The following is a 72,089-nucleotide window of genomic DNA, read 5'->3' on the forward strand; positions in this document are numbered from 1 at the left end:
ATTCTGTGACCACTGCTGCCTTGAATGGGCCCCCAGGCACTTTTCAAGCTCTCATAAAACAGCTTTTTTGCCTGGGGGCCTTCAACCTCGAGTTGAAAATAAACAAATTGAATTGACTTTATTTTGCTTGCCTGTATCTAACATGCAGCTTCGGGTGCTACGAAAGTGACGCCTTCGCAAAAAAAGGAAGAGTAACGTTATCCTACAAACTTAATATCCCTGCAAGCAAAGCATCCGTGTTCGCAAATGTCTACAAATGCCACAAGTCCACTGCAGAAACATGTGCTATATACTGATGGCCAGCACTGAACATAAGCATATCCACTCCAAAAGCGTATGCTCTCCTATTGTTCGTAAGGCATTTTATGAGAGCATAAAAACCGCATTTATCTACAGAGATTCACAGAGTTGCCGCACCGCTATCCGCAGGAATAACACTAAAACCATGTAAAGAACTTCCTCTTCAGCCGCCTTAGAACTGAACGCAGATTACGCTAGAGAGCACACTATGCTGGGTCGCTGGCTGCTGAAACGCAGCTGGCAATAAGCCACCAGACGACCTCGCAGCCCTCGCTGCACTTTGGAGCGCAGCCAATTCTTGGCACATATTCTATAAGGACGTGAAGCATTACATGAGAAACGCGCTTGGCAGTGACTAGCAGTATGAATGGTATTTATGTACAGTCAAGAAGCAACCCACAACAAGACGAAAACAGGGAGAAAAATAACAGAAGAAGAATGGTTTCGAACTCACCTTTAGTAGGATATGAACACGACACAAAAGCTTAAAAGACATGCCAATTACAATACATAATTGCGATTACACCCGTGGTAATCCGACCGATCAGCGCTGTGTGATCCACCTTGCGCTTCTGCAATTTTTGCAGATGCATTGGCTGTTGCTGCCATGTATGTGTGCGTGACAATTGTGTTTCTGTTTTCGGAGGGTTTTAGCGAGTACGTTGTGGTTTGAGGAACGTCTGGGCACGGGCTTTAACGTCTAGGCGTGCTGAGAGTTTGCGGACAGTGTCCCCGGAGCGTTCGTCTTTTGTTGGGTTCGTAACGTTTGATTGGCTCTGGCGTCTCGCATGCCTGTAGCGTTCAGAGAACGACGATCCGCGTCGCCTGCAATCCACGGACCAACCGTAGTGCTATTCACTTGCCCCGTAACCGCTCCCGGCTTCGTAATAACTGCGGCGATTGGTACAGCACAGGCGCTCACGATGCCACGCCATCCATTCTTTGCAAAAAGGTTGTCATGAGAGGTGTTCAAGGCGCTTGGCGGAGACACTTTCCCGAACACGCGAGCCTGGTGACAACGCCAAGTCAGCGCAATGAGCGGGCTATGCGCACAGAGTGGTCCAGTGATTGCGAGTGCTCTTGACTCCCCGCCGCCTCTCATCACGCAGCCAAGGGCACTCAGCTTTAAGAGCCAGCGCTGCAAAAATAGCTCAACCAAACAACGCCATGTGAGCAGAGGGAGGGGAGTGGTTGCGACTATCCGTTCTCCTAGTCTTAGTTTCTTGCCCTAGGCTGGAAGGAAACATTATTTGCCAGAAATAAGCCTGAACAATATGTCCATACACCCTGCCTTAATTTTGATGGCGGCCTGTTGTAAGCTTCAACCAGGAATAACAATTCATTTTTATGTGTTTTTAATTCGACGTATCTCATCGTCACTGAGCTCAGTCACTCATTTAGCATAAAGAGCGTGATTAAATTGAGGCATGCATCCTGGACCTCACTATTTTTACCGATATGAAGACCGCTTACTGCGTCTACCTGGACGAAATAAAAGAACGCTAGTAATTTCTATGTTTTCTTGTCATGCACATACTGCCAGAATGGTGAAGTTCAAATAGTTCTTGCCGTTTCGTAGTAGTTGTAAATACCTTTTCCCATTCTTTTCATGTATGAGTGACGGCTATTAAACAACGCCTCCACTCCATTGCAGATTAACTTTGTACCAACCCGTCCACATGTCACTTTTCTTTAGTCTTGCGGAGAGTTGCTTGACAATGTGTCCGCCGCTTTTTGGCATGAGGAGTTACTGTGCTGTACCGCAGCGGCGGCCAAGTGGTTTGAGCATCCGTCTGGCATGCGGGAGGGGTCGGGTTCGATCCCTAATGCCGCCGGGTACCCACCGGTGATACAATGGGTACAACCTTTCCCCTGCCTGGTGCTCGGCTTCTTTACGGGGAAACGCTTGGGAAATGGATCTTTGATCCCACTTTGCGCAATGAAAACTTCCTTGCGCCATGGCGCTCTTTAGCCAAAAGCTGCCCTTGCGCCACAAAATTCATCATCATCATCAATTCATATGCCATGAAAGCCTATCATTACTACAGCCATGACAGAAGTAGCGCTTCCAAACCTCCAATCGTGAGCTCAGAACAAATATCTACCACGAGGTCCATGAGCTCAAAACGAAACTTTGGAGCAATATTTGAGTTTGACATGTTTTTAATTCGTAACATGTACTCGCACTGAATAAAGAACGGAGCGGACATTAGTGCATGCTTAAGGGGTAGTTTTGCTTGCTTTACCTCTCTGCTTGAGCCCCTCTTTACAAAGATCCTATGTTTTCTTTCATGCCATTGCCTATGCGCATCCGCCAAAAATCATGTTTGCATGCTTCTCCTCAGCTGCTACATGGCAGCTAATTCCATGTCACTTTTGCTCTCACCGCTCAACGGTAAGTTTCTTAAGGAATTTTAATTTTCGCAAATGCAGAAAGTTGGAGTGCATGCGCAAAAATCTAAGAACTGGTTACAAGTGAAGTATGCTCGCTTTGTTCATACCTGCTTTTGAATTGCAATGTCATTCACGCTGGTGCTTACTGCGCTGTTGACAAGTCGTGTGAGGCCGTCCATCCAATAGGCGCCCTAAAGCTTTCAGAGGTCTTTGGTTTTAGCACAAGGTAACTTTGGTCTTCGGTTTGAGCCCAAGGTTTGTGCACAAAGGTAAACGAGCAAAGGAGGACAACACCGGCGCTGAATAACAACTGCGTTTTTTTTTTCAAAATGCATAATATTTATCAACTGACACAATGCGCGCCCAATCATCCGAGATAAAAAGAATACCAAATGAAGGCATGAAGCGGTAGCTATCTCTTTTGCCGGTAATTCAAGGAAAAGTACTAGGCACATGCGTCCTGAGACCTGGCGTTGAAGTGTGCCTTGACGATTACTCTGTGAAACTCAGTGCTGCGGAGTCGCACCGGTTCTGAAATCCGGCGAGCATTCGCGTTTTTTTAGCGTTCTAGATAGCGCAGTACAAGATTAGATCACAGCGACCTTTCCTAAGTGTTTCAGTGCTCCTTTAACCGCATGTTACTGCTTCTTCCTGTTTGTCCAATGTATTATTGCCCGCAAGACGAAGGAATATTCAAAAAGCTCTATATTTTACACGAAGTGAATATTCTGGCCAGCAAGACCATGCGCCGTTTCTCTGCTTAGCGATGTCATTTTCGAGCCTCGTTCTCACAGCACCGCGCACACTGTCGACCTTGCGCTTCCGATTGAACTCCACTGCTTATTCTATAGGTGCGGACGGAAGTGAGTGGGACGAGCTATATTCGGCCAGCATTTCTCAGGAGTTTCCTAATTGCAATTGGCAACTGTAGTGCGTGCAGACTGGTAATCCACGCAACTGCGCTTTCTCATGAACCAATAATATTTCTTCGTTCCCAATAGGAATGGCGTGTGTGCACTTATAGCGGAATGACGTGGCCCGTTTACTTAAGTCCGCATCTCTACCTCGCTTCTATATATACTTCGGCGTGTGCGAGACGGCAAGCAGGTACGGAATGCGTGCAGGTGTTGTTCTCCTCAGAGGATTTGACCCGTGTCGTGCACTGCGACACTGATACGGCCGTATACCTTTAGCCTCCGAGGGACACCAAATGAGGGATATGAACCAGTTCGCGGAATATTCCTTCCTGAAAAGCAAGAAACAAAACTTTCTCGAGCTGGTATCTATGTGCGGTAGCACATTGCAGCCTTCCTGATCTCCAAAGTGAGAGACTGTCACTTATTGCAAAGCTCACGACATTTAAGCCTTTGAAATAAATCGCTCAGCCAAGAACAGAAGCAATCTCCACGTCGCTGTCCATCATTGTCAGGGTGGCCAGTGATCCGCAAACGGCTCAAAAGGAGCGAACAGCGGAGCAAACAGCGCAATGACAGGCCCCGAGTGCCACACGCGGACGCAAGCGCACAGCCCATTTTGATCGGCGAGGCCCGCTTCGGCTGCGACGGAGCAAAAGTCCATAGCCGTGAGAGCAAACCCTTCATCGCGGCATCACGCTTCTGTCCTCCAATCTGCCGCGGCTTGCGCAACGTACGAGCCGCCGGGGCCCGGTTCGACTCCCGTCATCGTGCGTCTCCCGCGAGCTGCGTGCCGGAGCCTGACGTGGACATTTTAGCGCCTGTCAGCCCGTTGTCGTTTTTCTCTGTACATTCACGCTTGAAAGAAGAAATGCGATAATGGTGCTGAGGGTATACTTCGCCACGCCTGAGGTAAGTACGAGGAGGTGGCCCAAGAAAGGGAAACTGATTTGCCTTTCGCTGTTGCATGCAGCACTGCGCGTGCTCACTGAAGGGGAGTAACCAGCGGCGTTCATTGGGTGTTCAACAATACAGCGCCAGCCTCTGACAGCTTGACAGATGTCATTGATTTCAAGCATAACTGGCGCTGGCTCTCTCCCGAGAAAAAGAAATTACAGACTTGGAAAAAAAATAGACTATTTTGCGAGGGGCTCGCCTGTCGAGGTGCTTCGCAGTGAAGTTAATGGCGCTGTTTCGCGAAAGGAAACGGCAATAGTAAATAACAGCGATACTCGTTATCTGTGTCCTTTGAGTTTTGCCAGTGTTACCGGTGCATTGGAGAGAACGGGAGGAGACCTTTACCGCAAAGCTAAAACCAATTTTTGTGATCTGAACAAAGGCTGCAAATCGGTTATGCTACCATGCAGTGCGAAAGCGGCTGATATTCAGAAACAGTGCTTCCTATCCGACGGGCAGATGTAATCGGTGTGAGTATTTTCTGCGTTCACTACAGAGGTCACTGCGTGAGTTTCGATGCGAGACGTACGTGGCGTCGGAGTCGCCGAGGTAATTTGCTTTTGACAGTGCGCTAGGTTTTAATTAGCTACGTGGCTTTTATTTCTTTTTTATACCTGGTCTCAGAGACGAACGAAGCAGAAAGCTACATGCGCTAAAAACTGGAAAGAAAATTAAATTTAAGATCAGCATAATTTATTTACTGAGCAATTCATGAGAAAAATAAAACTAAGTTGTTAAGTGGACAATCATCTTTCTTCTATGTTGTCCCACAATTTCGCGCTTCTGTTCCAAATGAAACGGGAATACCACCAAGCCAGGCTCGCAGCTCTGAAGTGAATGAATCGCGCACTTGAAGTAGTTCGCTTGTCATGCATAGCCTGTGTTCTGCTGTTGTCATTAGAAATATGCCATGTTTGGAGCAGCGGACGAAACGAAAAAATCAGTTATCGCAAACAACATCGAAGAAATTCATACTAGACCTGAGTGGACACGACCGTGATTGCGAGAAGGTGCTGGCGGTAGTGGTCGGGCCAGAAAACCAATACCAATGGATTGTTGTAAGTGGCATAGGCATTCAAGAAATAATGAATTCTCGAATGTGTGACTTACGTGAGTGCGAGTGTCGAGGTCAGTATGCCGCCTTAAGATAGCATGAAAGTGAGCATATGAAGGCATGTCAATGAAGCTGATTGGTTGAGGGTATGACGGCACTCCGCATGCACGTGAACGTGCATGCGTGTATCTGCTGGTTAGTGTGATATGCGTATCTTGGCAGGCATTACATGCGTTCGCAGACATTATAGGGGAGTAACTGCCGCTGTGCTTGCGTAGGCTTTCCCTAACGGTGTTTAGTGGCCGAACTGTGGGTGTAGTGCATGAAAGTGAATGAGAATAAACATGCTGCCAGTAAACTCGATTTGAGTTCACCCTGCCTATGTTTACATAATAAAAAACGGAAACAGTCTTGACTGTAACGTTTAGTCAGAGCTAACATCATCAACACAAAGAGCCTGTGCGCGACCATTCTTTTTTTATTTTCAACAGCAGTTTGTCGCTGTACATACGAACCCCAGGATGTCTTCGTTTTGTAGTTCGTCTTCGTTGTGGACATTTCGTGTAGCGTAGTTGGAGGTCGAATGGCCAGTGCTTGTGAGCGCAGGCTGAACACTTTGAGAGGGAACCTTCTCTCATATGGACTTTAGCACAAGTGCTATCAGGCGGACTGTGTGCGTCGGCTGTTTATGCCCGCCAATATTGTGGGATATCTGATATTTCACACCATAAAGAGCGAACGTTTTTCCCTATGAAAATACACTACCTACCCACATAATTTTTAGGCTTTCTTATTAACCCTGTGAGACGGCATTTTTTGCTCCCGTCAAAAATTTATATTTTTACGCCTATATAGTGCATTCGCTCGTTAAGAAAGTTGATTGGTTAGTTTTCCAGCGCAAACTACAACCCCTTATTGGTTTGCAGGCATGCGCAAAGTTTTGAACAGAGTGTCATAATTGATGACAATGGAAACACACATATATATATATATATATATATATATATATATATATATATATATCAACACCCGCAGGAGGATCGTATATATATATATATATATATATATATATATATATATATATATATATATATATATATATATATATATATATATATATATATATATATATATATATATATATATATATATATATATATATATATATTATATATATATATATATATATATATATATATGAACACCCGCAGGAGGATCATGGAAGTAATTTCTATTTTGAATGTACACATTATGCTTTCAATGTTCGCAAAAAAAGTTGCTACTGGTGGCAATAGTCGTCTGCACAGAAACGGCGGACAACGTGCTTCCTCACTGACTGTTTGCGAAGTTTAATTTACTGCGGAAAGGATGTCTCGTAGTCTTTTGTAATCAAATCGACTTGACAGAGATAGGTAGGAGATTTCAACGCCCATCATACACTGTGGTGAAGTCGGGTCATCAACGCAAGAGGTAGAGCTCTGGTATCTGTCGCCTCCAGTAATGAACTTTGGCTGCTGAGTGATGGAAGTCATACGTTCTTACGTGGCTCCACGTACAGCAGCTGTCTTGACTTGGCTTTCGTCTCATGAAGCCTAGTCAGACGTGCAGGGTGGTTTGCGGACATAGAGACGCACGGAAGCGACCATATCCCCACATACATCAAGATCAGAGGATTGACCGCTTCCAAAACACAGGATACGATCCAAAGAGTGGACTGGCCTAAATTTCAGTCCATTATGGAAGAACACTGCGACGCCAATTCATCTTTCGACTTGGAAGAGGCAATCAAGAGCGTGGTGCAAGACACTATGTGTATTCTAACATGCTCCTCGAAACTTAATGATATTGATGAGGAACTAGAACGACTACGAGCAATCCGACGACGTGCTGAACGAAGGTACCGACGTACGAAAACAATGGACGATCTACGGACCGCCAGGCGCACGCAAAAGAAGATACAGCACCGGTTAGACAAGCTCGAATCGCAACGTTGGGCTGCCTTCTGTGAGTCGCTAGATCCACGCAAGCCTTTATCGCAACTATGGTGAACGGTGCGCGGGCTGCGGACACTTCCCGTACACCGATTCCCATTCAAGGCGCTTGCCCTCTCTCAAAAGAGATCGGAGATTGACGTGGCAGAGGATTTCTGCGCCAGATTATCCGGCCAACTCACAGCTGCCAACATTCCATCGCCTTCGAGCAGCTACCCGCCACCACGTGATTTCCGGTTGGATCTACCATTCTCGATCCACAAACTTAAGGCAGCATTAGCTTTGTGTAGCCGCACATCAGCGCCAGGACCTGACGGAATTTCCTACCGAGCTCTGTGTCACCTGGGGGAGCGAGCGAGAGGAGTCCTTCTTTAGGTGTACAATGAATCTTGGAGAAATGGCACGATACCAACAACCTGGAAGACAAGTCGCCTTGTTCCACTGCTGAAGCCTGGCAAGCCGCCGTTGGAGCTCTCATCATATCGCCCGATCGCTTTGGAGAGCTGTGTGGGCAAAGTAATAGAGAGTATTGTCCTAGGACGCCTGGAGTGGTACTTGGAGTACCACAACACCTACCCAGATGTCATGGCGCGCTTCCGACGTGGTCGATCATCGATCGATAACATCGTCGACCTGGTGACCTACATTCAACATGAGAAATGCCGTAAGCGTCTCTGCGCATCCTTATTCCTCGACGTTAAAGGGGCGTATGACAAAGTTACGCATGAACCCATCCTCTCTGTACTCGCAGAGGTAGGAGTGGGTGGTCGGATGTTTCAATGGATACGGAGCTTTCTATCCATGCGATCCTTCTTTGTAAGCACCGAGGAAGGCCATATTTCTCTTCACTATAGCTACCGCGGCGTCCCCCAGGGCGGTGTACTTAGCTCCGTGTTATTTAATCTAACACTAATTGCTCTCCTTGAGCACGTGCCAACCACAGTCAGGCTATCAATGTACGCGGATGACATCTGCGTATGTACATCTGCAGTAACACGCCTACAGTTGCGAGCGAGAATTCAGAGAGCCGCCACACAAACTGTTATCTACCTCCGTAATCGAGGCCTGGAAATTTCCTCCGAGAAATGTGCACTAGTGCCATTTACGCGCAAACTCATGGCAAGCTACAGTGTAATGATAAATGGCCAAATAATACGACAGGTCCGATCGTACAAGTTTCTAGGTGTCATAATCGACAGGGACTTGTCATGGAGCCCACACATATCATACGTGAAAAAACGGTTAACAGGCATCTGCCACCTGTTCAAGTTTTTCGCTGGCAAGACCTGGGGAATGTCGCCTAGTGCTATGTTACATCTGTAGAGGGTGCTTTTCCTAGGATTTCTGCGATACAGCTTGCCAGCAAAAAACAACACAGGCAAAACTAATCTACGTACAATACAAAGTCTTCAGGGTCAAGGGCTCCGGATCTGTCTAGGCCTGCCTCAGAGTGCTTCAACAGTGGCTACGATTGCAATCGCTAGAGACCACCTTGTCAAGACCCACATTGAAATTGAAGTACTCAGGACCCATATAAGGCATCTAGCCAGGAATCCTCGTCACCATTTAGCCTCTCTACCAGCGGACAGGCCACACACATCTTTCAGCCAAACGATAACTGCATATGATGAATCATTGCCAGCTTGTTTCACTCCGGCTGCGAGACCTTCGATCCCTCCATGGTGCCTCGCTCAGCCAAAAATCAACCTCGCAATACCTGGTATCTCGAAAAAAGCTATCTGTCATCACCAGCCCTTAGACAGCTCACGCTACTACATTTGTACGAGAACTACCGTGACTCAACGCATATTTACACTGATGGATCTGTCCTTCCAAGCAGCTCCGCGGCGGCAATCGTCATTCCAGCGAAAGCTACAACAATCAAATTTAAGACGACCCACGCGACAACATCGACGGCAGCAGAGCTCGCAGCGCTCTTAACTGCCCTTCATCACATTGGTGATGAACCGCCACACAAATGGACGATATTCTGCGATTCGAAGGCGGCACTGCAGTCTCTACTGTCACCTCTACGACGCGGACCGCACGAACAACTAATATTCCATATTACAGAGACGTTACACCATATAATTGATGCCGGCCATGAAATAACGTTCCAGTGGCTTCCAAGTCACTGCGGGATTATCGGCAATGAACGGGCGGATCACGCTGCCCGCTCAGCCCATACTGAGGAGCGCCACGTCCCAATTCCTCTTTCTAGAACTGACGCGGCACGGAAGCTCCGCCTACTTGCTCGGCAGTGCACCGAGTCGCAATGGAATGAGCCACATTTAAGAAATACGCGACTGTACTCACTTGATCCAACATTAAGTCTTCGAGCGCCATCTCAGCTTCGCCGTAGAGACGCCACGCTTTTATATCGACTTTGGTTGGGTGTTGCCTTTACTAAAGCCTATGCCTTCCGCATTGGGATGTCCGACACCCCAACCTGTGACCACTGAGGCCATGAAGAATAATATTGGCCATATATTGTGCTCCTGCCCGCAGTACAGTCCACAGAGGGCATGCCTTAGCCACGAACTTGACCAACTGGACGACCAACCGCTATCCGAAAAAGGAATTCTACAACATCGAAAGGACCTACCGTCGCAGAAGAAGGCCGTGCAAGCGCTTTTGCGCTTCTTACAATCTACCGGCCTGTGTGAAAGACTAACTGGAACGCCTTGTGTGTGTGTGTGTCTCCGTATGCGCACGTTCCTTTTTTTTTGCGTTTTCCTCTCTGTCATCTTTCTAACCCCTATCCCCCATCCCCAGTGTAGGGTAGCAAACCGGAGACTCACATCTGGTTAACCTCCCTACGTTTCCTTTTCATTCTCTGTCTCTCTTAATTTACTGCGGAAAAAGACTAACTTTAGCGCGATACAACTAAGAAAGGACGAGGACAGAACACAAGACACGAAAGAGAGCTACTCTCAACTAATTTTTATTGGCAGAAGAAACAGCCATTTTATACACTGATTCCACCTGCAGAAACTGCGCACATGCAAAAGACTGCGCACATGCAAAAGACTGCGTACACGAGCACATGCACTTCTTTCGCGCTAAATCTATTCCTTTTCCACGATGAACCAACTCGATGAATTTACTACGCTCTCTACACAGCATAAAAAGACATTATTTGCTACGTGAGGGTTCAGTATTCACCTGAAATAAAAATATCAGTGCTGGTGCCGCCGACCTTCACAAAAAGCTGCGAGTTCACTTTGTACACAGTTGTGTGCATAGCGTGCATAAGTGTTACAGACAAATCCAAGTCAGCCTTGGCTCTTCAATGAGAACTGAACCGTGTAATGTTGAAAAGGTCATGACTGTTAACCAATTCTTCTTTAAGACTCGGAGCCAAACACTTCAGCGCGCCTGAAAGCCTTGATAGCCCTCCTCCATCGCAGCAGCGTCGAAACCGGAAAGCCAAAATACCGTGGGTTAACAATACTTTGTCGATAATTAAGGATGAATTCATCCTTGACAACGCAGGCGTTCGCTGCATTTTTGTAGACACTACTGTGTCTTCTCCCGCTCAAAGTAACCAGAAATTCACGTTTTTTTTTATTGAAGTGAAGTTGGCCTCATGCCCTTGGTGTCGACATTTTACACTAGGAAAAAATTGATAAATACATGAAATACGTTCCGCAAGAATCTCGACATACTTGAGTACTTTTGCTTCGCACGAAAGTTTTCCGGCTGAAACGTTTTCCCGAGACACTTGAATAAAAGCAGCGTGTAGCGTGCCTTCCAATTGGACACACCATGGTAACCATACCCTTGTAAAGCGAGTGCGCAGCTGTATGTATCAGCGCAAGACACGCTTTTTGTAGGCTGCAAGCATTGTTTGGACTCTGAGAATGGGAGGTGTGGCTGGACAGCGGCAGAGCCGACAGAAACCCCATGTGGTTCATATACGCCTTGCCCGCTCACGTGCGTTTCGCGTGCAACGCAACTTGTATCGCAACAGGCCAGCGGCAGAAGAAATAGAGCCGGTCCAAGATCAGCTTGAGCGGTTCTCTCGTTACTCCTTTTGAGTGGCAGCTCATGGTCATCGTAGCTGCGGGGAGGTGGGGAGGGGGGCGTTATGCGACGCTCTTTTTGCGCCGGTACTTTGTGTATGGTACAGGGAGCAAGATGAGAAAATGAGAGCAAGCCTTATATGCGGGCGATAACTGCTCCAGCACAGTTTCCCGCCGAGCCTCGATTTACTAAAGCTAGTTATTTCCCGATGCTAATTACAACTGTAGAGTGCTGGTGTGCCTTATCACGAAAAAAAAAAATTTAGAAACAGGTTTTACGCAGCCCTCTTCTCTTAAGCTATCTTTCGTCGTTCGACTACGGCGAACAAATGTACTACGTCTACTTTGGGTAGAGTCTTTCTATATTGTTCATTAAAGGACGCAAAGAAGACTATGTCACATAGTCATTCCAATCAGCTCTGGCGTAGCTACTTCCGGCAGTAATCACAAGGGTAGTTCAGCCGGTAGCCAGCAGCTCCCTCAACCTCGCACCTAACTTTGATATATTCTACTAGCGGTAACGTTATCAAGGTGGGTTTGGTCCACTCTGGCAGACAGTAGTAATAGTAATGATTATTTACAATAGAAATATACGAATATATGAGTTTCCTGCGCATAGGTTCATACGTGAGTGCTCTGGGTTGGTTGGATGCATGTATATATTCAATCTTAATATACCCTTCAGTTGCGTGTAAGTGCTGTGTTTTTCACTTTTGTGTCCGGGTTTGTCGCGCTTGTGTTAATCACAATCAATGGTTACCAATTTGCTCGGTTATCTGCCTTGATGAAATACACGAATGTCAGCTTTCCGAAGCCTCAAAAGGCTTCAGTGGCAGAGCCCGGCAACAGGTACCACATCTGTCATAAACTGTGATCAAAATTGAGACTCCAACCGAAAAGATAAAATAAACAATGCCACATCACTAGAAAGCATCGAGTACATGCCACCAAGTTGAATCTGAAATCAACAGCGCAATTGGACAAGAGATGGTTTCATTTTATTTCTAGTGTAAAGGTAATTTCATCAGGTGTTTCGCTCGAAACGACTGTTTCATAATACTTGCGAAGACGCTCGCCACAGCTACTTAACAACTCGAAGCAATATAAAGCGATTGCGAGAGGAAAGTTACTAGAGAGTATTGCTTGGGAAAATGTTTTGCCCCGAAATATTTAAAAAACGTAAGATTTGGTAAAGAAATGGGAAAAGTCCTCCGTGCGTAAAAATGAAAAAAAAAATTATATCTGGATGACGTGACATAGCCTGCATCGGCGATTTAAGGGCGAATTTCAATATACAAACGACCTTCATTCTCTACAAGGCTAGCAACTGTAAAACCATGAGCTAAAGCGTTCATAATTTGCTTACGTATATACATTGAGCAAAGGGTTTTAACCTAATGCAGAATACATGCGTCTTACCGCAGGTGAGAAGACAAGAAATAGAAATGGGTATTTCAAGGCATATGAGACTCAAAGAATACTCCCAATATTTACCGTCGACGAAGGCATAATGAGAGAGCATTTACATTGAACACAATTTGAAGTGCGCTGGAAAAAAGGTATGTCCAGTGAATTTGGTTGTAATTAAGTGCGAAAGTATAGTAAGTGTCTCTTTTTACCGTTAACTGCTATTAATTTACTGCTGAACCGTCTCATGGCTGGCCCCCAATCGTGTTTAATACAGGGTGGTTAAAATTAAGCTTTACAGATCTCTTAAAATTAGGCCCTAAGCGGTGCGTGAAATTCACCTATGCACATTATCTATGAGCCGATGGGGACATAAAGTGGAACTACATTTTTAACCGCCAGACATCTAATTAACGAAAACAGATTAATGAACTTCTTACGGACTCTAGTGTACGGGCATGTTTAAACTCAAAACAGAGAGGCAGTCGTGTTCTGACACTGCACCTTTTTGCAGAAGGCTGCTGTCACGTGCGTGTTCTGAGATATCCGCGGCCATATGTTCATCGTGAGGCAGCGTTTTGTCTGCCAACGGCGTGGAGCGAACGGTAAACCTGACAACACTTTCCTTTTAGGCTATATAAATGGAATAAAAGCCCGAAGCAACAGCTGCGTTAAACAAGGGAGGAGTTTCGCGTCGACTACCACCGCCCTCCATGTGTAATTACCTGAAATCAGTCGAAACTTCAGGGATGGGTATCTCATAACACGCGTTCTCTAGAGCAATTATACCAAGTGCAGTAGTTTTGAAATGCGACTCCTTCGATGTTTCCATTATAAAGATTGACACCAGCTGCAGTGGCTAAAAAGTCAATTATCAATTTAGTTAATTAGGAGTGTTACGGTGACATTTTTCATCTTAGTTTGAGCCCCCTTGGCTGCATAACCTATGTGACGAGGTGGTTTTTCAGGCACCAGTTGGTGCCTAACTTGTAAGAAATTAGCAAAGTTTAATTCTGAGCACCGTGTGTATGATTACGATGTCTTGCTGTCTTAGTGCCTATAGCAACTAGGAACCGATGATTTGCATATTAGAATAACTGTGATCACTGACATGAAGATTAAACAAAATAGACACGGATATGGATCCTTATGGAACACCGGTTATTAGTTGTTAGAAATAACTTTATTGTTTGCCTAGTACTACGATCCGTGCACGGTTTGAAACGCAGTCAAGAAGAAATCCGATATTCTAAAGCGATGCTTCGGAAGTTAATCACAGAACACACCATACTTTACGAAAGAAAATGCCTTGGGTGCATTCAAAAAATAACGCACACGCAGTTTCACTTTAGTCATTGTTGATATTTACAAGACCAGTCAGTTCATAAAGCGCCTCCTGCATGCCGCGAACCTTGATAAATCCGAAATGATTACAGGAGAACCGCACCATGAGGTTTAAGAAAAGTAATCACGACCAAAGAAATGTGATATACTAAAACACGCGCAATGACTGGTAAGTGTTTTTTTATTTCATTTTAATAAAAAGGGACCACCTGCGCTTTCTCCAAGCCATCCACTATTTCAGTGGAAACAATGTCGTTAGTATGCGCCTAAAAACATGCTTTATTCGTCGAAAATACGTGCTAAGTACATTAAATGAAATACAGTAACGCCCAGAAGGCTGTCGCTTGCTAAAGTCGTAGAGAATACAGCGACAATTGTCTTCTGTATAAGGCGGCAAAATGCTGATACTAGCACACATTTCATGCTGTGAGCTCTTCACTGCGCACTGCTGAATGCACAGTCTGACTTGCAACCGAATAAAAAGCACTGGATTCATCGGCAAATATAGGAGAGAGCACACCAAATTTCCTAGATATAGATTCCGATGCGTTCCTAGGCAGGTTATTCCATGCCAACCGCAATAGATTTTGCGCTCAGCCCTCCCCGATTTCTTCTAGAAAATTGATGGCTTTTCGTGCACTGTTGAAAGGAATTTGCCTCAATAGGGGAAGAAAATAATTTTGAGGTGATATCGCAGCCCTTCGACTTTTCCAGACGAGTTCGAAACTAGTGCTCAGCAAAATAGCTACAAAATATGACTTCCGTTATTTCTACGCTCCAACGCTTTCCTGAAAAATGACGCATTGCACTTTATTATTAACCAATAATAGCCGGCCAGCAAAAAGTTTTATATATTTTTAAGTTGTTTACACTTAAAAGTATGTAATGAGAATTTTTGCAGAAAACGTACGCCACATTAGTGAGCAATATCAAATGCTTCATTGGCGGTGTGGGACATTTTCTGCATGGAAAAATTTTCAATAATTTGTTCGTTGCGTAAGTAGCGTAATTGTAATTAGGCTGGCACCGTTTATTATCGTTGCCATTTTTATTTTTAGTGAGAAAATAAATCTTTGAATTTGCATGCTACCACTACAGGTGATTTTTGTCCTGTACTCTACTGCACCTGTCCTGTACTGTTCTGTACTGTACTGCACAACACGGCAGCGGCACTGTTGAGAATTCTAATGAGCGACGTACTCACAATATCAGACGTTCATGGTCCCATATGCAGATCGTAGTCGGTATCAGCGCTTCTCCCATGCTGTGTTTATAGGAGCAGTGGCGTGCGTGCTATCAAGTAGGCCGGGTATCCAGCGCAGCGCATATAGAAGAGCATCCCACCACCAAAGATTCCACTTTGCATTCTCATGCGCCCTGCCTACTCTCACACGGAGCCAAAACATTACACCCAGGGATGCCGAAATATGTACCAGCAGTTATCTGCCTAGTAGATCCGACGCAATACAACCCTTATCCGATGCGCAGAATAAGGCATTTTTCTGCACCAGTGGAGCGCCCAGCGCGGTCATGTACATACTCAGGCTCGTTCGTTAGTGTAGGTGTTAATAATAAAATTTGCTTTTGCCGATGGTTCGGCCGTAGTTACGTAATAAAGTGGCCCCAGCAATTACGAAAGATATAATTGCTTGAACATCCTGAGTCGATGTTTTATCTTCCAGAACGTTTATTGTGAGCTATTTTTCTCTCACTAATAAATTTAAATTCCCCTTTCTGAAACAGCATACTAGTTGACAGCGACAGATACGCGCGGAAGTAGCCAAACAGCTAGTTATTGTGACGACACTGAAGGCTCGCGAACCAATCTTCTTGAATGGTCAATGTATGGAACGAACGAGTGTCCACTTGTTGCCGCTATCATAAGGCTGCTCCATATATAGCTAGCTCGCAATGCGACCACACAGCGCCTAATATTGGAAATTTGTGCTTTGCTGATGGGCGGGCATCCGTGCTACACTTTGCATACGTGACTGTTGTTTCTTATTTGTCGGGGTTTTCGCCCGATCGAAATTCTCGCGGGCGAGCAAGAAGCCCGTGGTGCGTCGCTTTCTTAGGGGACTGACATTTGGCAATCACGTACGCAGTGAGCGCGTATCCCGGGTTAGCATTGAGAATTAACACTCGTTATCCGCGGAGACGCAGAGTGGGCAAGGGATAGTGGTTAATCGAAGCCTGCAACGCAAGGACGACCTGTTCGCTAAGTATGCCGGAAAACACGATCAGGTTTCCTATAGGAACGCACGGACGGTAGTTGCGTTCTACCGTAGTACCCAAACTCGCAGTTCTGGACCGATGGTGTATGCAAACAATGGACTCGAATTTTCCTGTTCATTAGGCAAGAAGCGACTTGATTCTGCAGCTCTCGGGGTCCACTTTGAAACTTGAGCCCCAAAACGGCCGGCGGTTTCTTCATATTAACTAGCGACTGCGCGTCGCGCAGTATATTGGTATTAAAGAGCAACAATCACCGGCAGTGAAGGCGTCCAACTTCAAAATTTTTTTTTTCTGGCTTAAAACAAAAAAGGCTGCGGTCAATAACTGACTGTAATAACAAATATATTACCTATGCAGTGAGCCGAATTCAGTGTTTTTTTCTTGAAACACCTCGCTATAAAATTATAGGCTGAATACGTGGTAAATCCAGCATTTTTGAACTTTTTTAAGAACATTTTTATACACTTTTAATTTAAAATTTTTAAAAACATTCTTAAGGCATAAGCTTTACTTACCCAATTGAGAGAAAACCCATTTCTGTGTGCGTGTGCGTGCGTGCCTGCCTGCCTGCCTGCCTAGTGCACCGCTTAACTGCTGCACCACTGCGCGAGGAGTGGTAAGAGGACCCCCACCCAGGGATCCATGAATTTCAAGTAGAAAAAGACCAATTCTGCATACATGGGCTTTAACCCGTTAGTTGTCTCGTCATACACTTAAGGTGGAGCTCGGGCAGCGGTGCGGCGGCGACTGCCTTCATGAAGTTAGGGCGCAGATGAGAAGCGGTGCGGAGGCGTCGCGACGACGGCTACGTAGAGCCATACAGATGCATACAGAGCGGAGGACTTACACCTTCGCACCCGTAAGCAGTCTTATGTGTCACGGCCAAATTTTAACTATTCTTTACTATTCGAGTTCAAACATTTTTCATGCAATTATTTGCCAGGCAGCCGATGAAGCGCTCAATGTTATTCCCTAATATCGCGTACATTTTCAGAAAAAAATTGTAAAAACGGTAGTTTTTGGCTAAACTCAAGCACTAAAAATATATAAAAGAATTCTGCTGGTAGCTTATTCTTGGCAAATACTAAACTGCAGGGCTTCTTCATTGTGCTGAAAAACTTTTGAGCGCCAAAATAAAACAAGTAATATTTTTTCAATTTTTTGCTGAAGTCTAGCACTGAAATAAGAGAGTAATTATTCATTGAGATCCACCCAAGCACAGCCAATGCCAATGATTAATTACTCCCTTATTTTGAAATTCATTCCACCTAGGCGCTTTCCCAAATATTTGACCAAGTCTTGTTTCCCACTAATCTGGAAAATTCAAAGCGCTTTCACATGACTGGAAAACATTTTGTGCAAAAAGGGAAAGGAAATGGCGCAGTATCTGTCTCACATATCGGTGTCCAACGATATGTGAGACAGATACTGCGCCATTTCCTTTCCCCCAAAACCAATTATTATTATTATTATTATTATTATTATTATTATTATTATTATTATTATTATTATTATTATTATTATTATTATTATTATTATTATTAAATATTAAGGGCAGTTATTTGCGGCAGTGTGACAAAGAGGCATTAATTCTATACAAGAGATTGCAGAGACTCGAGCACAAGGTCTCCTGCGGTTCGCATGGAATGACCCAAATACACAGCTTCTAGTACGATTAACATTATCCTCTGACTTCGCTGCATTATTTTTCGATGCGTCAAAAGTTGCCTTGAAATATTTCCGCCTTTCTTATCGGAGCAGTGCGTTTGCCGTTTTAGTGCGGATCTTTAAAGTGCCCTTTAATCAGCATTGTTAGGCGAGCGCCAACATCAATGATGAGGTTTTCTCTCACAATAGTAGCCAAGAGAGCGGTGTATATTTATGAATAGTCAACGAACATTTAATTGTTTCTTGATAAGTGTTTTTTTTTTGTGCAGGAAGCTAAAGCTGCGTGAACATTTCAACAAGGTAGTCTTAAAGGGAGGTTTCGGGACTATTATTAAATAATAAATCCCGATTGTAGTTTCCCATGGCAGAGTCGAACCGATATTTGTGAACAAATTCAATCGTGTCACATTTAAATCCACTATTTACCCTGGTTCCAGCTTGTCGAAAATCATAGCAACCATCGAAGAAATGGTCCGACATCTTAACAGGGCAGCGATAGTGCCCTCCTGTCGGTAAAAATTTGCCGGCGACGGAGTTGGCGACCGTTTGAAGCCTTGCAGCCGGAGCAACCGGCAGCTTCGGCAACCGAGGTGGGCCTACTAGGTCCCGTGACCTTGTGGCATTATCACAACCTGCCCACCGAAGTGTGATAAAAATGAAAACCTTTGCAGGTTGCAATTAAACGAACGAATTGTCCTGGAGAGGTTGGTATGGAAAAGCAACCTGGGTCTCACAAGCCCCACCGCTGGCAGCATCTGCCATCCAGGGCAATGACGCATCGCTTTAACCACTACACCACTGCGCCAGGACTCGTATGAGGTCTCCCAGTGATCGATGAATGTAAAGGATTGAATTACCAATTTCGCATGTATGGGCATTAACCCACTAACGCTACCGCGTCATACGCTTATAGCGGATCTTTAATATCACCACAAATATTTTTTTCTCAACTGCAAAAGGAGTTGTAAAAGGAGTGTATTCATGCTTTTCTACTTTCGAAGCGGATATTCACGTGGACAAGGCATGACGTCACTAATTTTTTCCAAATGTTTCAACGCGCGTGGGAAGATTTAATGTGGCTTTAGGTCTGGCATCGGAATGTGTAAAGCCTTGGGAATGAGGAGGGGAGGCCTTGCAGCTGTCTCCTGGGCATGGTTCTGTTTTCTCAACACATCAGTGCCCGAGATAGACATGTAGATCTTAGTGGCCACCTCTGAATAGGGGGCGGTGCCGACTCCCATACACTGCCTACTGAATTACAGTGTCCGATCAAATTATTTGGGCCTTTATTCACTTTTTTCCTATGGTTCTTTGCGTTCTAATGTAGTTTCTATGACATATTATTTTGATCTCTTTGACGGTTTGCAAAATATATGCGGTTTCGCTTTTAGCTCGGCAGTCCTCTAGCATTCTCTTCGCCCTTTCCACTGGTGATGTCTTACTTTTGCTTTCAATATGTCTAACCATGTCGTGTTTGATATGAGGATATGTTCCATTAGAGTCTACTAGAACACATGTTTCCTACGCTACTCCCACATGCTACACAAACATGGTGTTCGAAATTTTTAACTCTCTTAAGTAGCGCCAATTAGCCTCAGGTATAAGAAACGTAATAAAAGTGGAAGGGAGCTGATTTATAAGGTCTAATTCCCTCTTTCTTCCAGGCGCAATGGACTTGCGATGCAAACTGCGGTGCTGTTTGGAACATGTAAGACAGCAGTTTCAATGATGATGATGATGATGGCCTCTGGATGAATAGCAAATAATCCTTATGTGGAAAACTCTTTCGTCATCTTCTTTCTTCAACAAGTGGAGCCGTGAAATTTACTTACCGTGACCCAGGGTGCGTGTTACCTTTTAAGTTAGATTCCGACATGCTATTCAGTAAAAATCTCCTTTTAAAGACCTGTGTAACTAGCCTGCATGGAGTCGAAACCAAAGTTGGGGTGCTGCAGCGTTGACAGATCGAAATTAGGTGTCTTCTCCAGGACCAGGGAAGAAGACAAGTCTGAGTTCTTCTAGCGGCAGTTCTGTAGGGCACTTTCTCTGCGCCGAGTGCATAACCTGTCTTTGTGTATAGTTCAGACGCAACCGGAAGGGCCATAACCGTAAAGGGTACATCCACCGTGCAGTGGGCACTCTGGGTGATGCGCACTCGTTGGTGTCGTCTTCCATAACTACAGCGCATTTAAAAGCACAGAGAAGGCGCACAACACATAGCGCGCTGTGTGTTCGGTTGTTCTGACAGACAGTACGTGCCCCTATAGGGCGCGATTCCATTGGAAAGAGGCTACCGCCTCAAAGCTATTAAAAGAACCTGCAACGTCTTTTCCCCTAGTAAGGCTGTTTTTAGCGGCAGATGTCAGTTATTTTACCGACCCTGTTCGTCGTGTATCGTTTTCTGTCCAGTGTATAGGCACCATCGTTAAGGATTGCGCAGTTACAGCAACATGTGCCTCGGACACACGCCAACCACTAAATTCAAGCCCGAGTGCGAGACATTTTTTGTCACGATGACTAAACCTACAAAGCAGATCGCTTAGAAAAGGAATTGCGACGGCTCCTTTTGGGGATACTTTTGCTTATGTTCGCTGCAGCGCAGTCGTACCTGTGGTGCAGCACTGGGTAATTTAGGTTTACATATATGGCAGTATTCTGAGGTCATGCGTGGTTTAAAATTCGGCGGCTTTTCTAATAGCTTAACGCGCCTAGTACCACATTTGGAATGTCTCCCGAGGCTCCTAGTTTTTCCGTGCTGAACAGGCCTTGTCATTACCCTGTTTTATCATAGCATCTTTTCTCTCTTATTTTATGCCCTTTGGCGCTGGAGCTCACACTTTCAGCGTGGAACACGGGAGAGTTTTGCAACTTCCGCCACAAGGCACTGGACCCTGGACTGCGCCTTCATCTTCCACGTAACTTAGCACGTCGTGAAGCAACATTGTTATGCCGTTTATGAATCGGTGTTGCTTTTACCAACCACTATGCTTTCCGTATGGGGATGGCCTACAGCCCTGCCTGTGAAAGCTGCGGTTGTGAGGAGACCATCGCTCATCTTCTCTGTGAGTGCCCTGCATTTGCGAGTGCAAGACATACACTGCGTTGTGCCCTGGACCGCCTCGATCCACGCCCTAACAGAGCAAAAGATCCTCGGTCCGTGGCCACAGCAGTCGACTTCCCTCAAGGCATACAAGGCACTCTTTGCCTACTTGAGAGCGACTGGATTGAGTGAGAAATTGCGACAGCTTTGTGCGTGTGTGTGTGTGTGTGTGTTATGCCTTTTCCTCTTCTCTCTTCCTCCTTCTAGTCCCCTAATTCCTCTTCCCCAGTGCAGGGCAGCCAACCGGAACCCCTTTCTGGTTAACATCCCTGCCTTTCCCTCCTCCTCTTTATCTATCTATCTTATGAAATCACGATAAACCAAATATTCCCTTGATCAACACTACCACATGGTCACTGCAAAATTGCATAAACAAGAATGTAAATAAAAATTTCAGCCATTAACGTGAAAGTGTGAACAGTGGAGGTAAGAAAAATGCGAAAACGTCTGCCGCTGCTGTACTCCGCGGACTGTTTTCCATTGCTTTTCACGGTGCTGGCAGCCAGGAGTGCGTGTCAAGTACCTCATAAGCTGCGAACCCGTCGAGAGTCCAGAAATGTCTATAGTCCCCAAATGCGAGGAGAGATTCAATGTTTTGTTTTATTTATTCAATATTACCATGGCAGAAAAAAAGGCAACTATATGAGAATTCAATAGACTGCCCAGACAGAGGAATCTTCTTCCGGTACGTGTGATTGATTTATCTTGTCGCACATGTATGAGCTGCTGCATAGTTGAATTAGGCTCTCGTCACTTTCCGACTCACGTGTTGGAGACCCAGCTTGCGGTGTTATTGCTGGGGCGTTGCTTCATCCTGGAAACGTTGCGCCCGTTCCGAAAAATTGCTTTAGGCGGGAATTCTTCTCTCCGCTCTACTTGTAATGCCGTGTGTAAAAACTTGTTTGCGGAAGGAGTTCACTTTAACAAGGTCCATTGTCGGGCACTCACTTCAACGGGAACGGATGCATTTTCACGCTTGACAGCCCTCTGGGGATAAAATGCGCCAGCCGCCCTTCAAAAAAAAATATCTGAAGTAAACAGCAGCTGATCAGCCAGCCTTCGTATTGCAATGAATAGAACGTGTGCGACGTTTTTATCGCTGTGCACTGGTTCAATTAGTTTAATTTTAAAACTAGACATTGTATGGTGCTGACAAAATGAATGCAAATGTACTTTAATTGTTCTAATAGCGGAGCTAGTCGCCAGTCTTAAATATGGCGGTGTGTAAAGAACACGTCTGAACGAGTCTTGAGATAAGAGATCGTATGCACTTTCCGGCGTGAAAAATACTGCGTCCTTTTTAAGGTTCTTAAAGTGGAAGCATCGCTTGCACTGTATAAAACAGAAAAAGATGCCGCGGTGGAGCGCGATAACCCATCGCTGGATGCATATTGTGCTAACAACATATAAATATATTCTGTCCAAGCACAAACTGTCATTCGACAGTACTCTTTACTACGAAAAGGCGAGCTCGTAAGACGGATGCAAGAACGCTGTTGTAGATAAAATCGCACGTGCACACAAAACACAAAAAACACGCATTTTTGGGGCGCGTCTTCTGTATTTTGTCGGCGCCCTACAGCATATCTATGCGTCTGTGCTGTCAATAAAACTCCGCTTAAAATAAGTGGTGTTTGTTCCCTCTTCATTTGCTTGTGTTCTCGCTCAATATAGCAACCCGCAATACGTGTAACCAACAGACCCAAAAATCAGCGTTGTTCAAGCCTGAAAGAGAGCAAAATGTAAGAGACACGTCGCATTTTGCCAGAGGGCGTTGAAATCTCCAGTGTTGTTTAGGATTCCTTATAAGCTGTGTTTATAGAGCGTGGATTTTCGTAAATATTACGTGTAAAAGTCATTTAGGACTTTTCAGCAGTTACTGCTTACATGCGTATGTTCTCAGCTCCAGGGATGTGAACACTGCCTTCAAAACCTGCTGTACCGTATTCATTCTTGTGTGAGGAGTATGTTCTTTAATTACGAACTCGGAATCTTCGTGAACGTTATTTCAGGAAAAAAGACGCAAGTTGAAATATAGTGAATGAGGTTAACATCCTCGTACATCATCATGTGCGTTGTCATTTTTGTGCCAAAGTACTTTTTGTGTTTTCCAGGCGGATTGAAACTGAATGCTGAAAATAAAACCTGAAAAAGCAATGAACACAACTGTTTTCAATGGTTAAAATAGCTAGACTGAATTGTATACAAGACAATTCAGACACAAAACCAGCCAAATGTACCGAAGCGGTGTGTTCCCATCGGTCGCATTGAACAGTTAAGACCCCCCAGAAAACCAATGGGGAACGCTTTTGGCAATAGGAAACACGTTTATATAAGAAAAAATTGAAGACTGCCGTCGGGCGATCTGTAGACATATTGATTTTAATAGTGAACTCTCGCATTATACGAAGTAATTGCGTTCAAAAATGGTTTCCCGCCAAAAAAATGCTTTTGTCCAGAATTGCTGGGTATCACTGTGTAAAGTTCGCGGGGAAACTGATCTCTGACATTACCTCAGACAGGAAAACACGGCCGCCTTGGCGCTGCCTGGTCAGCGTACATTTGTTTAATATTTAGCACCACAGTATGATATATTTAGCCCCAAAGGAAGTTCTGTGCCATCTTCTGAATGAGGACTGCTCTATCGGCCTTCTGTGCTGCATCTCACTGAGGTTATTACGATCTATGCAACATAGCCCATTAAGCGCAGTAGCCCTCCTGTGTGCGTGGCTTTTTTTGCTTTAAATGTTGTTCCTGGAACGAGACGGTGGCAACCACCTGTGCTTCGAAGCTCTACGGTGTCCATGGAATGCAACCTCGAAACGTACGAGCAGTTGCCGCGTGTTAAAAATTGATTTCGCACTAATTTCATTGTTTTTTTTTCTTTCGGACTGGTGTTGAGAACCGATCTTGGCTGCCTACAGTTCAAATTTGGACAAATGAAGAAACATTGATTTCTTTAGTGCGCAAAACACTGTATGCAAAGAGTTTAGAGAATTTTGTACAATATTCACGCTTCTGTAAAATCCTGAAAAGACCTGATAGCCATTACCAAACAGGCTTTATGGCGTGGTCTTCGGCATTGTCCCCAGCGCATCCTAATATATCCATCGCCGCTAACTGCCACTACCCGCCGCGGCTGATTGTAAGCTATGGCGTTCTGCCGCACAGCTCAACGTAGTGGTGCATTATTCCAGTAGCAGTGGTCGAATTACGATGGAGGCTTTCGAAATGCAAAAGACGTCCGTCTGCTCTGCCATATGTTAGCGGCAGGTCGAAATTAATCCGCAGCTCTCCATTGCGACGTCGCTCATATCCCATGTGCTGTTTTGGGACCCCATATTCCATACAACACTGCCATATATATATACGGAATGCGCTATACGTAACCGGAACAGGAGGTTTTGTGGTCCACAGCCGGTGCCGTGGAGACCTGGCATAAATAGAGTCCCTGTGCAGTTGACAGGGCCGAGGTAATCTTAACAGTGTCCTGGCTGCGCGAGCCGCAAAACCACGCATTCTCGCTAAGTGGGCTCCGTTCAGTACACGTTACGGCCCCTATACGAAGTCAATTTGCAGAATATGCCCAAGCGACTCGGCATTTGCTGCTATCACAGAGGCGCAGTGTGCCAGAGCCGCCCGATAAGCAAGAATGCGTCACACTAAAGGAAGTTGCAATTCCTCGTTTTCCTTTCTTCCAATCAAGCGTTCTTGTTAGACCGATATCTCCTGCACAAACTCCGGGTGCAGAAAACGACAACACACGCCCCGGCGCCAGCGGCCGCGGACAGCAACTGCCGAGATTCAGGCAGAATACACCCAACAGCACATATTCCAATCTGGTTTATGGATCTGTATTCGAGTGTTCGCGTACACCGGGCTCCTCTGGCAGCTCTACTTTGCGCCGGCGCTTAATTTTCGTCTTTGATGGTGCTCTAAACAAGCACTTGGGCTTCGTAAGGTTTCACCTTGTCGCCTTTCGAGCGTCTCGTATGGATTGCCCAGTCACTTTTGCGTGGCAGAATTAGGCTTTAAGAAGAGAATGAAGGCCGGGACTCACACAAGCACTAAAAATAAGCTTTTCATATTATTTTTTATTCCATCGCCTCGCGGAACGATGAAACAACGGCTGGTTTGTTGAAACTATTTGCCAAAGCTACAGTGCATGCACGCTTTCTGATTGTTTTTTTTGCGTGTTAAAGGAATTTGATCGCATGTTCGTTCATGGCATCATATCTCATTTTTGGCGAGAAGTGACTACAAGCATGTGGGGTTACGAGGCATCAAGTGACGCAGAAGAAAATATCGCAAGGCTGCTTCTTTTAACACATTTATTTCAATACTCTTTCTGTCGCAAACATTTCAGAAGCTTGTATGTACAGCTCATAAACAACATTCTACAATAAATGGCCGGTCCACAGGGCGCAGCCTGCGAATGACATTCGTCGGACAGAGGAAGCCCACATCGCAACAACACGAAAGTAAAACTGAAACTCAAGATCAACGAAGTATAAACTCTTTTAGTACTTTGAGCTGCAAAACGTAGGAAACGTGAGCCACCACAAACGCACGCGCACACACAAAAATCCCAATTTTCAGTCGAGCGCTACTTGCAGAGTATAAGTCCCAAAATCAGCATCATCAAATGCTGTAACGAAAAGAGCACACGATACAGCGTACAGCAGAGCGAATGAATACTCGAATATGATTGCGGCCGCAGTACCTGGGTAGACTCCGCATTGTATAGAAGCTTATCTGCCCTGACCGTTCTGATGCCAGTGTTCACGAAGAACCATAATCATTTATATGACAACAGCGAAAACCGACCGCTGAGAAAAGATGACATGCACGGTGCACTTCAACTTCATGAAAGAGTATTCTTTACTACATGAAACATTAGCTAAAAAAGGCAAAATGCATATTTACAAATTTAAAGGTTGATAAAAAGTGACGAAAGCAGTGTCGAGCTCCAATGAGATTCTGAAGAAAACTTCCTGGTTTCACTTCTGCTAACTAGAACGAGTTTTATTGCTATTTCATTTATCGTTCTTCGAAGAATGGTGCAATAATTTTAGCAGTCCTGAAAAAGAAATTAAATAAATTGAAGAAAAGAGCAAAAAACTTCAAACTCTCACTCAAATCTTAATGTCTAGTTCCTTAACAGAGACACGGTTAAAATTCACGTACTTCCTTGAACATCAGGCCAACTCAGAACCAGAACAGCCAGCTAGCATTATTTAACTACATGCTAAAAATTTAAACTAGGCCCTACCATACGAATGGAGAAAGTAAAAATTCATTGCACATTTCTCACGTATATGCGTCGGCCGCTTTACTGGGCATTGTGTGGGACGGTGGTGGCCTTCATATTTTCATTTCAGCATGCGCGCAAAATAAATCATGTGAAACAACTGGTTTTACTCAAGCCCCCTACTTATTCACCGAAGCCTTGTTAAATGGCTCTTTAGAGTGACTTGCATCCTATCCGCAGAAATCCAAGTGATGCTTTTCCGTGACTAGCAATGAGATGATAAATGATGGAAGCCGGAAGCGCCGTTTGATATTATACTACAAATGGTAATTAAGCCAGTGATGGAATGTTTAGGGCGGTTGTAAGCCCAGAAGAAAACTTTGAGCGAAAGCTCGCATCATTCTGAAGTACCTGTTTGCCCGTATTTTGAAACGGAGGGAGGGGAGAAGTGCCTTAAAACATGCATAACCTGACCACCCCTTTACATTCTGCCCAGTGGCCGCGAATACCGGAGCAGTTTTTTGTACGTGTGCCGTTGGTCACGGTAAATTAAAACATCTACCATTCAGTCCCCTCTTCTTTTTCGGCAACATCATCTGAGCCCCTGAGGCAATTATTTTTTTTTTCTGAAAGCACTCAGCATTTCCCTTCTCGCATAGTTCACAGTTGCGAGCAAAAAGAAACAAAAGCTTCGGTTCGCAGAACAGTCAGCATGATGTTACGTGTTAACAGCGCGACAGAAATGCTGAAATTTAAAAAAAAAGGGCTTCATCATTCACGCAGAGTTTGGCGCTGCTCACGCCATCGCTGTTCAGACCAACAGATGTTACCAGGGTTACCATCGTTGTGCTATGGATTACGCACAATGAAAATCGGTTATATGAAAGCTATGTCTACTTGCCTAAGATGCACATAGCTTCCGCATACTTTTCTTTTTTTGTGGCTACTCAAAAGATGCCTTAATAGTCTGCGATAGTCCGTGAATGTTCATAGCCAGGTAACTTCACACTTCATATACACCTAAGATTAATTTCCTGAGATTGCGAGTCTTCACGTCGCTAAAATGCGCACCCATTTTTTCCCTTTTTTTTCGCTTTTTTATGAGATGGTTGGCTGCCTTCGTAGTTCACACAGACAAAAAAAAAGGTAGCTGTTCAGATTAAGCAATTAAATCCGGATTCCTACAGCGATTGCTGAATCCGTCTGCATCCAAAATTAGCGCAACAAAATGCGAAACTGAAATCGGCTCAATTCCTAGTCCTGATAGAAACTGTGTAAAGGGTCTCTCAGGCGAACGCCTTGACGTAGACTTATTGCACAATGCCTACACAGCACAGGCGAGATTCGCGCACTTTTATTCTTCTGCACGCAGTTTTGTAGACTAAAGAATCGCGTCGTCCCCTTCTAGCAGTAGTAAGAGCGAGCCGCCGGGTTCTTCAGTAGGTGGGGCGCCCCCAGCTTCGGAATGTGGGCGGCATCGGGGGTGGCGGGGGCATTGGTGGCGGCGGAAGTTTTTCCGGCCGCAGCAAGCACCAGACAGCGGGCGGCAGCAGGAGCAGAAGCAGCAGGGGTGCCAGGAATGGCCACAGGGGCATGGGGCGGCTGAACTCCGGCCCGGTCGCCTCGTTCGTGGGGTCCGGAGCCGAGGGCCCTTCCACAGACAGCTCGTCATCGGACACGTCCGAGTTGTGGCTTCCGTTGCCAGACGGATGCAAGGCGACGGCCGGCGGCGAGTGCGCCACTTCCTGCTCCCGCGATCCGGGGTCCTCGTCGTCGCCCATCGGGGCTGCGCTGCCAGTGCGCGACTTCGCCGAGCGGTCGCCTGATTCGGGCAGGTGGTTTCCGGCGACTTCTGAGTGTCCAGCGGTGTGGCTGCCCGGAAGCTGCAACGAATGGTCTCCGTCCACGACGTATGCATCTTCGTCCTCAACGTAGACGTGATCTCCATTGGCGTCCAAGGATTTACCGGATTTCGCCAGCCTAGTCGCAGAACTTCCAGGAGGAGTCGTAGACGTAGGAGTGTGATGAGGAGAGACAAGATCGCTATGCGAGAATGAAAGCGGTCTGGAAGTGACATAAGAGACGCTAACGAAGAGCGGTTTCCAAGATGCGTTATACGAGCCTGTCACCACAGCGCCTGAGGGATCTACTGATGACAACTTCGTTGAAGAGGGTGCTCTGCTTCGAGAAGTTTTCCCAGCAGCTTTAGAAGAAACGGTACGCTGCGTTGTGGATGAGGCCTTCGAAGCGCTGGGGTACACTGTATACGTTGACAGCAATGAAGGCGAAGCGTTCGATGATATTACAGATGGTCCTAGAGTGGGTGTGGTGTACATTCCGTTAACACTCGGTGAACGCGACGATGTGATAAGCTTCGTCGGAGGCTTTGTGTTTCTTGATTGCTGCGTGGTTTTTCTTGTCGACGTGTGTGTGTTGTGCCTACTTGAGGAAGTATAATTGCGAGTGTTTACCGTTCTGCTGATGCCTTGCATGCCATCTGATTGAAGTGAACCGTTAAGTGGCAAAAGTGGTGTTGTTTGCAGAACCTGAGCTTGAGTTGCGTACACAGATGAAGTTGGCGTCGCTTGTGTCGGCGAACTTGGCTGCCTCGAAGTGCTGTTTCCTTTCTTCGGACGCCTCCTAACAACCGTCCAGTCTGAGGCGTATCCGTTAAGAGTACTGTTCCCTCTTTTAGTCTTGCTAACAGTTACACTTTGCACACGTGAAGGTGCGGGACGCGCGACGCTGGGCGACGAATATTTTGAATCGGTTTTTTCTGTTCCTCCAAATTGAGTCTGCTTCGCAGTACTGCTTGTCTGCGACGAGCCGGCGGATTTGGCCAGTACGAGTATTTTTCCTCGCAGAGTAACTAGAGGATTTTTACGTGTTCTAGACGTCAGCAATGTTGGCGGAGGAGAGAGGCCGGAAAACAACAACGGTGTAGGCGATCGAGTGTTGCTTGCGTCCTCCGGTGAGCGAGATGCCTTCAGGACAGCCATTGAACTCTGCAGGGGCGAAGGCGATGGTGTCGGTATACCGAAGAGTGAGAAGTCCGTGCCCAAAATGTGCCTCACATCTGATGACAAGCGTTCATTACCGTAGCTGGCGGAAGCCTTGGTCGGTGTAATCTTTCCATTTCGAGAAATGCTGCGTGCCTGCGGCAACGAAGCTGTGGTCGAATTAGTCTCTGTCTCGTCCACACTTAGATCGTCACCACTTTCAAGTTTGACCTCGTCTTGCAAAGAAGATTTAAAGGCTTCAGTGCTATTTCTGGATTCGGTGAGCGGAGACTGAAGCTTCGGAGCGCGACCGTCCGTCGACCGACGACCGCCGCTTTGGGTTTTCGTCTTTCGCTTACCCTTAGATCTGTTCCCTTCTAATTGCTCAGTGGCTTGGTTTAACAAACTGGCATGGAGCGACTTGCTAGCGCTAATCATGGCGCTTGGTGACACAGGCGGTGCGGTTACATCGAGTGAATTGGCTGAAAATGAACTTGTAGCGCTGTTTAAAAGCGGAGATGTCGATTTTGTGTGGCGTACGATTGACCAGAAGCAGGTATTTTGGCACGTGGGAAAACCTTCGTCACTGTCAACGTTACGCGTGGTCGCAAGTTTCGCCAACTTAGAAGTTCTTGTCGCTCCAACGAATACGGAGGTATCGGGTAAACCTGCTGCAATGGTTGCTAACTTTGCCGTGAGAGTATCAGTAGCACTCGCTTGACTTGAAGATGAGCTCGGTCCATTCCAGAACGAAGAAGAAATAAACGAAGTTTGCATTCGCGAAGTAGTGGCATCGTTTCCTTTTGAAATGCGGGCCGCGGAAAGAGTTTGGAGTTTGGATGGGGGGAAACTTGAGCTCAATAAGAATTCGTCGACTGATTTTTCTGGTGATGCTGTAACAAGGACCGCGCTTTTTATGATAGTGTGTTCAGAAGTAGATGAGAGCTTAGTTTTTGAAGGTGCTCGCGCTTTTGATGGAAGCAACACTGCTTCTGTGCGGATAGCTTCAGCACCATCGTTCTCTGATTTTTCGTCTTCACTGCTGCTTGGGTCAGGCATCTTTCTGGTTGATGGGCTCTCAGAGTTGGACAAAGCTCGAGGCACTTGGCTGCTTTTGCTACGAACTTTCTGGCTTTTTGTAAACACCGAAAGTAGATTTCTGGTATCCTCTATGGAAGAATGAAACTGTGGTCGTAAAACAAGGTCAGCTGGTCCCAGCAAGCTTTCCTTTTTCAGCCCGGGCTCCTCAGGTGCTTCAGTCGGCGCCGGAGTAGTTGTCGATGGTTCGTTGCGGGCATCGTCTTCCGAATCTGGTTTCACAATTGAGTTTAGATAAATATTCAACACTCGTGTGGGCTGAACTCGGCTTGACGGTGTGAAAGTGCGATTTCTCGAAGATACGAATGATTTGAGGACTCTGGCTTCACTATTGACACTATGCGTAGGTGCGGCTTGGCCCAGACCGATGCTCAGGATTCTGGTTTTCTGCCGTTCTTCATTTTCTTCATCGTTCTTCTGAGCGCCTTCAGAGTCGTTTACAGACGACGGAGTTGTCGCGTCTTCATCCTCGTCGTAATCGCCTTCACTCCAGTCTTCAGTCACATCTGTTCCTGCGGGCAGTGGAGTGGTAAAAGGGATTTCTGTGCCCTGAGTAGTGCCGGCTTCAACTGTTTGAGGAGGCTGGCTTTGGGTGTGCGGAATAAAAGAATTGGATTGTGAGTTCTCTTTTACAATGGCTTTGATAGAGGCGTTGGCAGGAGCTGGTCCTCCAGAGTCGGGTTGAAAATCGTGGTCATATTCCTCGTCAAAGGATTCTACCGGATCCAGATTCACCTCTTGATTCTTCGCAGGCCCCCACTGATCCTTTTGGGTCATTGTGGTTGTGTTACTTCTCTCCTCTTCTGATGGAGTAAATTCTTTCGGGCCTAACGACTGCTTCGAAGGCTGAACTTTAGACGTCGCAGTGGTCGTGGTCGATTCAGGAAAACTTTCATCGTTCTCATCTTCGTAGTCCTTTTCAATAGGCGCACCGTATCGTGCAGGCCGGCGTGTCCTGTACACTGTAATCCTCTTGGTGAGCAACGGTCGCTGCGAGCGACGGCGCGGCCCACTTTGCTGCTGCTGGTTGTCGTCCGCAGACGCGCCGCTAGGATACCCGGAAGTTGTGGCGATGCTTTTTACTCGTACGCGAATCTTCCGGCGCCTCGGCGATGTCGCTGGCGCCGGAGTGGCCTGCGAACTGTTTGTAGCCACGAAAATCATACTGACCCCTCCCGTCATTCAATACGAGAGGGGTCTTGACGTGGTTCTTTACCACGGATGTTGTATCCTGACTTTGCGAAGTTTGCAGCCCGACCGACGCTACAGTAGACAACGACTGCTGCTTGCCACCATCGTATAGTTCTGGCTTTTCTTCGTCCTGGATAGGTACAGTTTCCGGAATATCAATCGCTGGTAAAGCACCGCTGGATTCAAGTTCATCTCCGTCCACTGGCTTGGGCACCACCCCGACAGGAGGTCCTGTCCTGTGTACGACAGCGGCCGGTGGGAGCACGGCCGGTGCAAGTGATCTCGGTCCGGTAGGGGACACCAATACAGCGGCGTCTGCTTCCTGATACGATAGATTATCTGCGCCAAGTGCCGGATGTGACCGAGGTTGGACGACCAGCGAGATGACAGCAGCCTTATTGTTGTTAACGTAAGGCCGCTTTGGCAACGACTGTTGAGCGACCACGTCTGACAGCGGGGGCCGACGTTCCAACGCTGGTGGCAGTGACTGAAGCACAGGCTGCGTCCTCACGAAAGCTGTTAATGGCTGCTGCTGCTGCTGCTCCAGTCCGCTCACTATACCAGTCGGAACGACTGGGTTTGCGGGCAGGGCACGAGCTGCCACCCTGGGCCCGAGACTAGAGACCGGGAGCGGCTCTCGAGAGTGGTCCACTTGGCCTATGAAGCGCTGAGTCGGTACGGGAGGGCCGTCGGCACCGTACGGCTGCACGTAGCCCTGAGGGAAGTCTACTAAGGCGGGTAGCTGCGGCACGCTGCGGAGGCTCGGGTTGAACAGCCCCGCAGACACGTGAGCAGGCGGGCTGTCATCGTAGTAGACGACGCTGCCCTGCGGCGTGCCGAGAGCGACTTCCACCCGGGAGAGAGCTCCACCATGTGCGATGGCGCTCGTGTAGCGCGTGGTCCGGCTGTTGGGCGGCGCCACCTGGGCCACGTCATCCACTCGAATATCCGCGGCTCCCGTTCGGACGCTGTAGCCGTACCAGAGCACTCCGGGAGGCTTGGAGCCTGTCGGGGCTAGGCCCGTAGGCAGCGGCACCGCGAGCAGCAGCGCCTGCGCAGACAGGATCAAGAGAACAGTGATTCATGAGTGCCAAGTACGAGGTTACGCATTGAACAGAAAAGGCATTTATGGCGGGAGCAATGACTGCGGGGCCTTGGTATCAGCTCATTTTAAGGGATTTAAGCGCACGAATGCGAGAACATAGAGCAAGGATCACGACAAGACGAGCTCTAGTTTGCAGCTGAGGGATTTGGTTGTCAGAACGAACAATTTCACAGACACCCAGAAATCCTTAGGCCATTCTAAAATGCAATCCAGAATCGAATTTCCTCTTTTCGTAGTGAGACCTATAGCTTGCGGATAAAGCTGTTGCTTTTTAATATGTAGTATTCTCCATCAACTCCTGTTCCGAACTGGCAGCTAGATAGCAAATAGCCCGTGTTCCTCTCCTTTAGTATTATCGTTAGCATCTTCTGTCGTTAATTGCTGAGATACTAAAAATTAACAGCTTTACGCATGTCTCATACTAAGCGGCATAGTTGAGCGAAATCTACACAGGCAGATTTAGTGCTAGATATGAGGCTTATAATTATACGCTTGTGATCATTTAAGTTGAGTGAGAAAGTAACTGTCCCATATTTTCGGTAAATGTGTTGAAATACCTCGAACGCTGTAGACGGAATGCACTAACGGTGTGCCGGAAAAGAGAATCCAGGCCGGAAGCCGATTTTAGAAATCGCGCGGGTTGCAGCAGGCGCCTTTCCCAGACTCTCTCTCATGCCCGTTTCTGCCATGAAGTCCTGCGTTTCTATACTCCTGGTTCAAATACAACCGGTGTAAACGCTCTTTCTCAAATGCTGGATTATAGTTTACAAGCGTCCGGTTACATTTTTAAATGTCCTCTTCTTTCGTTCCTAAACTGCAATATATTGCGCGAAACGCTCTCTGCATCCGCCGCTTAGGGTAGATGCTCAAAGCTCAAATATGCGTCAAAAGCGGTGAGTGAAAACAGCGAGTGTACTAGTTTCTCTTTTTCCTTTTTAAGACGTTGATTTATGCGTGCTGCCTCTGGCATTCCTGTAGAAAGCTTGAAATGGATGGCGTTTGCTTGTGGCGCGGCCTTTAAAGAACACTAGAAAAACACAGCCCGTTTGCGGTGTGTAATATTTTGGTTAAGGCTGGTCAGAAATTTGCCTTATTGTAACAGAAAAAATAACGACTTCCTTTTGGTCTTCTTCTGAAAACTTTCGGCCCCAGGAAATTTTCGATCTTTGCTAAAACATTGAAGTCGATGCAAATATATGCAGTAATTCCTGTTTAGATCATCTTGTCCTTATGCAATGAAATGAACGCATCTTAATTCCAGCGTGTTAAGCGATCACATTACCGTTTCGGCGTTGTGTCCTTCGAGCAGTTACGATTTAACGGAGTTCAGCGCCTATAATTGTAGGCTTTCAAATATCTCAAATAGAGGAGTCACTTTTTTGTGTGAAATGTGGCAACATACGACAGCTTATTTTCAAACAGCTCACTCACTTCAACTTTTGAGTACTCTGCTTATCTCGTGTACACTGAGCTCTGCAAGTGATGCACACATCATCATGAAATAAGCAGTAGCTGTAACTCCCACTGCTGAGAGTCGGCCAACGGAACGTTAGGCAAGACTTACGCAAGCTATAAGTAGGACTTCTGAGTGATAATGACGTAGAAACGCAATGAAACAAATCGCGGAAGAGGCGACAAAATAGCCTCACCGGATCGCAAATGGTTTTGATATAGGAAGAATGTGTCGTGCCATTCTTTAATTTTGTTTTCTTTCCTTGCATTCTTTATCAGAAGCAAAATACAATGCATGCAGGTCTTTGCATCGCATCTATGTTTCAATAGATATGCCATCGTGTAGTGGTACAAATCAAAGAACACGTGCCACCGGTCAGTCTTAACTGTAATGCTGGAAGAGAAACCTATGTTCTGCACTAAGCTCGGGATAGTGAGGAGAACTTCCTGCATTTGGACAACTGCGCGATAACTGCAGTCATTTCCAGTGCGATGATTATTTGAGCCATTAAGAGGCGATAATATGCGTTAGTAATTCAGCTCCTTTCTACTTGTCGAAAATAAATAAAAAGCAATACGAGACGGAAGTTACACAAGCTTGCCTCCCGGAAGGAACATGTATAGGCATCCCAATAGAAGCGCTGATAAATTGCTTTGCTGCCAGTCGATGTCCTACACCTGCCGGTTTGACAGCGGTCTCTATTCGACCTCGATTACTTAATAGGAACCAGGAAATGCAAAAATGACGCCTCGTCTTCCGCTAACACCCTATGGCAACAAATATCAACGAAGGAATCGGCGGGCCCAAAGGATTAAAGGCCTTCGGAATAAATGCTTTGTCATTTCGGGCGCGGCATGTCCCGCGGCATGAACCGTTGCTGCAAAAGAGTGACTGTGTGCGGCAGTCTGCAGATTGGTGCCACTCGCGCAGATCACAAGATTCGAAGTGAGCGCGCTTAACTATATCACATTGACGCTGACACGCAACAAGGCTCTTTTCTTAATTAATAATATCTTGGCGTTGTCGACTACCAGGTAGAATATTCACCCATACGTAGTTGTCAATATCCGTACTTCAAGTGGTACTCATAGTAGTATTTTTCCTTTACAGAGACCCCCTTGAACCAAAAGCCCACGCGTATATGTGCTTCTGTCTCAGCCTTTCCTAGTGTAGCCCGGATTCGCTGGACACCCTGAGGCGAGCGAGAACGGCGCGCTCTGTTACACAGTGCGAACAAGAACGGATACAAAAAAATATGAATGATTTGCTGACGCGCCGCACTGCTTCGTTTGCCTCATTTGGCGCGTCGATGCAGATCAGGCACATTTACGAACGCGACGCTCGGCCAGAACGTGTCGTTCGGCATCCCCTATATCGCTCGAAGCGAGTCTGAAACGGCGCCGCCCGCCGCTTGCTGCAAAGAAAGGACAAAAAAAAATATACTGCATTAGCGCGACATGTGGGTGGCGCAGCTGCAGAGCCACCACCACTGCCGGTGTGCATTTATTACGCTCCAGCGAGCGACCAACAAAAAAAAATCCACGTAATGGGAGCAAGCAAAGCTCGCGCCAACTCGTGTCCCAGATCACAACAGGCTCTTGCGATAGAGGCTGCAGGCGGTGGAGAGAAGAAAAACAGAAAAAGAAAGGCGATTTTAGGAAACAAACAGCCTCATGACTGTGCAGCGCGCCTACTAAAGCGGAAAATTGTGCATAATTTGACCACCCCTTTTTTTTTCAGCTAGTTGAATTGATAGCGGCGCTAGTAAATTCAAAAATAGCTATAATACCCAGCATATCTAATTCCCTAACAAGACGATTAAAGAGTGAGCACCAAAACGACGACATTGAGCATAAATCCGCTTCTTGTCTGAGAGCTATGTCTGAACACGAAGCGATTATTTGACCATTGGAATATACAGGGCTCTAGAGTCAAAACTCTTCGTTTCGGTAGTACGGCAAAACATTAGCCATTAGGGAGGCGTGTAAGCACCGTCCCGTGTCTGTCGTGTCATAGCATTGCCTTCTTTTCTTGACCAGAGCCACTGTTTCGTCTCACAGCAAGGCGCGACTTTCAGTTGGCTCTCTTGTGGAATGTCACAAAGATGCGCGAATTTGGACGCAGCGCGTTCGGACGAAAATCAAAGCCGGGAGAAGTCTGTACTCATAACTGATTAATCTGAAGGCACAGCGCTCGAGGCGGAACATTTGCTCGTGCGCTGAAATTTAATATAAGCTTATCAATTTTTCGCGAAATAAACCGTTTCGAAAGCCGCTTGTTCTTTCTTTTGTTCTGGTAGGGCAGTCTCAATGTCATGCTGCTTTTAGCATGAACCGTGGAGGGGCTTGACCACGAGAGGTTCTCCAAAAACACTTGGACTACGTAGTCGAGCGATGCTTGCGACGGAGCTATTTAATAGTCTATAAACAGCAAAAACCCGATTGTGAAATCTGAGCATTTGAACATTTAGCGGGAAAAAAGCAACTACGCACAACTCTGCACATACATCAGTGCACACCGATTTGGAGTCCAGGGCCATGCTACCTGCTGAGCAGGGGCTGGGTTCTTAAAGCAGCTTGTACGTAACAACTCTTCGTGTACAGTAACATCGGCTATCATGGCACTGTTTTCGGTGCCGAGGCTGGAGACATTCACGGCTCTTCATAACGCGCGGTGAGATTTGAGCACTAATCTCCTGATTCTGTGGCACCATGGCTATGATACATTCTTGAGTGTCAGATAAACGTTAGGAAATAGCGCAGCGTAACTACAGAAACGCTTAATAATGACACTTCTGCGCGTCTCCCGTCTACCAACGTTTAGCCAGGCGCCTTTCGTAACTTTTCAGCTATTTTTGTTGCAGGTAAACTTGAAAGTGCCTGAATGCAGTCCCTTCGAATAATATAATAGACCTAGAACGTATATGGAGAAAGCAAACTCTTCGTGCAAATACGCAGTTAGGATCTCGTAGTAGAGCGGCATTTCTAGCGTGCTGCAAATGTTTACATTCAGTGGGCACAATGAATGTAAATATAATTCACTAACTGCGGAATTGATGACACACTGAATAAAAGCTCTTTAAAAACGGAACTCGAGAAAACCACTGGTAGCAAAAACCGGGACCATTGAAATGTTGCGCAAGCCATCCATCGAACGGGACCCGGTTAATGAATAATCGTGCCCAGGAATGCCGCGCGCATGCAGCGCGTGAGTGCGAGAGGAGACGTCGCCCAGAAGCAGCACTGCTCTGATAGGCGCGGGTCACGTCGTAATCGCTGAAGGCCAGTGCAGACTCTGCCGTAACCGCCAAACACTCAGGGCTGATTGGACGCATAAACTTGCAGCCTTCCTTGGGAGCAGAGGCTCTGCTGGAATTATTATTTCAGAAAGGCAATAAATGAAAGAAATCCGCAGAGTTTGTGCAAGACGCTGCAAGAAAGTAGGACAAGGTAAGTCCAGCCTCGTGGCGACGAATAAAATTGCGCTTTGCTTTAAAGACGGTAACTTTATGACGGCATATTTAATTGAACGATATCAGCAGAACACATCAAGAAGCAGTTAGTTCTAATTTCTTAATACAAAAAAAATACCTCTGTGAGGTGATTTCTTTCCAGCGACCGAAGGCTGAAAGCGTAGCCACCCTCATGACCTATAATTTCTTGTTTTAGTGCACGAAGCATTAAGACAGCAGAAAGCGCACAAGTTTTACTCAAGCTCTTACGGATGCATTCTGCCTTAAAATAACGAAAATCGACACAGATGCCATGAATGTAAGGACCAGTAATGAGCAACCAGACGCACACTGCTGTAGATTCATGGTCCATTCTGGTTGACAGCGCTTAAACAAACGGACGGAAGACAGAAACAAGAAAGACGACGGCACAGGCGCTGAAATTCAAATTTATTCTAGAACCGCCGAAATACTGCATATACACCCAAAACACAGGTGCCAACAAGCGGTGAAAAATTTTATGCACTCGTGGCAACCGAAGTGATATGGCAAGGAGTGGTAAAACAACAAAGGCTAAAAACTAAAGGATAGAACAGGGAAGGATAAAATCAGAACAAGATGAGAGAAAAATTTTTTTTCACCAAGGCATTTTTAAAAATAATAGTTTGTTTTTTTGTTTCTAGCTTTTGTTGTTTTACCACTACTTGTCATATCACTTCTGTTGCCACAAGCGCATTGAATTTCGCCGCTTTTTGGAGCCTGTGTTTCGTGTATATATGGACTGTTTCGACGTTTCTGGAATAAAGTGGAGTTCAGCGCCTGTGCCGTCGTCTTTTCTCTTTCTGTCTTCCCTTCGTGTGTTTAAGCGCTGTCAGCCACAATGGATCAGCAGCAACTAGCCCGACAGCTTGTCCTATTCAGATTCGTGGTGCGTGGAAAGAGTCCAAGGAAACAAACTTAGTTACCAAGCGGCGTTAAAAGCGCTGAAGAAAAGGCGATGCAGGAAGACGTAAGACATGCAATATCATCCGTATTTTTGTCTCTTCTTCACTACCGGTTTCTGTCTTGTAGCGCTGTAATGAGCACCACTGATTGGCACGCTGGCAGAAGAATTTTTTGGGGGGTGGGGGGGACGTAGTGATAAATTTGGCTTCATGAAGGTTGTACAACATGTCGCCTGCTAGAAGGTAAGGGATGGTCTGAAGTTGAAATTGAGTTGAGCGCTGCTCAGTAGCCCTACTTATAAGCAAAGCAGTAAATAGTTGTGTGGCGGCTTGCGGAAAGGGGTGGCTGTTATATAAGCACCAGTTGCGGCCAGGGAGATAAGATAAAGAAAATTCGGACAACTGAATTTGGTGGCTTAAGCAAAAAAGCCATTGATCGATTCCTTACGGCAAGAAAAAAAAATCGTAAGGTTTTACCATGTTCAAAACCGAGCAGACATGCGAAACCTTGTGTTTAGCCTGGTTGGCTCATGGCTTTGCTTTGCTCTGTCGTCGGCACGTCTGGCGACGATATTAGACTCCGATTAAGCGCTGATCGAGGTTAAGCTGATCTTATCTCTTCGCGCTTTAGGTGCAAATTGATGATGACGACGATGTGTGATGTACAGCACGAAAGTGTATTGCAGTTTAATACGAGGCGTGATTGGCTGCGGCGATGGCATAATTTTTTTTTTTTGCATAAAGCATAATGCATAACAGCATAATACTCTGGCGCACTGGCCAGCGAAGCTGATCTGTTCGCGCCGCCGCGGGTTCGAAACCCTGTCGCGACAATATTTATTTTATTTATTGATTTAGGTGCGGCTTCAGTGATGAAACGGCTTTTGCAGCTTTGGTCGTGAAGTAGAGCTTTCCCTATAAAACCATGTACCTGATACTTACTTAACAGGCACAGAGGTCAGAAATATGTTTTCTTTGCTTTTATTTAAAAACCTCTTAAGGTGCATTCACACACTAAAATGAGCTTTCTAAAAGTAGCACAGAAATCTGTATCTCATATACAAATAGAGAAGCACCTTTGAACGGGTAGGCAAAAAAAAAAAAGATAAATTTCCAGCAGGAGGTAACAAATCTGGCTACAATAGTCTGGGACATGACACTGAACGGTAATTGATCACTGCGTTCACAAGTACACACATGCGAGAAACAGACTTTTGCTATCGTTTCGCATACAAGTGCACGTTTGTGTTTCTGAGTGAATTCGAAAAGCCGCTGCAAACACTAGCTGGTAAAAGTTTTTCGAAAAATTTTGATTTAGCGACGCGTCTGACTTAGACATACCACCTTTAGCGTTTCATCCTTTCGGCGGATTTTATCGCGAATAGCCCTGTACTTCTCAAACTGGAACACGCTGTGCGACAAATTGTGGACTTTGAATGTAGACTTCGAATGTTCCTTCCTCTCCAAAAGTCAGTCACCTGGTTATAGGTGACTCGCCTGTCTATGTGAATGAGATGAGAACATCCTTGCAAGAAAGCCTCTCTCGGGACTATAACACCTCTGCAAGCCTCTTCCCGGCCGTAGTCTGCGCACACTGAGCACTTAGATCCAATCAGCACCAAAGAGTTGACGAAATTTATGCATATTTTTTTGCGCTGCCATGCCAAGCATGAGAAATGGGTCATATATAGTGCAGAACAAATTGCTGCCTGCGATTAGCAGCGCAGCGGCTATGCATTCTGCACAAAGAATGCTGGCTGTGTGTGCAATGGCACACAGCGCAAGCCTTAAAAAAAAAGAAAGAGTGAAAATGCGTGCAGCATTCGAGACTTACGAGCTATTGTTCGCTCTCGTTGTACGATGAAAAGGTGATGTACTGCTTCTTGAACAAGAATTCTTTGAAAATTGAGCCTACGAAAGTGGTAGAGCCCAGGACATGAATGCGCTGGAACGGTATCGGCTCAAATATTTCCCACACTTCGTAGACTCAATTTTCAAAGAAATCTTGCTCATTTGTAGACTCAATTTTCAAAGAAGTCTTGCTCATTTTTGGTCTTGCAAGACTTCGTTGAAAATTGAGTTTATGAAGTGTGGGAAATATTTGCACCGATACCATTCCAGCGCATGCTTGTCCTGGGCTCTACCATGTTTACAGCCTGAACGCTGGATGTGCACATTTTTATTGTATCCCACGTGAGCTCGGAAAGGGTGTTCGTTCTGAGTGCTGCGCTTCTAGCGGTATGAGAATGCACCAGTTGCGGCTTAAACATTGGAAAGTGGTAATGTAATTATTACAAGTGACAAACTCTGACAGATTGTCTACGCCACTACTACCTCAATAATTCCTTGTTGCTCTACTACGTGCTTGTGTATAAGAGAGCGGTTACTTGCTGTTTGGTATTTAGAAAACAAAAGAGGAAAATATGTAGATCTTGTGGATCATATATATATATATATATATATATATATATATATATATATATATATATATATATATATATATATATATATATATATATATATAACATCGATCATATATCATATATAACATGGAAAACCTTCAAATTTTTTGGAAAGAATAAACTCCGAGAAAAAACAAACACGCCCACACATAACCACAGAGCTCTCGCAGTGATTTAATAGTGGGGCAAACAATCTTTGTAGCATGACTCCTTATTCTTAAAAACAAATGGTGAGAAATTATCTAGAACTGTCGAAATTGCAGCGCATTACAGGACACCACTTTGGAGGCTCTGATGCGTCGAGTTTTCATGCGTGCGCTTTTTCAGGCAAAATGCTTTGAAATTTGCAAAATTCATTGGGAACGTGTATTTCCCAGTAGTTATTGTCCGCACCGATGGGGGTATCCAAAGCTTAATGTGAAATCGTACGAGAAGGCTCATCATGGCTGCACGCGCTTATGCATTGTTGCAATGGTCTTTCTTTTTGACACTGTGAAGTTTTCATAAATTTGCCATTTCTAGGAAAATGGATCTTTTCAGACAAAGACACCATAGAGAAGTTGTCGATCACAAACATGACCACTGCTTGAAGACAGTTCACAAACACGGATCACTACTTGAAGAACAACGAGTTCTGGTCATGGACTTCTTATTGCCTTCACATGCATTTTCCTTCTTGGTGCAATCAGGGTTGCAAACAGTTGTACCGAAAAGTACCACAATCTTATTCTGAGTTGCAAATTGACCCGAGTGAGGCGCCTGTCTGCATCAAGCCGATACTGACAACGTATTTTTCGGATTGTGTTGCTGAAAACGAGCATAAAATTTACGGCTCGAACACGAAGCAAATGACACTGAACGTAGCGCAAATTATTGTAGCCGTTTCAGTGTTTCTTTTTTTCTATTTTGCAGCTTGTCAGAATGCTAGACATGTTCTCTTCATTTATCCTTACTTTCTTTTCCGGTCGCCTCTTCAGAAGAAACAAATGCGTAGCAAAAGTGGCAGCTAATCTTCCTGTAGAGATGCTCTGAGGGTGGCTCACAAAGCCAAACTTGGCACCCACTCAGGCATAATTGTTGCCGTGAGAGGCCCACGGAAGTCATTTGGCGCGCCATACCAGTCCAGCCCCAAATCAGGGCGCGCTGCACACAAATCTCCGAATTGCGCGTGGGCGAACCATTACTGTGATGCAGTCGTTATTTCCCTCCTTTCCTATCCCACAGCTCAGCCTCTGCCAAGGCTGACATTTCAAACCTCCTGCGCGATGGAACAGTCTTCTCTGCAGAATACACCGAGTGTACCAAGCTGTGGTAGAGGCTGTTGCATCATATAATCGGCGATTGGCATTTCGTACTGAAAAAAAAAATTGAGGTCCTTCTTTCGCCTAGCAGGCCTCTAGAAAGGAAAAGGGGGAAACTGCCTCAACTCCTGAGCATCCATTGCAGTCTGCCTTTTGAAGTTCGGCCAAATATTCCGGAGCAAAGCTGCGCTTCCGTTTTCAATGAAGAGAAGTGTTTCAAAGGAAACATGGAAAACTGCCGAGGAATTAATTTCATAACAACGGAATTGCGCAAAAGTACGATTCAGAAGTCAATGGCCTAGAAGGCCGGTCACAAAAGTGCGATTCAGAAGTCAATGGCCTAGAAGGCCGGTCACAAGGAGGCCATTTGACAGCGAAGCCATAGAGCCCGATGCTGCTGCCCATAAAGTTATGAGCCTGAGAAGCGTCAGTAAAAATATGGCAAGTTTTATTGAAGCAATACCAGGAAATACATTAGAGGAGTGCCCTTGAGTGGGCGTTGATGAATGCAGTATACGTCCGGTTTGCAACGCGGCTCTGTATTAGGGCAGGCAAAGGTAACGCGGCACAACGACCGGCAAATCATCAGGGTTAAAAGACACTAAGCCACTACTTATCGTTTAAAGTTGGGGACCTAGCTGTTTTGTGGATTGGCGTCAACGCCCGGCACTTGTTTATCTTCACGCTCTGTTATTCTTTAACATCGACAAGACCGCTCAGATACCTGTTACTACTACGAAGCATTCCTAGCTAAACAACGTTGTCACGTAGTTTTCAACTTGTGAGTGGCAAGTACTGCTACATTACAACAGCTTAGCACGGAGGACAGGGAAAATCGGAAATACATGGGTGACCCTTCAACCCTCCTATGGACGTAGCCGGTCGATGATGGAGTGATGAGCACGAGGATGCATACACTTTTGCGGAAAATCACCAAGAAATAAAGACATAAACCAACCGAACAACAGCAGCACGAACCGTCAGTTCACAGAGTGACACCTAGAACTGCAGGCTGCCATTGGCAGCACGTTTCAACGGCTTCTTTCACAGCTGTTACTCAGAGCACATTGTCTATATATACTGATAGACAAGCCTCCCCGCTTCACCTTACGAACCAGGTGTACGACGCCTGAAACAATAGGAGCTGTCCAGCGAAAGGCACGCGCCGCACAACCTCATTGTTGTCAGTCTACACCGAGCTTGACTACGACGCTGCAAAAACGGCACCACGCCTCGCAAGCCGAACAGACGGAGGTCCGCGAACATATCAGCCTCGTATTTACCACTTTCTTGGCACCCAGTCTCACGGCCCCTTACACGTATGAAATGGCAGGCGAGGGGAGGCGCTTGGAGCTACGTGTCGACACGGAGAATGGAAAAGCAATCAGAGCGGTAGCGGCTCTGCTCATGACTCCCTCGTAATAGCTCTGCTTTTTTTTTCTCTCCGCGACACCGTTGTGCCGAAATGAAGTTTACTTTCGATAGGCGCGCTTTCCGAACTGTGAAGGCATTTCCTCGGTTGTGAGCAGCCTCTCTGCTGGAGCTATTTCCCCGCGCTCTTCTTTTTTGGCTTCCATCCTCCTCTCCCTCGGCGCCGCGCTTTCGATGCGGCTTGGCCCCGCGGCGAACAATGCGCACTCAGCCGACGGTGACAAGGACGTGGGCTGCCCTGGCTGTGTTTGTGCGCCCTGTCCTCGATTTTATAACGCGGTTCTTTTGAAGCGGGCCACTGACCGCATTTTCTCCACCGACGAACGCTGCGTCGCCTTAATCGGACGCGGCGGCTGCGCACGTACGCGATGAAGGTGGTGAGGAGGAGCAGAGGGCGCGAGGTGATGGCGTGGAGAACACGAGCGCTTTCTTCTTCACGTCTTCACGCATTGATAAGGCAGAGAGCCTCGGTAGTGCACAAGCCAGTAACGTACATTGTCTACCAGGAGCACGTGTCGACGCTCGGAACGCAGTATTCTCTTTTAGAGAAGACACGGTCAGTGACCTGCAATTGATGACCGAAACATTTGGCACGGACAAGCGATGTCCCCGTGGAAGAGTTTCATTGAGCCGTTCTGCGTGACCTCTGTACGAAGAATTCATTAAAATAGCGATGCAGCGCGAAGTACAAAACTTGAACTTGTCCCAAGACCGAAGACTTGGGCCGTGAAATTGTAATTTTTTTTAGAGGCTCCGATCTCTCCTTAACAATTTTCATCGCACCCGAGTGAAAAACGCACGCAAGCATGCCCATGCACTGATAGTATGGGCGTTAGTCACTCGCTGTTCTGGCTGCTACTTTCAACATGCGCGGTAAAAATTCTTCCGATGCAGGCGAAAGATAGCCCTCCGGAGTTTGTATCGCTGTTGTTACCACAATGTGAATGAGTTCGACATCTGTCACCAAGTATCCCGCCAGAACAAGAACGTTCGATAGCACGTGACAAATTACCGGTTCTGGAAGTATGACGGCGAATTCTATTTCTGATGCACACAATGTTAAATGTTGACAAAGACATCAAGCAGACATGACGCCAACATTCAGGAAGATGTCCAGAATACACTTTGCCCTACGGCGATTTTTTAATGTGTGTGACTTCGTGCGTTCGCACGTAGGCAAATTGTCCTGGAAGGTTAGATCTATTACCTTGCGCATGATACTAAGAACAGCGTAGGAAGCTGTGTGAAGGATTATGATACGGGCAGTGTCGAAACAAGCGTTCAGCCAAAACAGGATTCACAAATCGGTAAAAGGTGTCAGAGGTCGCTGCCTGCTTTTCGCGCGCAGAAACAGCTTTAAACTGTCGCTGTGGCAAAGCAGGAGCAATATAATATTCAGTATATATGCGATTAATGCACCTAATTAACTCTGAAGCAGCTACTTAAATAAAAATAGCCAGCCGTGTACAAACGAGCACTGCTGACAGCTTACAGCGATCGTAAAAATAGTGGCAGTGCTAGCTAGGCTTACCGGCTTATAGTGAATGAGTCAGTGAAATATGTTGCAGATTTTGTGCAGCTGTATAGCCCTGCATTCTGCCGTAGAACCACGGGAAAGATGCGCATTCGGCCGCCCTTGTCATGACCTTCTCCCCCAAGTCTAGGCGCCCTCTATGTTCTCCCCGTGGCAGTCACCTTCCGGTTACGCATTCCTCCGCTTTCGATGTATCCTCGCAAGCCACCCGCCGCTTCCCACCCTTTCTTTTGTCCTCTCCACACACTTCCCTGTCCCTCCTCACCGCTGAAGGGGGAGAGGGGATGTCCCTCTCCTCCATCTGACATCTGCCCAGCGTACCTGGTGGCTTTAATTACCTACCACGGTTGGCAATCGATTGAAATCGATTGAATTCTGGTAAATTAAAAAAAAGAATATCTGAAAGGTTGCATTAGTTTGTTTTTTATCTGCGTTTCCCTCTCTTCATTCATTAGGCACCACTTTAATAAGAACCTTGGTTGATTATACTGAATAAAACGAAGCACTTGCACAGCCTTAATCAAACACGCAAACGTGATGCTCTATTTTGAACACCTCTGTTGCCTAAGTAGGTCAGATTGCCGAAGTTTGCGCGAAGGCGACGGTAGACCATTTGTACGCCAGTCCTGCATTCTTCTAGCTGCAAATGGACTAGAAATCCGAACCTATTTCTTATAGCAAAGCAGGCACACTATAAAAGGTGACTGCGAACAAAATACTCCAGCAAACATCATGAATGCCGCACGCGTTGTCCAAAACCGCCCCACCCAGACAGCCTTCAACAGGCATGGCCAAAGCAACCTTGGCAGCCACATTCTGAGAGGTCTTGTATATCAACGGGAGGCGTAATTACAGTACGTGAAGATATGCAGCCAATCAATGACAGTAGCCTGAGCTGCGGCAGTTACACTTTGTGAACATGACGAGCAAATGCGCATTTTATAAAGACACGTGGCAAGATGTCATCGTTCGTCGTTAAAGTGCAGTTTTAGCGGCTTCATTGCATCATGGCTTTTTGTTATCTTCCTATCTAGCTCTGCTTATCATCATCGACCATGAATTTCAACGAATTGGCGGATGAAAGATGTTGACTTCAGATTAGTGCATTTAATTAGTTGAAATAAACATTTAATGACGCCAAACACGACCTGAACTTGTTTTGAGCAAAGGAATTATGATTACGTATGTACTGAATTCTTCAGCTTTGCACAACGTTCCATGAAAACCAGCACAAAGTAATTAGTTAGATGTGATTAATGGCTACTTATCGAAAATGAATGCAATCATCCAATAAGAACTACACACTAAGAAACCTGGTGTTATCACAACCATGGGTCAACACATAAATATTGCCTACTATTGAAAAATTGCCAGTACTCTTCTCGAAACAAATGCCCACAACTTAAGCACTTTCATCGTCTTCGCGTCCTCGTCCCTGTGGTATCGTGTTCGGAACTTCAAATTGTACGTAATGCCAGAACAACAGCTCAGTTCACACTTCACGGAAAATATTCGGATAACATGGTGCTCTCGCTAACTTTCTGCGGGTGTTGTCGTATTGTCTGGATGAAGCTTACGGGCTTAAGCGAATTAAAACAGGGCCCGGAAATTATGGCGAAGCGTTTCTTGCGATTTCTCTCGTAGTGTCCCAATTACTTTCGGCAAAGGCTTCACGGTTGCGAACAACTGAACCTCACATGAACTACCAGATATCAAAATCTGGCTCACCCCCGTTTTTTGGGCTGCATGAAATAACTAAGGTCGAAGTAGACGTCTGGGTAAAAGCAGCCTCATCAGCACGATTATACTTGGAGTTTTGGCCAAGACGAAGAGGTGTTATTCGCTCAGTAAGTATTTTTGTGCCTGCTGGTAGCTAAAACGATGCTGCAAAAAAACTTCATACCAGTAAGGAATATTCTACATTTCTACTCGTGGTTAGTATGAATTTTTTCTGGCAACATCGTCGCAGCCACGAAGCAGAGGAGCCGCGCAAAGTCATCGTCTCGTGGTGACCGCCGCCGAGTGTCAAGGGATTCCGGCCAACGGTTAGGGGAATGAATGGGAGTTCAGGTTATAGCCTTCTCCCCCTTCATTTTTTTACGGGCGCCAATTTAATTCATTTCTCTGTCTCTCTCATACTAATCACCTAGCTTTTTTTTTAGAGAAAAGGCAGAATGAGTGTCATGCGACACGAAAAATTACTCTGCAGATTTGGTACTTGTGAATCTTGCTTCCTGGCAGCCCACTGGTGATGCTTTACTTTGTTGAATTTTCAGGCGAAGGTAGCCTTTAAATACACGCCCGCTTGAACATAAAACGATGCAGTGCTCAAAACATAGAAGCTAAATGTTGACCAAAATGAAATTTAAGTGTTTTCTAGTGTCTATCGATGTTGCTGCTAAATCAGTTTCATTCTGGACGGTGTTCCGCGCGCAAGCGCATAAAATTGCAAAGCACTGCGATCTGAAATCCGGCTCCAGGTGTTTGGAAGCAGCAACTTAATCGGTGGGGAGTATGAAAAATCGATAGCTTGCCCGAACCATGCAGGTTAATAGGAAGAGCAATTAAAGGACCCTTACCTAAGAAAAGATAAAACACCACAAAACGTTCTCGCTGCACGAGGCATGAAGCATAGCTGCTAGAGCATAGCGCTCTAATCAAATGAGCCTGACGCGCTGTTCCGCGAAGGCCGCAACCCTTATTTTCTTGCTAAGATAGCGCATCGGGAACGGAAGCGAGTGCGTCGGTCTAACGTCAATCGCTTTCAGAGCGGGTCCCGGAGTCAAGATCGTTCCTGCTTATTAGGCAGGTTGCTATGTGGCTTGCCTTAGCGCCCTGCCCCCACCCGAGGGAAGGCATAATTTGCATCTAGTACGGCTGCATTTGTCTTCGGTTTGACGCTGATTGGCGGATTTAGTATCGCACACCAACGCGGTACTACCTAATGCATATTTTGGTTCCATTTTTTTGCCGCACAGACGGTTTTCCAACACCCATGGAAAATGTTGCGTTCCGTAAAACAAAAACGCGCATACAGAATGTAAAACAAAACAGAGAGGGCCAATGTCCTCAAACACATCGGTACGTGTTGCGAAAACGAAAGCACTTTCTTCGTAGCCTTCGGAAGTTTTTGTTTGTTTGTTACATTTAAATGCTTATGCTCATTTGTTCCTTAAGGAGGTCTGTCTCGGATGGCGGCCAGCTCAGCCTCCGCGACGGGCGCGAGTTATCTAGGTGCGGTTCTAATTGGGAAGCCAACTGCATTCCAGCCTCTAAACCGGTCTCCGGTAACGTTATCGCACAACAGTGTCTTTGGCAGCCTTGAGGAGCAGAACTCATGCGCTGAATGCGCTACGCACGCCGGAGGGAAAGGCCGCTTCAGAGCATTCGTCCTGGACACAGTAATTGGTATGCGATTGCCTGCGGGTCGCAGAACCCGAATAGCAATGCACAGTAAGAGTGGTTGATGAAAGACGTTTCGAGTATCCACACGTTTCCTTTTACGCTACTTCAGGTTTACTTGTATAAGGATAAATTGAATTTTTTATCCTTTTGTGTAAATTATGGGCGAGCTGATGGGTAGACGGGCCCTATCAGTGGCTTCATTGCATTATTCGCAATAAAGAATAGCTCCAAAAATGGTCTCATAAACACTGCGCGCAAATAAAAATATTTTTATTAAAGTAAAGTTGCACAATAATAAGAAAACATGAAAAACATAATAGGGAAGAATTCAGCCGCAAATAATAGCTGGGTTTGTACGTAGTTGCTTACTTAGAGGGTATCTGGACCGGCTTTTGAGAATTCCAGAATCCTCAAGTGCTCGAATGTATGAAGCATTTAGTTAATGCACGTTGTTTTCTTGAGGTGGCATTATAAATAGTGATGTAATCATAGCTTGAAATCGGAAAGATGCTGAGAAGCTCCGTGATAACGTCACGGACGTTTCAAAAATTCGACCCCTTGAATCTCGTCAAATTATAAAACCTCTTTAGTGGCCCTTTAACATTGAAGCAGCCAAAATTAGCAGACCGTCGTGCACTGCCGGTGTTGTGCTTGAAAACACACGGTCAGGGTCGTGTGAAAGTGGTGCGTCAACAATGACCCGACACGCGTCCTTTCTGCTCATATATGTTGCTCAGCATAAAGCTTCTATCTGAAGCAATGATTTTCGGCAAGCGAAAGTGAATATGAGCGCACCATGAGCTCTATTCGCCCACTCCCATGGGCGGCATTTTCACCATGAGCTCTAGGATGAATTCAAGAAACATCGCGATGCCAAACCATAAAAATACATGAACGAAGTCGAAATAATCCAGAAGAAGGGAATTTATTAAGGTGAAACGATGCTTAAAACGATGAATGTCACTGACTGAAACAAAAATAAAGAGTAGAAAATGCGAAGGTGCAAGCTTTAGGCTGTGAATAGGAGAAATGGAAACGCGAGCAAAAAATACGGTGAAACATAGTTACCATAGCCTTCTGAGCAAAATAGATTTATTCAGGGGACAAAACGGGCAAACGCTGAGTTGTTCGCACTGTGCTTTTTCTAGTACATTTAGTTATTTTCAAAAGCAAGAGATAAAACTGAAAGTGAGAAGATGGAAATTTTTCGCTGGTATTTTGCAAATTTCTCGCCAGTGTATGTCCTGAACTACCTGCTCTTTTTGCTTTAATTTACGAAGACTGGCAATTGCCCCCTCCACTCTATTGCATTTCTCCGTCTAATAAAGGATTCTTTCGCTGACAGGAAGGCCTAAAGCTTACGGAACTTCTGCGCACTTCAGTATGGAAAACAAGACACGATTTCTATGAAGGTTCTGGAAACCGGCGGATATCACTAATCGTTCTAGAAGCGTTAGTCATGGGGAATAAGGTAGAGCACATTATCTGGCGGTGGGTTTTCACCCGCTCGTTCGTTGATAAGCTTTCGTAAAAAAAAAAACAGGATACGCTGCCGGGGAGTACCCTGATTACAGAGTGAAGTCTATCTGCAGGAGATTCTCCGCAGGGGAAAATCTCTTTAAACTGCACCCGTTTTCCTGATCTCGAACGGTGCTTACATTCAACGGTATTGTGCTTAGCGATATTTAGTTTAGACATATTTTCTTCCTGCTATGCTTCCTGTATGATCTTTTGCTGATACCGTCGGGAAAGCCCGCGGTAAAAGAAAACTCACTTTCATCTCCCAGAACATGGCCAACCTTCCTCGTTTATGTTGTGTTCTTGCGGTGTTCGGGCCATTATTTCCTTTCCTCCTAAATCATTTCCAAAAAATTTGGAGCTTTATATATTACTTTATATTTTCTTCAAACGACTAAAATCCTATTAACTTTGTCGCTGCAAATAATTGTGCTTTTAAGTTACGTGTCAGAAAATATTGCGGTGCTGGGTACGATGGGCCCGATGTTCTTCAATTAAATAAAACAGCGTGGTGACACATTTAAGTTCTGAGTGCAGAGTGTAATGACTGATTCAACCCATTAGTTTTCCGTTCTATCACTTTCCAGTTTATAAAGCGCTAAATTTGCGCTGAGCGCGAAGTTGATAAGAAGGCTGGGAAAAATCTCAGCTTCTTGAACAAAGCTGTCAATCTGCTTTGAACAAGCCGGCAGTGCCACCTGTCCACCGCTACACCATGGCGAAGGCGTTTTCGGGGCCTGATGCATGTGCGTAATGTGCATAAACATTGCGTTTAATGTTTGCTGCAAAAAATAGGAAAGAGCCTGTTACAACGAAATGCTTGTTTCGTGCGGATGAAATTGTATTTTAAATTCAAGCAAAACTTTCCCGCTGTTGCTGACATCGCTGCCGTAAGCGTGGGTTTTGTTCAACTGTTTTCCAATTTATCTGCGATCTTTTGTTGTGACCGAGTGCAGAGTATTCATTGCAGATAAGGCCGCAGTCTCGTCCAGCCGGTTGCTGCGGCGGGCAGGGCGCCACAGAAAACACGCTCAGCTTAAACCTTACACTCTTGCCACCAAAGGAAGGAAGTTGCATTGCGGAAATAATGAACATACACGCGCTTTTAATTCGTTAATTCGCTGCCTTACGGCGAGTCACGAAATGGGAAAATTGGGCACGACAGGACGCGTCTGCATTTCACCCACTCTTGTCAAATTAGTGCCAGGCAACAGGTTCCGACACCATTCACCAGTAATGAGATTCCCCTACAGAGAAGCAGGGAGAGAAATTGTTTGGCGGGAGTCCTCATCAAAGAGCACTGACGCATGGCTCAATGAAACAGTTCGTTAGCCGATTTCGGTCACGTACAATGTGATAACACTTCAGTGGCGCGATTTCACAGCAATATTTGAGTGGAAAAACGGCGCTACAGAACAGGGATGTAGAGGGACAAACACCACAGCGGGTCTTCATCCCTTTCTTATAGCGCTGTTTGTCCACTTAAACTTTCTTTAGATACTTCGCATGGAAATAGCGCGCATGCGCGCGAGCTTTTATTGTTCAATCACATCCATTATATTTAGTCTATTCAGGTCACCTCCTACAACTTTAATTCGAGTTTGAAGATTTGTGAAGCTTGTGGCTCTTCAGCTGCCGTACAGAGGTTCAAAGCACGGACGTTTTCTCTTAAGCCTGTCGCCCTGCGAGCGGCGCGGCGGTACTATGGCTCACGCTCACTGTCACTGCTGTTAGAGCCACACGTGCCAAAGGATTAGGCGAGCGTCGATCTGCTTGCCTTAATACCGAGTAATTAGCGCACTTGTTTTGGAAACAGCAACATCCTTTTTTTTTGCAGCGGCATCAACGGCCGTCATCTATATGCCACCTGTATAACGGCATAGATGACATCAATTAAAGGCGCTGCAGTGGCATAATTCAAAATTATATAACCTCTCGGAAGTGTATTCATATCAACGCTATTAAAACGACAGTTGCTTTCAGTTCAAAGCAACGTTAACCCTTGTTGGTACTGTTCCCATATTGTGCCCAACAAAAGCACTGCCTAAGAAACTGAGAAAAAAGTCAAACATCTTTCTCCAGTTGCGCGAAAAGGAAAACATCCAGTCCCCGCATCGAGCTTTAGCTTGCAATGCAGGTCTCGCGTATCGGTAGCTGCGTAACCGGACTCTCCACACGTTCTCGAGGGAACCAGTGCGGCTGGATTTGTATGCTGCGCGTGGATTGCGCGATGGGCTGACTGCTAACACTGTTGGCTTTCCCCCTAGAGAGACCGCCCCTACTGCTCTTCATTGACCCGCACCGATACATACACGTGGGCGTTTACACGTCATCAGCAAGGCATGAGTGAGCTACTGCAAGGCTGAATGCGTTCCGCAGCGCCCATCTCAGTCTGAATCAGGCAGCAATTTCAGGAATTCAGGAATCTTGTCCTGGCACTGTGCTGTAATAGTGAGCGCAATGCCAAGGGCTTTTCCTTGTCATCTTCAAGGTGGTGCCACGCATTTTCTACTCGAAAAGCCTGCTGGGAGAGCGTGACGGTGAGATCAACGCCCGTATTACAAGAATGCTCCGCGAGACAGGTTCAGCTGTAAAAAAAAAAAATATCGTGGCATTTTTTCGAAGACCAGTTACTTATGTACGTTGTCTACGCTAATGTACAGTCATGGTCATTTACCGTGTTACGTCGGCTATTTATTTAATTATTTATTTACTTTAAAAAAATATATTTCTGGGTGAGACGCTTGCAGGCTTAACAAACGTTACTACGGCAGACCTTCAAGGCATGAAATGTCGTTTATGTACCGATGAACTTTAAAGGGCTTTAACGGCTGTACTCTGCAGTTTTTAGCCGCTTTAACCAATATCGAAAGCATTCATTGTCTATTTAAAGCTCACAATACCCACAAATCGCTCGTCGTCGAAGGCAAAGTAATTGTCTACTGTAACGACACGGAGTGTTCATTCAACCGCTTTTCGGCTGTCTCTTGCTGCAGCTAGTTATTTTTTTACTGAATGCGATGACCTCATAGTTTATCATCCACCGGGTGTTTTATGTGGCCGAGTCGGGAGAAAGAAATATAGCCGCTACGGTAATGAGAAGTTTCTGAGCCCTGTGTACTTCAAAAAAATTATTCTGGAGGGCCTTTTAACGGCTGCATAATACTAGTGTTTCACCTATGATGTTCGGAAATTTTTAAAAAGAGGTTTTTGAGTTGGAAGAGCGCTTATTTCGGTATAGCATTGTCAGTGATGTAGCGATCAGAATAAAGCTAAAAAGTGCTAACAGCTGGCCGATGAACTAATAATAAATTGTTGACTTTCTAACTATTACTGTTAGCTTCTTTATTTTTAATAGCCGTGTAGCCCACGTAAGTAATGCCCATGTCAGTTTTTGAAATTACGAAAATGCAGTTACCCTCTGCGCTGTAGGTCAACAATTTTTCCTACATCGCGCAAAAATACATGCGCTTTAAAAAGCTTGGAGGCAAAGCAATTCCCCCCCCCCCCCCCCCCCTGAGAAACGTAACTCGTCGAAATAGCCAAAATATGTTGGGCCAAAACGCCGAGAGTAACTGCGTTTTCTAAATCCTAACATCTGATGTGTATATTAATTATGGTGGGCTATACGCCTCTCAATAAATAAGGAGACCAAAAGTAATGGTTAAAAAGTTTAATATTCAAAACTCGTTCAGCAGCGTACTAGTTAGCAAGTCCTCACTGTATTCTGATGCGCTACACCACTGGCAATGCTATGTCGAGCAATGCGCTCTCTTATCTAACGAAGCTAATTTTCGAAAGTTGCAGAGCATTTTAGGTGAAACACCCGGTATATATATATAAAGAGTGCCCTTGGCGGCACTCAAACAAAAGTTAGGAAGGGCCACCAAAATTAATAAGGTTTGCCAAAGCATGCTTTCTTGCGCGTAACTGAAAACCAAAGAGGTTTAATGGCTCTAGGATTACGTATAGGCAGATAGAGCCTAATACACCTGTTAAATATTTTCACCGATGTTTAAAAAGTGCTGCGAGTTAGCTACACAACACAAAACAAGCCAGAACAGCTGCCCGCAACTATATGATTACGGCTTAGTGGTTCAGAATGAAATGGCGCAAGATGATAAATTATTTAGAAAATCTGGTCACAAACTACAACGTTATACCAGGCCATTATGCCGTCTTATTGACAGAGTATGAAATTTTGAATAATCTGTGGCGTTTAAAAATGGTTATGAATTCTACACCTTACTTGCGAAAGCTTTTCGTTATTCGTGAGGAGTATTCTACGCAACGAGTCAATTTTTTCTGAATTTCTTCCAGAATTCTGTATAAAATATGAAATTATTTCTTTTTGTTGAAGAGCTTTTGGGTGAACATGCAAATCAATGCGCATGTACAGCTTATTCGGGCAAAAATTTTGAAAATTGGAAAATTGTGAGAGACAGTTATAGAAATATTGAAGGTAATAATCCATTATTCTGATATGTAGCAAAATGTTTCTTTTAAAGTGCTTCCATCGATTGCGTCGAACAGTTAAGACTGCCATAGAAAACCAATAGGGAACGTTTTCGACGATAGCAAAAACGTGAATGGAAAATAAAATGCAAGACTGCCGTCGGGTGATCTGTGGGCATATTGATTGTTATAGCGAACTCTAACATTATATGAAAAAATTGTCTTCATAATCGGTTTCCCGCTCAAAAATGCTTATGTCCAGAATTGCTGGGTACGAGCAGCAGTGAGCGATTTTCGCATGGCTTGACGTACCTACATTGCGAGCGAAATTAAACGCGAACGGTAAATCAAGATTACCTTAGCTCAGACAGGAATAAATACTGGCGCAGCTTATTTTCAGTTCACAGGCACGTTTTCCTGTGTTTGGCAGGGCTAATCAACTCTGCGTGTATTTCCTCGGCAGCAGCTGCTTCTTTTTAAGTTTGCGCTTTACCTCTCCGGTTTGCTTTTAAACTAACCTTCGTGGTTGGCATCGCGTTTTAAACTACACGAACCGCTGCACGCAATCAGGTTCAAGGGCTACGAACTTTAGTATGAAAAAAGCATTTTTTGCAGGCCCGGGCAACGCAATCGTTTCCTTTACAGTGCTCGGCACAGTGGCTGGCTGCAAGGAAGTGAGGGGCCATGACCTCTCTCGACGCTCTCCAGTGCCTAAAACTAGTCTCTACCCACACTGGGTCACCACGGACCTGCCGCCGTATCGATGTGGACCGCCTGTGCTAACCACGCCGGAGGCATACAGACGTGCGTGGCCCGGTTTACCGAACACGAAGCAGAATGGTGCCACACGAACATTTGGGGATTACCAGCAAAAGGCTACAGAGAAAGAGAGCTCGTTTATCGCACGTTCCTAAAACCTGCAGCCTGATGCTATGCACACCATAGTGGGAGCACAAGAGAGTTGCACAACCCTGTTTTTCAGCAGTGCACCGTCGTCTTGGCGGACGCTTTTTATCGCGCTACGTGGAATGCAGCCCAATTGCTGTACGAAGCACGTTCGGGAAGCTATGGCAGTAAGCCGCTCAGTCTGTTGGCGCTGGATATGCCTTTGCCTCTTTTCTCTTATTTACTGTCTAGCACAGACGGAGGTATGCGCTGCGTTGTGGCAGTGGCTACAAGATTTACCTCTCTCGAATAAAAAGCTAAATTGTACATGGCACCTTGAGCATTCATGCCAGGGGCCATCTCGCGCACTTGTAGGCAAAGACCAGCGGGGCCAAGTCGTAAAAAGTTTATAGCCAAATTTGGAGAATAAATTTTATGCGGCGCTACCATACTTTCGAATACCCAGCTGGTATATCCACTTTCTTTATTTCATTTTTTTTATTTCACTCCAGCCAAAGGAAGCCAACTTGCGGCCTGTCCTGGGCCCTATACATAGAGAACGGCCGCTGGCGGGACTCAATTTCCTGGCTGTCGACGTCCGCAACCAAGCAAGCGTAACCACTCCTATACGTCTGAGTGCGCTTTACTGCCTCCAGAGCCAACGATGTGGCCTGTAGAACGCAAGATCGAGGCGAGACTCCGCACCTGACACATATGGACACGCAGCGGTCTCTTTCTAAAGACTGTTGCTCCCGGTCGCCACCGGGTCACCTCAAGGCCACTGAGACACAGGGGCGTTTTCTGCCCGCGGAAATGGCGGTGATCAATTTTCCAAAGCGCCCTGCCGTTTGTCCACCGTGAACACGCTCGCTTTTACTAAGTACGGTGTCTACCGTGGCACTGCGGAGCTCTCTAACGGACTCGAGCTGCCCTCCTCCAACATTCAGCAACTACTTCGTTTTTGAGTCTGCCTTTTCAACGACCTTTCTTGCTTTGCTTTTTCGTATGGATCGTCAATACTCTCTACACACGTGTTTTACTGTCTGCTGGGGTACTTTGTTTGCTTATATGGTCCGCCGTCTTTGCCTTTACGAGGTGAGAACGATGTAGTGCGGGAAAAATTTCGTATACACGGTAGTCATTGGAGTCAAACACAGATGCAAGGCAAATTTCACAGATTGAATGTTCATTGAGGTTTATTCGACTTGGACCTCTTCGAGCAAAGAGCTTGAACACACGTACGTGTGTAAATTAAATCTATGGTGTGAGCAACTCCGTATATTTGTACCAATTTGCGAATCCAAAGAATTTCAAAAAAATATGCACAAAATCAGTGCCTGCTCTTTGTTCTCATGCTTTTTTTTTACAGAAATTTCAACCCTGCATTACGCACTGAAGAAGGTAAACCATGCAGCTACTTAATTGTTTTGAAAAAACTCAACATCCCGTCTAAAACAACAACTAGCAAAAGAATTTTAAGTTCGGTAATCGCTCAACCTGGGGCGTATAGTTGTAAGTGAGCACACCCAGAAGAAATAGAAATCGATGAGTCACCGTCCTGGGCAACTGAACGCAAACCAGGAACCCCTTGCACTTCAGCGACACAGTCCGTCAGGAGACAAAACAAGAAAAAATCTTGCTGCTTTTTTTTTTTTGTGCCCTCCACGCAAGGTAAACAACCAAGCTAGGGAAATGAAAAAGATGCGAAGTGATAATGGCATCGTGTTACCGAAATAATGGATAAAGTTAATGCAACAATGGCAGTAAATCTGACAGAAGAATAAAAATAAGGATTATTAAAGATCGAATTAAAAGTTAAAAGAGATGGAAAAGTAGGATTTACAAGCTATATTTCTAATCTACGTAGCTCATTTTTTTTTCTACGTTTTTCAGCGATCTTTTTAGGGTGCTATTTCCGGACATGTAGCGTCAAGGAAGAAAAACGCCGATTTTGCGTGCTTCATATAATCACGAGGATTCGATAGAGACGTCGAAAATTTTCGTCTGACTGCCAGGATCGAGAAATTGCAGTGTTAAACTTCTTTTAGACTTTCAAGAGGGATAACCTAGTTCCAGACAGTGAGAATGCCGAGTTTGGGTTAGCGTTAAGAAGGAAGTCTTACAAGAAAATCGAGCATTAGATGCATATAAACAGGAATAACGCATTTGAAACACGGTACTAAAATTAAACCCATCTAAAGCAGAAATTTTTGTACCCCACACTACACGAACCACACTTTCACTTACACCCCGCCGTAAGAGCACATATGAGCATGCCACAAAATAAAATCCGAGTGTGCGCACGTATGCACTCGTGCGATATGTAAGCGGTTCCTGATCTTTGGTTGCCACTAACTGTAAACACTAGAAAAGCTCAAGAAATCGCTCCGGTTGTCTATGCACTATGTCTCCACATTAGGTGCTGCATTAACACTAATCCGATTATAAAATGCGCCGAAAGCCGTGCATTCAACTCGCCCAATCGGCAATTTTGATTTAAGATGGGTATCAATGTAGGCTTGAAGATACGGTCAGTAAAGACGGTTTGCTCCCATGAGTTATGTTTTCGAGAAAATGTTTCTTATTATTCCCATCACAAGCTTGGTTGAAATGAAACGTAACATGGAGTAAAGAGTTGGTAAAAAATCTGTGTCCCTTGTAACAGTGACGCAAACAATTCCGTATCATATGGGTACACTAACGACAAGAGGAGTTAAGAAATACACGATCATGCACTAAAAGGTGGCAACAGTATTTCCGAATTCAGCTCACTACAACCGTCCAGACACCTTTGTTAGAAATTTACTTCCAGAAGGTTTTAAATTTTCAGTGGCGTGTCTCATGGCTTTGATCCAAATCATGATACCTCTACTGTTACAAATGATGATAATGATGGTTTTTTTGGCGCAAGGGCAGACTATTACAACTTACATTTAACAACGGGAACATGTTCCAACTACTAGGCCACTGCCTTTCCAGCTGGCAGTGGTGCGGGTGACATAGCAGCACGTAACGCTGCTGCCTAAGTCCACTGTCGAAACCTGCTGGCAGGCATGACAAGGGCAGTGGTGTATAGAAGAAAGCGCACGTTTCGCTACTCAATTAGGAATGCCGACGCTTTGCTTGCTTATTCAAGACCAAGGTTATACACTCTTTCCATTACTCTCTTGGTGTCACGTAGCGATGAAGAATTGCGCGACGCAAAGTTAGTAACAACGACACACAATACATAGACGCAGGTTGGCAGGAGATTAGCCTGGAACTTGAAATAGCGCTTTCTTTTTTTGTGTGTGTGTCGTGACGAAGTAGACATCAAGACGGCATCCGCATGAGCATAGCTTTAAATGATCGTTCAAACTCCTAATACACAGGACAAGTGTGTATCCTGTCGGCTGTATACTGTACTTGTGAAAAATTTTATATGTTAATGTCTCGAAACTAAAATGCCTGCTTTAGTCAATGTGGTCGCGATCCGGGTGGATGTAATCTAACTCTACTATCGTCAGAAACCAAAAGTAAATTGGGAAAATATCGCGCAAATATTTGTTTGCTTTGTGCGATACATGCATAACTTAGAATTATTGCAGCAATTATATGATATTAAAACTTTTATCTGACAATCTCTAAAAAACATCCTCATGATCGAAGAAATGCGTCGTCGCAAAGGTGCAGCAAGGCACTAGTTTCAAGTGGAACCGCATCAGATACAAGCACCGCCTTACCGCACACAAGACGATCATTGCGAGTCAGCTGCGGTCAGCGCCGGCTGGCATCAACCTCGCCTCGGCGCGACGTCGTCGTCACCACAGATTTCCACGGACTTCGGTGCTTGAGGACGTGTAAGCCGGGCACTCCTTGGCGCATCTTGCCGCGTGAGGCGTCCACTGCCTTCCACCGCAAACGCCCGGTTCTCCGGGCAAGTCGCGGGGGTGCGCGCAGTACGACGACTCCTCGACGCCGGCGCGGTTCACAGCGGCTGGGACGACCACCGAAACCACACCGCCAAGAGACCACCACCACGACGCACGCGCGCACAAATGATACGGAGCGGGTAGCGGCGGCGGACCACCTCTTCTCGCTAACGGCGGGAAATAACGGCCGAGCCGCAACGGAACGGTCCGAACGGTCCGGCGCCAATTACCGGTACTGGAGCCCTCGAGGCTGCCGAAGCTAGGACGTTCCGGGGAAAGCACGTCTTCTGCGGCATGCGAGGCACGCTCGCGGGGCCTTCTCGCCCAGCCGCCTTCTTCTCACTCGGTCGCTCTCTTCTCCACTGGATTCCGTCGCACGCGTCTTCTGGCCGTAGAGGCCGAGCGGCACAAAACAACAGGGCACTCTTACCCCTTCACGATCCTCTCTGTGGTGCACGCGCAACTCTTGAGAGTTGGCGCACGCACGCACGGCGGCGCGACAAGAGAGGGTAAGGGGAACAAAAAGAGAAAAGGAAATTGCTGGAAAAATAGAACCAGTTCTCCTGGCGCCGCACACTCTCCCCTACCCTTACTTATTTTTTTCCGCTTCGGGAGGAGAGCGAGGAGGACGGCAGCGACGATCGGCACAGTGGGCTCTCCTACGGAGAGCGAACGTTACCGGCGGGCGCAGCGCGATGTGGGGCAGCGATAGATTCCACCAGCGTGCCACCTCCGAGAGGGTCCGATCTGTCCCGCCGCCACCGCCGCTAGCGGACCTGCTCCCGGGCAAGCGCGAGCGCGCTGTCCACCGCTCTCGCCACGGCCTTCTCTCTTCCTCTCGCGCCTCTACAACCGCCCCGCGTTTCTTCGGCGTCGCTGAATAGCGGAGAAATTTGCTCGTGCTCAACCGCATGTCCAGTCTGCAAGAAGAACGCGGCTTGCCTGTCCCGCCGCTGCCCTCTTCCGTTAGACTCCGTCGCTTTCGTCCTACTGTCAGCCCCGCCGGTCACCGTCGCGCGCACTTTGCTTATTGTCCAGCGGGCAGTCCTGTCGAGGACAGGGGAGTCGTGCGTTGCGCTCTGCCGCTCTGGAACATCTTCCTCTCCCCGCATCTCCCTAGCACCGAGCGGTTTCTCCTTTTCCCCTCCACTTTGTGTACGTCTGCGTGCGTGCACGTCTTCTCAGACCTGGCACGTTTTGCGTGCTTGCCCGCGATCGCTGCCGCCTCTCGCTCTGGGGCGTTCGTCGTCGGCGTTGCCGCGAAAATGCCGGCGATGTCCTCTCCCCTTCCGCTTGTCTCTCGTGCGTCGGTGTATGTCACCCGGGCGTCGGTCATGCAGCGAAGAACGCTGTGGTGAGCGAATTCCGGTTCCCAGAGACAGCACGGAGAGCTCCCCGCGCGCTTGGTGGACAAGCGCTGTTTGATCCTGTCCATCACGGCGTACCGCGAGCGAGACAGTGTCGCCGGAGGGGCATCGGCGTCAGACGTATGAGCCGCCTCGCACGCTGCGCTCCCCGCATGAGCGGACGTCCATGTGTCATATGTTCTCAATCGCAGTCGAGGCTCGTAAGGTGCAAAAATAACAAATAAAGCACATTTTTCAACATTGTGTCAGACGTGCGGACGGTTCTCGGTTACCAACCTGTCGTGTAAGTGGTCTAAACGCATTAGTTTCTATGCGGACCACAGTTTCAGGGACTAGCCAAGCAGGAAATAGGGGCTTGTAAGGCCTGCCTCGTGAAGCGAGCTAGTCGTGTTTTCTATGGGATTGCATGTGGGGACCCTCATTTAAATAAAAAAACGAAGCACCATTTTCATAAACGTTTACGCTGAGGACATAGTAAACGAAAACTTGACGCAACCAGTTCCACTGTGAAGATTACTCCGTCAACGCCGTTCAACTGTTTTGGAACCACGTCACAGAATTCTTTAATTTGTCGTAAATTTTCAACATCAACCTATCGTTACTCAGAACTAATTTCCGGCTTAAAGCAGTTCCTACTGTGCCTCCAAGAACGGCTGTGATTTATTTCATAAACAGTTCCTTACAGACAACCGAAAAGTGCATCCTACATTATTTCGCTGGCACGTTATGTCATAAGCATGCATGCCAATTCTACAATTTTTTTGGTCTCAGTCACTTAATACTTCAGACTTCAGGTGTCCGAGTAGCACTCCTGATGTCATAACATTCTGCTTCAAATGAAACTTCAGCACGGAAATGTCTTTTCATAGCAGATAAAAAACGACCAGCATCCTCTTTGGAACTGAGCTAGTACTGCTTCGACGATGCGCCGCCAGGATCCTCAGAGAATTCCTGCTGGCTTCTGACGGGACACATTGAACTTCGATCAGGTTTAGATGCAAGTGTATATTCCTCGCGAGCATGTGAAATTCCCTAAGTGCCATAAATGAATCGTAAAAAAAAAAATAGGTCGCCCGTGTGCTTTACCGCAGAGGTGGCCTAGTGGTTGAGCATCCGCCTCTCATGCGGCAGGTGCGGGATTCTATCCCCAGTGCCGCAGGGTACTCACCGATGGTACAGTGCGTACAAGGTTCCCCTGGCCTGGTGCTCGGGTTTTTTAGGGTGGTGTGCTTGGGAAATGCGTATTTGACTCCACCTTGAGCAAACGAAGAATACTTTGTGCCATGTTGCTCCTAGGCCGCAGATGCCCTTGAGCCATAAAAATTCACTCTTATCAAGATATATTCAGGAAAGTAGTTCACAACCAGATGGCCATGTTGCCACGTGCCATGGCGACCAGGTTGTAATGACGTCACAAGGCAACGTCACCGCTTCAACTAGACATTAATTTAACTTAATTAACTTAACAAATTAGACATCTCCGTCTACTATATCACTTACATTTACCTGCTGGAAAATTCCTGAGCGTATCTTATTAAAACTTCCTAAAGGACATAACGAGACCAACAACATCATTCGTCATAACCAGCACGGCTTCAGAGAAAGATTGTCCACTGTCCCCCAACTGGCGGAAATTTTTCATGACCTCGCGCAGAGAATCGACGATCGAAGTCAAAGTGATATAATTACTCGAAGGCTTTTGATTGTGTGGCTAACGCGAAACTGAACATCAAAATTAAACAAGATACTTGGCGATGGTCCCTTTACGGGGTGGATAGTTATCGGAACGCCGGCAATATGTGCAGTACAATGACCATACATTGACCAAAATATTGTTCCGGTCATTTCCGGCGTGCTGCAGGGCTCTGTGCTAGCACCATTTTTATTTATGTTATGCATAACCGACATAACATAACACGTAGATGTAAAGATGTAACGGTGCGTTTGTTCGCGGAAGATTTCGTGCTATGTAAAAAAAAATAAACACTCAACAAGACCAAGTAAGGCTAAACACCGGTTTAAGCAACCTCATACAGTGGCACAATACATGGCAAATGGTAATCAATATGGAAAAAACTGCAGTGATGTCAGTCACAAATAAGAAAACCAAACTTAGCTGCCCTTATGGCGATAGAAACAATGTTTTAAAACAGTAATTGAAAAGAAATACCTTAGTATGATTATTTCTGATGATCTCAGCACCAAAAGCAAAGTGGGAAACATTACCAAAAATGCAATGAGCAGTTTACACTTCCTTAAACGATCCTTGCGCTCTGCACCTTCAGATACCGAGTTACTGGTGTATAAGGTCCTTCTCCGGCCAATCTTAAAATATGCAAATGTCGTCTTGTTTTCGTATATGCAAAAAGATGTACACATGTCGAATTGGTTCAACGAAAAGCATCCATGATTTGAACAGCGCGAACTACAAGGGACAAGAAAAGAAGGGAAACAGGACAAGCGCTGACTCGCAACTAAAAGGTTTATTCAATGAAACCTTCTTATATGGAGAAACAATCAAAGGGAAAAAACAACACAAAAAACTAAAAACCATGAAACGCAACATTCGTCAGGTGCTCCCGAGATAATTCATCTCCCTATCGCAAAGGAACACAGAAGGTTTGCTGACGCACTTCAGTTGATCCCCTGCGATGTGAAAAGCCTCGACAACTTCTCGTGTCGTCTGATCACTGTGGGTGTATAGCACACGGGTTTGATTGAATAATGCAGTGCATTTTTTCTTTTTCTTTTTCATGACTTTACATTCTAGACAATGTTTGACCAAATGCGAAAGGGCATCACCATTGTTTAAGTTGTTCCTGTGCTCTTGTAGGCGCTTGTTAAGGCAACGCCCTGTCTGACCAATGTAACGCGCTCCACAGGAAAGGGGTACACTGTATACGACACATGTTTTACAGGCCACAAACTTATCCCTGTGCGCAACTCCACATCCTTCTTTTTTCTCCTTGGCCTCTTTCTTTCTTTCAATGGCAGGGCATATCTGTTTGAGCTTGACGGGGGCTGTAAGGAACACGCCAACTTTGTACCTACTTGCTACGTTCTTTAGTCCGTGGGAGACGCGGTGAACATATGGCAAAACGGCAAATTTCTTCTTTTCAGGCTGGACGTCTGTCGTAAGCGGAGCGGCCAGACGCTTTAATGACTGAATTAAACGAGAACACGCCCCTGCTATAATCTGGTCTTGATATCCAGCAAACTTAACCCTAGACAACTGGGTCTGAAGCTATCTTGAATGGTGTGATGACAGGACTTGGTCAAAGCACTTCGCAAGCAGGAACTGATAATGCTATTTTTTACCAATTTGGAATGACCGGAGTGAGAATTAAGAAGTGTCTTTGACGACCTCGAGTTATACTTCCAGCAAACATGGTTCTGCTCGAAATGCAGCCGCACGTCTAAAAACTGCAGTTCGTCGTTAACTGGTGCCTCAAACGTGAACTGTAACCCCGACCCACACTCCCTGAACACTTTTAGAATGTCAACCATTCGAGCCGGAAAACGCCCACGTTCTACAAAAATAAGATAGTCATCGACATATCTGACAGTCTTGAGATGTAGGCCAGACAGGTTCTTTTCCAGATCCTTGTCAACGTACAACAGAAAAATGTCACTTAAGACAGGGGCGACGCTGGACCCGATGCACACTCCCGATTTCTGCGCAAATAGCTTGCCTTGCCATCCTATGAAAGTGGAATGCAAATAAAACCGTACCAATTCAAGGAAGTTTTCCACAGACATCCCGAATCGTGTTACGAACGCCATTTCGTCATTATCATCTGTAATATACCTTTTCACACGCTTTAACAGGCAGTCATGTGGAAGGCTATAATACACGTCTGTGACATCGATACTGAAGGCTGCACAGGCACTCGGGTTGTTCTCCTTCAAGAAGGAAACGAGGGCGTCGGAGTTGGGGATCTTGAGAGGGTCGAATGCATCCAAGGACGAAAGATGCCGTTGCAAAAATTTTGACACGTGGTGTTGCCATGTGCTCCTTTCCGATACAATCGCTCTGAAGGGTACATCAACTTTATGCGTCTTCGCGGTGAAAAATATGTCCAGGTGCAATTTCTTGCACTGCCCAACCTGCTTGGCCAAGCGTTCGAGGCCGAGAGTGTTCAGAAGGGAGACGCCTTGCTCCTTGACCTTGGCCTCTTTCAGCGGAGACAACTCGAAGTTCTTCATGACCGCGGCCAGGGCTTTTTCTGCACTGCATTATTCAATCAAACCCGTGTGCTATACACCCACAGTGATCAGACGACACGAGAAGTGGTCGAGGCTTTTCACATCGCAGGGGATCAACTGAAGTGCGTCAGCAAACCTTCTGTGTTCCTTTGCGATAGGGAGATGAATTATCTCGGGAGCACCTGGCGAATGTTGCGTTTCATGGTTTTTAGTTTTTTGTGTTGTTTTTTCCCTTTGATTGTTTCTTCATATAAGAAGGTTTCATTGAATAAACCTTTTAGTTGCGAGTCAGCGCTTGTCCTGTTTCCCTTCTTTTCTTGTCCCTTGTAGTTCGCGCTGTTCAAATCATGAATATCTACCAACTCGCCCAAATCAACGTTTTGCGAAAAGCATTCAGCCTTATTTACCACAGATACCGGCGCACTAACTGGTTTTCCGCGCAGGCCTAGACACATTATCAAGTCATGTAACACTCCATAGTGTAAATGTTTTTATATCAATTAATTTATGATGCATTCAACACGGATCGTGCTACTTACATTACTTTTAACTATTCTAGAGAAGCACGTCACAAGCATGAATTTATGCATTAATAATACTTTTGTGCTAACAACACGCATTATTTTTGCGTCTTGTCGCCATCCGCAGCCTCATCAGTCCTGTCAAAAAGCCAGACTTGATGACCGTCGGTATTGGTTTTATGTTGTTGATTGCTCGATGTGTACCCGGTGCACGAAGCAATGCTTTGAGGCTTGTTGAACGCATGATTTGAAGGCCAGAGTTCGTGACTATCTTCCGTCCTTCAATGTTCCGCCCTCGATGTTTCCGCTTATGAATACATTGATTTATTTTCTTTTTAAACCTTATTGCTTGGTTTTGTATTTTTGTTTGTTAATTTGCATCTTTCTTGCCTATAAATCTATTCCTCTAGTAGTCCCAAATGGGACTAAAAGTATGCTCATATAAATAAAACAACAAACTGCCACCTGCCACGGTGGGCAGTTTGCTCACAGTCTAGTGGGCAGGCTACCACCTGCCACGGCGGGGAGCTTGTGATGAGGTCACGAGGTTACGAGGCCTCTCTCGATCAATCAGGCATTTTCTACCCCTGGTTAAGATTCACAGCAAATAATCTCAATGAAAGGCATTAAGCGAAGGCATTAAGCGAAGGCATTAAGCGAAGGCATTAAGCGAAGGCATCAAGTGCCTATGTACCAAATTTGAAGGGAAGCTGCGTGCTAGTTATTTCATTTTCCTGAAACAGTTAGGATATTTTATGCTCTACAGGAGACTGATAGGATTAGGAGTCTGAACTATCTTTGCACAAACCAGCGTATCGGCCCTAAGCGACCAACTTCCGTTAAATTCCCGTAAACAGGCGTGAAAAGTCCACAAACAACCTCACATTGCAGCGCCATTAAGGAGTGGGCGACGTGGCCGTTAACACCATTGGTTAATAAGGAATGAATAATTTAACAAAAGGGCAGTGGTTTCCGTCCAATAAGGCAAGTCTTGCATACAAGCCATCAGCTTGCTTCCGAACGAATGTTTTCTGCCGTACGTCGCTCTCGTCTCTCTATTCACTTATCTAGCTATGCACGCCCTCACATTCAAGCGGTTTCCGAATTACTGGCCAGTTGGGCCAGTAGAGTTCTCTAAATGCATACACCGCAAACCGTAAGATTCGAAGTGCATCAATTACATCTAGTTAAACGCAGGGGAATCCTTTCCAGCGGTTAGTAAAGACAGCATTTCCGGCAACCTACCGAGTTCTGAGTGGTGAAATTCCTTGTCGGGGCCCTGTTTTCTTTTTCTTTTCAGAATTTCCTATTCGGTGCGTACATCTACTCTTCCAGGGACTACGTTACTCCCGACTCTCTGTGCCTTAGCAGGAGTGTGGCAGAGGCACTTTCTCCCCAGAAAGGAATTCCTGACAAAGAAAATTTATTTGTACACCAGACAACATTTAGACACGAATAGTACATAAGGTGATCTTGAAACCACAGGAGCAAACAAATGGTCAAAGCAGTCATCAATTCGGACAGAAAGAACCAGGTACCGAACAGGCCAAAAATCTATGTACAGTGAATACCGTGGCACGGCCTCTTTCCAAATCCAACATACATCCAACATAAATCCTGGCAGTCGATTACTTACCTGAATTCGTTAAAACGGATGCTTGGGCGAGTTGGTAAGTCATTTTAAAACAGAACAGCACGCACTATGACAGGGACTACGAGGAAGACACGACACACACGAGCGCTGACTTGCAACTGATGTTTATTGCTTGGAACGAGGAATATATACAGTTCCAACAGAAAGAAGAAAACACACAACCATTCATAGATTCAAGTCATCTAAACATGCTGCACTGAACAAGGACGATAACTAAAACCATCATTTCCCCCTCGCTAAAAATGCTAGTTCTTTGGAACCAATCGGTAGAGGAGCTGCGGACGCAGGCGTCTTTTGACCAGGCGATTTGCGCTGCTTCAATTATTTCACGTGTTGATTACTGTGCTTGCTTAAAACCTGTGTGCGAGTGAAGTCAGGCTGACAAGTTTTGCTGTTACAGTCTACACAGTGGATGCCGAGATGCTCTTTCACAGTGTTATGCACATTAAGGTGTGGGTGCGGGCTAGTTGGTAATGCATTTTAAGACGAAAAGCGCGAAAAGAAAACACACGGACACACGGCTTGGGATAACCAGCCTTTATGAGCCGATCAGATTGGTGAAATAAGCTAGTGTCAGTGTCAGAATCTATTCTCAGTAGTTAGAGCAAAAACATAAAACGGGAACGGGTAGACTCGTTGACGCGGGAGGAACAATAAAAAAAAAACGCTGTTGTGCCTTGCATTCATCATTTCTCCCACAGACTTAAAAAAATAGCAAATAGAGCACGTGTCAAACTTATTTTTTCGGCTCCGGATAAGCTTGGGAAGACGTGCAAAATGTTTAATACCGATTTCGTTCCTAGAGAGTGCGGCATCAATCATGAAAATCAATTCGTCTCCTGTAAAGAAGGTGCAATTTATGCCATTCGCTTGTCATGTGGCAAGCTTTATGTGGGTCAGACGGGGAGATGCCTCAGTGAACGCCTGAAGGAGCACAACAACAATGTGCATAACACTGTGAAAGAGCATCTCGGCATCCACTCTAGAGACTGTGACAGCAAAACTTGTCACCCTGACTTCACTCGCACACAAGTTTTAAGCAAGCACAGTAACCAACTAACACGGGAAATAATTGAAGCAGAGCACATCACCTGCTCAAAAGACGCCTGCGTCCGCAGCCCCTCTTTATCGATTGGTTCCAAAGAACTGGCATTTTTAGCGAGGGTGGAAATGATGGTCTTAGTTATCGTTCTTGTTCAGTGCAGCATGTTTAGATGACTTGAATCTATGAATGGTTGTGTGTTTCTTCTTTTTGTTGGAGCTGTGTATATGCCGCGTTCCAAGCAATAAACATCAGTAGCAAGTCAGCGCTCGTCTGTGTCGTGTCCTCCTCGTAGTCCTTGTCAAAGTGCGCGCTGTTCTGTTTTAAAATTACCTGAATTCACAGTCGCATTTTGGTGAGTATCATTGCTTTAGCCTTCTTTGTTATTTACAAAGTAAGCCTGGCGCCATACATTTTCCGTTATTTATAAAGCACGACATTGATGTCAGTTCAGAGACCACGAGCAGTGCCTCACAGATTATTCACGCAACGAGTTTCATTCATCCGGTACGTGAAGTAATCGAAAAGTTCGATGACGAACACGCAGCCCGAGCACACTGTTGCTGCCTTTGCCCGGATCGAGGCTGCTACTGCAGCTACACGAAGTACAGTCAGTCTACTGTTAGATATTGGCTGAGAAAAACTATACTCCAGCCTCAACCAAGAAACCAATAAAGCGTTCTTCCGTTCAAACAGTTCACGCGCAGAGGCCGGCTACAAAAACTGCTTTTGCTGTCATCGCCGATTTGCTTCGCGTTGGAACTGGCCGTTGGGATTAGTCGTCTTTGTTCTTCAGTCAAACGTGCGCCAACGCTCGCACATAACGTACGCACGCCCCTCAGGTCAACTTTGGGCATCATATGATGACAATACTGGTCAGCCTAAAAATAGCAGTTGGCTATGCTGGTTTGTACTTCCTCCTTTCCGCGGTAACGAAGTCGTCGTAACGCAAGGGCTTCGTAACACTTTCGTTGCTTGTTCTGAGCGAGGCCCACTTGTTACTCTAATGGTAGTGTCGGACTGCACTGGTCTTGTACCGCCGCCCGTTTGCGGCAACGAATGTGCCGTACCCGCGGTAATATTCGTGGTTAACGTTCTTCGAACGACACCGCTGACTGGTCCAATAATAGCCCCACGACGACCGATGCCGTGGCAACCACAGTTTTCCTTTTTCTTTCCGCCCGCGTGCTGTCCCGATAAGATTCGAGTGAAAGAGGGCGTTGCCGCAGACTGCGACATTTAAAGGCCCACCCTGAGTAGCGCTAGACACATACGTTCCCAACTCTTTGTTCTCGGGGAGACGACGACAAGAGCGCGAGTGTCTATTTTTAACCCCGCCGATCTCTTCGGTACTGGCTAATGCACTATCGAAACATGGCGTCCACGCTTGCCGATCTCGTGGTGGTGGACGATGTCTATAGCGCGTTTGCTGCCTGATAACAATGGTAGATCGCAGAAAGCACCGCCCCCGTGTTTCGAGGCATCGCTTCACTGAGAGGAAAGCAGAATTCCAGTGAGGAACAAGTGAGGAACAATGGCCATATTGTTTTTCATTGCCACCCGAAAAACAATGGGAGAATTGAAAGTATCCGCGAACGCCCAAACGGCGGCGATTGCGTCGGAGGAAAAAGGGAGGCTGCGCACGTGGCTCGCCCACGTAGGCCGTCACGGTGATAACGACTGCTCGCCAGAGCATAGCCGAGACTGGGTTCAGGCTCTTTATGCCTCATGCCCATGCTCGAGGCGCTCGAGGAAATGAATGATCGAAAGCGGTGTGAATGCAATATTTGTGCTCGTATTCTGGAGGGGCAGCGGGACGTGAAGGATAGGATTAGTGTAGTCTGAAGTGTTTGGTTGAAGTGTTAGGTTGAAGGGAAAGCCGAGAAGGAAAATTGTTTCGTTGCCACTTTTTAACTGTATACTGTGACCTTAATATGGATCTACGGAGGGGCAGTCATACACAAAAATTGGCGGTGGTTTAGCTCTGGTTAAACCTGGATTGACGCAATAGCTACGGCTGGCCGATTGGAACTGGCTCAGTCGAATTGCAAAGACAGTCTTTCGCCGCTCCGTTTCGGTGGGCGTTCGTTCTTCATCTTCGTCCCACTTGACACGGCGCATGCGCACAGCTGAGGCAGCTCGGTTTCACCCATGGAGGAAAAAAAAAGTTTTTTTCTTCCTCCATGGTTTCACCGTCGCGCCGGGTCGCTGGCAGCAGCAGCTGCTCCGCACCACGTGGCTGGTCACGTGACCAACCACGTGACTGCGTGGCGGCGCCGCCACGCTGAAGGCTCGAAATGCTACCGTAATGTAGCATTGTAGCGTAATCGCTACAAACCTCGAAACTGTACTCAACAAGCAATAGTGCACAAAATGAACATGCCAGAACAAGCAACCAAGACAGTCAGCAAAGCAGTAACACAATCCCTCCCACACCACAAATGTGGTGAATGCATTCTATGCTGTTTAAGGATGCTGCTGAAACTATGAAATGCCATCTGCTCAAAAACCACGTCAGGAGAGATGGCGTTTGTCAATTTGGATCCCGGAGAGAGGCTTTTCGTTTCCTTTTCTCGAAGAAACGGGAAAAACGCGTCACCTAACCTGCATTGGTTATTTCTTTGGTTTTCCTGGTCGACTTTCTCGCATCGAGACAGTTAACAAAGCACGGCATCAGGATATTTGCCAACATACTTCAGAAGAAAAATGGAAGTGCACACTTACTGAACATATTATGGGGCCTGTTTCACATTTCGGCATCTCTTTCGGACATACATTATGCTTAAAACAGGCTCAGCGAAGTGGAGCACGTGTAATGCACCTCGGTGTGGATGCAACGAAACATATAACACATTCGCCATCGCAAGTTTAAGGAGCCTGATATCAGCTGAACCATTATAAGGGTTGTTTTTCTCGGGGCGTAAGGCGAAGGTATCAAAAGACGGGTCCACGCCCGTGATGCAATGTGTACAATCTTTACCGATATGTTGTGCTCGGCATCTTTTTATTTCATTTCATTTCTACTTCCTATCTGAACCCTTGGCAGAGGCTAGTGCAGGGTTCAGAAATAATATACATGTAGGCAGAGGCACAGCTCTCGTGTGAATAGAAAATACAAAAATACCGGCGAAAGATCAAAATAAAGCATTGGTTAAAGATAAGATGCATTGCTGTGCACTTTACAGGGCACCGTCAACAAAATCTAACCAAAGCAACACAGCACAAGCGAAACAAACCGAAAACGACCTTCACCTTAGTCAAATAATGTTCTTGAGATATTTTTTTTAGCTTTACAGGTTTAATGAGACACTGTTATCTGGGGTGATAAATCATTCTAAATCTTAGTTCCCACAAATTTTAACCACCGCTGACTGTAAACATTAGTATTCGGTGGGAGACTGAGGTTACCGTATGCGAGGTTTCTAGTAGGTGAAGGATCGAAACAGAGACAATGAAGGGAGGATTATATTTTACTACGTTGCTTACACAGGTCGCTATTTTTAACGTGCGCAGATG

General features: G+C 45.9%; 1 protein-coding gene across 1 annotated transcript; it reads right to left on the reverse strand.

Annotated features, from left to right (window-relative positions):
* Positions 1-28,707: 28,707 nt before the first annotated feature.
* On the reverse strand, positions 28,708-60,251 carry LOC144121848 (uncharacterized). Its single transcript, XM_077655264.1, has 2 exons — positions 59,595-60,251; positions 28,708-32,979 (listed from the first exon to the last, which is right to left on the reverse strand). The coding sequence occupies exons 1-2, from the start codon at positions 59,610-59,612 to the stop codon at positions 31,786-31,788; spliced, it is 1,212 nt and encodes a 403-aa protein (XP_077511390.1). The 5' UTR covers positions 59,613-60,251; the 3' UTR covers positions 28,708-31,785.
* Between the last annotated feature and the right edge of the window lie 11,838 nt (positions 60,252-72,089).

Source organism: Amblyomma americanum, chromosome 2 (genome assembly GCF_052857255.1).
Source record: "Amblyomma americanum isolate KBUSLIRL-KWMA chromosome 2, ASM5285725v1, whole genome shotgun sequence".
Lineage (NCBI taxonomy): Eukaryota > Metazoa > Arthropoda > Arachnida > Ixodida > Ixodidae > Amblyomma > Amblyomma americanum.